Source organism: Zingiber officinale, chromosome 7B, assembly GCF_018446385.1.
Source record: "Zingiber officinale cultivar Zhangliang chromosome 7B, Zo_v1.1, whole genome shotgun sequence".
Lineage (NCBI taxonomy): Eukaryota > Viridiplantae > Streptophyta > Magnoliopsida > Zingiberales > Zingiberaceae > Zingiber > Zingiber officinale.
In genome coordinates, this window is record NC_055999.1 from 20,925,095 (window position 1) to 20,995,264 (window position 70,170).

Below are 70,170 nucleotides of genomic sequence, written 5' to 3' on the forward strand. Positions count from 1 at the left end.
AATGACTCAATAACCTCAAGATAGACTTAGATATGATTTCTGGTTTGTCCAAAGATTATTACAATTTATTGTAATAATGTTGGTGCAGTAGCAAACTCGAAGAAACCATAAGTCTATTAAGGCAAGTAAACACAATAGAGCGCAAGTACCACCCAATACAAGAAATTGTATAAACGAGGAGAAGTTGTTGCCGCCTAGATTGCATCAGGTGATGACCTATAGATCCTTTCACTAAGGTCCTTAAGGCAAGAGCTTTTGATGGGCATGTTGAAGGGTTGGGAATCAGATGTATGGCAGCTGATATGGCAACTTAGTCTTTTAGTATAAGTGGGAGATTGTTAGAGTGTATACTAAAAGCCTAGCTTTTGGTATAAACATTTATCTAGAAATAAGAATCACATTGGTCAAATGTCTACATTTATGATAAATGTAGTTGTTCAATTAATTTATATTGTAGATAACATGGTGTGTGGTGTCACACACAGAAGATCATGTTATCGGTTTCCTTATAAATTATAAACAGTAGCTCACGACTAAAATGGAAAGGAACAAACCATTGGAAGGTCGTAGTGTAATTATGTATTAGTTTATCTTGACTATATAATTACACTAGTACACTCAGAGTGTATTGAGTAGGACCATTTGAGGTCGTTTCTTTTATACTGACTTTATAAAGAAACAAAGACCTCGGTTATTATGGAAGTGTGTGCTCTTAATCCTAATGTAATAACAAGCACATATATTTGATATTTATTTCTTTAATTTATCAATGGGTGAGATTTAGTTCGTTGAATCAATAAACCCGATAAGTTGGGAAATGGTATCACTTATAGTGTGTGTTGTTGATTATAGAAGGAAACTGTGTCCTAGAGATACTAGGTTGATAATGTCCCCAAGAGGAGCTCATAAGGATTGTCATGTTAAACCCTGCAGGTGGACTTAGTCCGACATGACGATAAGGTTGAGTGGTACTACTCTTGGACTTAGACATTAATTAAATGAGTTGTCAGTAACTCACTTAATTAGTGGACATTCGATATCTTAAACACAGGGAGACTAACACACTCATAATAAGAAGGAGCCCAAAAATGTAATTTGGGATTGGTGCGGTAGTTCAATGATAGTTCTCTAGTGGAATGAATTATCATTGATAAAATTAAGTTGTGTGTTCGGGGCGAACACGGGATGCTTAATTTTATCGGGAGACCAAAACCAATTCCTCCTCTCGGTCCCTATCGTAGCCTCTTATTTATAGAGTTCTATACCCACCTATACCCACCTTCTATACCCACCCAATGGGGGCCGGCCAAGCTAGCTTGGGAACAAGCTAGGGCCGGCCTAGGTATAAAATTGGGTGGCCGGCCCTAGCTTGAACCCAAGCTAGTAGGGCCGGCCAAATAAAATTAAAAAGAAATTTAATTTTAATTTTTATTATTATGTGGAAGATATATTTTAAAGAGAATTAAAATTAAAATATCTCTCTTGTAAAAGATCTACAAAAGATTAAAGAAAGAGATTAGATCTCTTTCCTTATTTGTAGATTGGAGAGATGTTTTATTTTTTCTTTAAAAATTATTCACATGTTGATAAAATTAAAATTATAGAAATTTCCTTTTATCAACCATGAAGAGATTTTAAAGAGAAATTTTATTTTTTAAAATTTCCGGAAACAAATTAGGAAGTTTTAATTGTTGATTAAAATTTGTCCTCTTTTGTTTTCCAAAGATGTGGCCGGCCACTTGAAATTAATTTGGGAAATTTTATTTTATTTCTCTCAATTAAATCATGTCAAGGAAATTAAGGAAAATTTATTGTAATTAAATTTCCTAATTTGCCTAGGCCAAGGAATATAAAAGAAGGGGTGAGGGTGCCTTCACAAGACACAACATCTATTATTCCTCTCCCTCTTTTGTTCCTTGGTGTGGCCGGCCAACCTCTCCCTCTCTTCCTCTTGTGGTGGCCGAATACTTCATCTCTCTTGGAGTTCTTGTGGTGGCCGGATACTACGTGGAGAAGAAGAAGAAGAAGGAGAGAAAGCTAGCATCTCTTGGAGCTTGGTTAGTATTTTGATTTTCTTCTTTGGTAAAGTTCTTCCTTTGTGGCCGAACCTTGCTTGGAGGAGAAGAAGGTGGTTGGTGGTTTCTCATCTCGGTAGATCGTTGCCCACACAACGTCCAAGATTAGAAGAGGAATACGGTAGAAGATCAAGAGGTTTTTCTACAAGGTATAACTAGTAATTTCTATTTCCGCATCATGCTAGTTATTTATGGAAATAATACCAAATACAAGAGGCTTACGTTCTAGAATTTCGAATATATTTTTCGAAGTTGTGTTCTTTTGTTTCTTTCTTTTCCTTGTGATTTGATTGTTCTCTTTGGTTAACCTAAAGTTATTTTAGGAAATTAAATATTAGCTTTCTATTAAAGGTTTTGTCTAGTCGGTGGTGGTTGCTCCCATATCCAAGAAGGCCATGTGCCTCGCCACGTCAGTACTGGGAACCTTTTATGGAAATTAATATTTAATGGAATTAATAACTTAAGGAGACTTGGGTCGAACGTGTTAAGTTCCGCAGGAGATCCAAGTCAAAACCTAAAAGAACAAATAGATTAAGTTTTGGATCAAACGTGTTAAGTTCCGCAGGCGATCCAAAATTTAATTTAAAAGAACACATGGTAGCTAGGAAAAGGTTCAGACCTTTGTACAAAATTTTTGTACAGTGGAACCTATAGGTTTTCCGAGTAGCAACCAACACAAATAAGGAAAGAGATTTAATCTCTTTCTTTAATCTTTTGTAGAGATTTATAAAAGAGATATTTTAATTTTTAATCTCTTCAATAAATTATATCTTTCACATAAGAAAATTTTAAAATTAAAATTCTTTTAAAATTAAATAGGGCCGGCCACCTAAGCTTGGGTTCAAGCTAGGGCCGGCCACCCATGAACCTAGGCCTGCCCTAGCTTGATCCTCAAGACCCCCTTATAATGGGTATGAAGGTGGGTATAGGTGGGTATAGTACTTATAAATAAGAGGCTACGATAGGGACCGAGAGGAGGAATTGGTTTTGGTCTCGATAAAATTACATCCCGTGTTCGCCGAACACACAACTTAATTTTATCAATAATAATCATTCCACTAGAGAACTATTATTGAACTACCGCACCAATCCCAAATTACATTTTGGGCTCCTTCTTATTATGAGTGTTAGTCTCCACTGTTTAAGATATCGAATGTCCACTAATTAAGTGAGTTCGACAACTCATTTAATTAATATCTCAGTCCAAGAGTAGTACCACTCAACCTTATTATCATGTCGGACTAAGTCCACCTGCAGGGTTTAACATGACAATCTTTATGAGCTCCTCTTGAGGACATTATCAACCTAGTATCTCTAGGACACAGTTTCCTTCTATAATCAACAACACACACTATAAGCGATATCATTTCCCAACTTATCGGGCTTATTGATTTATCGAACTAAATCTCACCCATTGATAAATTAAAGAAATAAATATCAAATATATGTGCTTGTTATTATATTAGGATTAAGAGTACACACTTCCATAATAACCGAGGTCTTTGTTTCAGTACAAAAGAAACGACCTCAAATGGTCCTACTCAATACACTCTAAGTGTACTAGTGTAATTATATAGTTAAGATAAACTAATACCTAATTACACTACGACCTTCCAATGGTTTGTTCCTTTCCATTATGGTCATGAGTTACTGTTTATAATTTATAAGGTACTGATAACATGATCCTCTGTGTGTGACACCACACACCATGTTATCTACAATATAAATTAATTGAACAACTACATTTATCATAAATGTAGACATTTGACCAATGTGATTCTTATTTCTAGATAAATGTTTATACCAAAACCTAGGCTTTTAGTATACACTCTAACAGCGTTGAGATGGCTAATGGTTCCTTCGGAGGCAAAGATTCTTATGTACATAATGGCCACCCAATAGTCGATGTAAGTACAAACTCCTTAAGCAGGAATGATTCAGGGAGTCCTGAGTTCAACTGCAACAAAGAGAGAATGCATCCTCTAGGTAGTAATGCTACAACTAACACTGTCAATGATGTTTACATAGATAAAATGGGAGAGAGCAGCATTATTTCAGATATTTTGTCATTAGAGTTTGATCCATGGGACAAATCAGTATCACTGGCTAACTCTTTGGCTAATATGCTGGGTGAAACAAACAAGCAAGATGGATCATTTAGCTTATCCAGTTCATCAAGAAGTCCAACCAATAATCAGTCTAGATTTTCTTATGCCTGGCAAGAAAATCAATCAAGTCTTCCAGAAACTACAGTCAGAGAATCTATTCATGCACGAAGATTTTGCTTCTCATCACAAAATTCATGCAGAGATAGTTTCCACAATGGTCTTCAGTTCAATGATTCTAAATGTATTATCACAATTTCTGGTGATTCATCTACTAGGAGTAATGATAAGAGTTCTCTTGTTTGCTTTTCATTTCAAATATGTGTGAAATATTTGACACTATATCCAATGTTATATTTGCTTCCCTTTCACTTCCCTTTGTTTGTTCGGTTCTAATACTCCTCATTTACTTTTTATTTTGTGGGATAGACTATGTTCGTGCTTAAGTTTCTTCTGACTAGTCACATTGTTTTGAGTGGTTTCATGGTCAGCCATATGCCTCCTATTTTCATGACTGTATGCCTTGTCAATGGAATTTGATTAATATTCCTTTGGCTCTGATTATTTAGTTTAGTCTGGGTCTGCCTTGTGTACCCAATCGCTTGTTGCATTGGTTGCTTCCTCTCCATGTGAGTGCATGGTTGCGCTACAAAGGGGAACATGCTGGATGGTGTATACAAGGATGAACTCTGAGGCCACTTAGGAGACATCGAATTGTATGCTAATCTAACACAGTGAATGCATTGTTTTGACCTTTCTGATTTTAAATGGTTTTTTAGTGTATATGTATTGTGTGAGGCACTTTTCTAACTTTATAAACAATAGCATTTCCTATATGATTAAAACTAAGCCAGAGAAGATTACTGAGCATTTTATGGTTTTCTGGACAGTGCTGTAAAATTATACAGTAATTAAAAGTTTAAATAACCCAAACTGAGTTGATGCTCCTAACTTAAACTTCAAATTTCCCCCCTTTTAATATGGATCTTTTTTTTAATAGTTTGAAATAGAATAATTTCCTTTGGTGGCTTAAGTAGCAGCCCACCCCAGTGAGCTTGAATGATTGCTATTCAGACTTAGTTGTAGTCAGATGTGGATGATTCTTTTCTTTAAAATCTCATGGCTTTGTGAATAATGCAATTCTCTGAAATTGTAATTTTGTGAAGCTATTTGTTTTAGAATTTTGCCCATCTTTGGAAGCTGGGCGAGGAAACAATGCCAATTAAGATAAAATCCTTATTTAATTTCTGCAACACCACTTTTGTACAACCTTAAAAAGAACTGGAAGTATTTTAAAGGACAACATTGCCATCATTTCCTCTCAGAGTGTGTTTCTTGCTGTGCTTTTAGGATCCATTCATAATGGATGCTTTAGGACTCATTTAAAACAATATTTAGGAACTTTCTGGTACGTTTGCCACTAAATCGAAGTTCAATTTCATTTGGGAGAACACAAGAATGCTTTAGGAAAAGGACATTCGGACCAGGCAACAGGTATACATGGCCAAAGCTATGTGATACACTAATCAATTTTTGTGTAATTCTTGAACTGAACATGCGTACAAGTATTTGACTTGACGTTTGGTACGCTTGTATTTATGGGTTGTCTCTGGACAATTGGAGCCTGTAAATGGCTTTGACTAGTTTGAGTCTACATCTCATTACTATCTGATTCTTGTATGCCCTTTCTGAGAGTGATTTGTTGAGTGCTTTTTTTTTCAATGCAAGTTCAAGCTCACTTGATGCATTTCCTTTCTTGCAATTTTTGTCTCTCATGCCTTTAATCTACATCCTGAAAATCCTTTTTTTGGAAGGTGTTTTGCTGGCCAAGATTGCTGTGCCACCAGGATTCTCAACTCCTAGCAGAGCGCCTCCTCCAGTGTTTTTTTTCTCAAACCAGATTTAACCAGACCCATGACACTGCCTACTCAGGTTTGTACATCTTGCTTTCTTGTGTGTTTTGGAGATTTTTATGTTGTGTAAATCATAGGCATGCTTCCACTTCAGCTGAAAATCATTATCAATCACATTCAATTGATCATGCTGATGATGTGGAGTTTATAGATCCTGCAATACTGGCTGTTGGCAAGAGTCAGATACCTGCTGAACCAAATAACTCTACATTGGGATTGAATTCATCATTTCCTGCACAATTTATCACTTCTGATAGCGACCCAAGGTTTCACCTAATGTCACATCTCATCAAAACATGGGGATGCCAGATATAGGGGAAACATTTCTTGCCTTTACATGCTTTTGCTGCATCTTGACTTTCTGCACAGAGCCATACAGGCTTCTCTCCACTTACACAGTTATCGTTCCAACAACCATGGAATCCACTAAACTCAAATAACCTTTGGGATGCCTGGAACAGTATGTGTACTGAAGCTGATGTGGGCAGGGGTGAGATCTACAGGAATGACAGAAATGAACTCAATGGCTACTACAAAAGCACTGCTTTAAACAACTTCTGCATGACGAGTGCAGGTGATTTATACAGTCAAGCATTTGGGATGTGAACTTGTGTCTCTGAACTTTGGTCACCTTGTTGCCTAGATGCTTGTCTGTGGTTTAGTAAAATTGGTTCTTGGAGCAGACGTGGCAAGCCATCAGTAAAAATGAATGGCAACAGACCTTGGACCAGTGTCTTTCATTATCAGGTATAAATAGTTTTCAAAATATTTGAACTAAGCATTGAAAATATTAGTTGGTGTGGTGAAGCCAAAGCATATCTAGAAATGTGATATTGATAATGTCTAACATGCTACTCTGTGTCTGTATTACTTAATCTTCTGAAATTACAAATCATACGGAAAAATGAATTACTTGTTTGTTATTGTTCAGTATGTTACAAGCAGGAAGGCCCCAGTTTTGGCCGTGATTTTATCTTCTGACCCATTGACCTTGTTCTCAAATCTCAAGCATAGATTCATCACAGAAGGCTGCCTATTTTGACATTTGTTGTGTTTTCTCAGTCATAGTGCATACATAGGGTGGGACTGTTTTGAAATATTTGTGTACATCTTGAAAGATTGTAAATACATGTAATACATATATGTGCGTATTGGAGGGTCCTATTTACCAACCAAAGTTATTGTGTAGCTGCAAACTGTTTGTTATTATCCAATATGCTTTGTTTAGCCCAAGCCTAATCTTCCAGTATACCATGGTCTAGGGTAACAACTTCCATAAGGTTTTTAATTTTTTTAATTTTTGGTATGTTTCGTGAATTACTGTTAAGTTGGGACACGCACTCTGTTGTAATGTACATCTGGCCGCATGCATGGCGCCGGCGGAGATACGTGAGAGCATTGATTATATTCATATAAAATGTAAGTCAGTTGTTATTTGCGTGGCTGGAGTTAACTTGTTGAAACTTTCAACAAATACTGTCATAGACTCATAGTGGCATACTCAGTTGTTATTCAGTGTTTTTTTTTTTTAAGAAATAATGTTCATAACGCATTTCATATGGAATCCTGCAGTGACCACAGTCCAAACATCACGGCACTGTTTTAAAAATCGAGTGCAAGAATGATACATGAATGCAAGAATCATGAATGAATGCAAGCACGAAGAATTCCGAGTACAAATCAAATGTTTTTTGTTTTGGTCTAAAACAAATCAGTGGTATAATAATATGCACATGACGCAATCAATTCGTCAGTATCTCTGATCAGCAGTCGAAGTGGCTGTTGAAGAGGACCAACGGAGCTTGCCACGGAGGGTGATCCTGCTCCACTGACTCGGGCTCAAAGCAAGACAATGGCACGGCGCCAAACATTTTCTCCACGAATCCCATCCATGGATCCACGGCCTCCTCAGAAATGCAGCATAAAGCCATGTCTTCTTGTCGGCCAACATCCCACGGCTCCTGATCAATGCACGGCTCCTGATCAATGCAGCTTAATGCCCCAACATCCCACGGCTCCTGATCAATGCACGGCTCCTGATCAATGCAGCTTAATGCCCCAACATCCCACGGCTCCTGATCAATGCAGCTTAATGCCCTGGCTTCTTGTTCCCCGACGTCGGCGAACGGTGCAATTTCGCCGGCGCTCAAGGCCTCCACGAGCCAGTTTAGGGTTTCGTCCTCCGCCACTGTCTCCACCGTGCCTACCGCCTGTTCGACCGCCTGCAGCGGCGGCAACACAAATCCTATCCATGGATCCTCCGCCATGTCCACCACCTGTTCGGCCGCCTGCCACGGCGTCTTCACAAATTCTATCGATGGACCCACCGCCATGCCCACCACCTGTTCGACCGCCTGCCGAGGCGGCTCCACCGCGGTCCTCGCCTTCTCCCTCTCGACCCTGTTGCGCACCAGCGCCAGCTTTATCTCCGCCAACCGCACGAGCTCCGCGGCCTGCTCGATGCCCACGTCGCACATCCTCCATCCGCCGCCGGACAGCATTTCGTGCATGAGCAGGCTCGCCTCCAGCTCCCTGTTGCCGCGATCCTGCCGGCTGAGCTGCTCCCGCAGCTTGGCCGCCCGCTGGCGGAGGAACCCTTCCTGGTCCGTCTTCTTGCGATTCTGATCCGATTCCGGCACCGCCCTGAACCGCGCCGCCACGCGCGCCGTCTCCGCAGGCGAAGGCCACGCCTCCGGCGCCTCATCCTCCGGTCCGTAGACGACGGCACAGGCGTCGATGGCGCAGAGGGTGGCGAGCTCGCTCACCTTCTTGAGTAGACTCTGCTTCCGTTTCTTGAAGGTGGTGCGGCGCGTGGCGTCGTGCGCGATCCACCCGAGCGTAACCTTCTTCCTCGCCATTCTATTCTGCAATTAACCTTCTCCTATGACATCCAAGCCTAATTTATAGGCAACGGCCTACTCCTAATTCCCATGGGATTGAGAAAGAATCTTTGATTGGCAAAATATTTTGCAACGGTCACATATTCTTCTAGATTTGCATTAATTCTGGACAATATTAACAAGCAAAAAAAAAAAAAAAAAAAAACCAAATCCTTGTAAGTATAATTTTTCCACTTTATTTTTAGATGGTTACACTGTTAATGTACAAGAGGCATTTCAGTTTGGAGAAAAATGCCAGAGGATTTCATTCATCTCGTCGATGTAACGGAATGATCAAATGCGTGTGCACAGAAGATATTTCTCAACCAACTATAAACAGAAGGCTTTGTCTTACAATTGGAACAGAGCAAATCAATGATCCACAGATTCCAGTTAATGCATAAGCAATGGCACAGAACGGAAGTGCCTCCGGTTCCTTTGCAGACAGTGCTGCTGTCCCTAATCCATGAGCACTGATAAAGAAAACGCAGGCAATGATTAGTGCAAGAATATTTAATCCCAAATAGCTGGGACACTATTACAATACAAAGTGCAAGAATGCATAATCATGCAAATATTATATGCTCAATTGGAGAAATTCCAAGAAATACTAGACACAAATAGAGAGTGGAATCTCATAACAAGTTACTTATTCATAACGCTGTTACAACTTAAACTTCATCTTCCTGTTTTTGGAAAACTTTCATATCTAATTTTTGAAATTTTCCTCAATGAACCCAATGGTAGAATATTTTTCTCATAATTAAAATACCATGAAATTCCTTAGCAGTTCAATAAAGTACCAGAATCAAGACTAAAAGCACAATTTTAAAAATACCAATGAATGGCATTTACCTTGAAGCAAGGAATGAAAAGTTTAAACCAAGAAGATTAACAGAAAAACAATAAACTATATATCTCAGGATGGTTGAATGCTATGAACAATAATTCAACTTGTGAGAAACTTTGACAAGAATCTATCGTCAGTTAATTGTGAGCTTTCCAAACCCCATTTGATTTCAGAATTATATTTCTAAGTGTTCTAAAAACTCTAATTAATCATAATATACTAAACAAGATTTCTAATGCTGTTACAGGTGTTTATAAATCACATCAAGCTGATGTAAGTCTGTAGGAGGGCTTTAGTTAATACCTAGAAGCTGTTGCTATTCCTCTAGCAATAGGATCATCAAGGCGGAGTTTATCCATTACAGTTTGCACAAAGTTTGCTCCCACCACACCAGTTAGAACTACCGCTGCAGCAGTCAGAGATGGATTTGCACCTATAAGCACACATATCGCATAATTCAGTGATAGCCAAGATCAATATATGCTTAAGAAAAGGAAACAAGAGAATCTCATCTGCTATATAGTTGTGTCATGTTCAATGCAACAGCATAGAAATTGCTGACATTTAACTTATAAATCTAGTACTGATTCAAAGAAAACCATCTAAACTGCAGTAGTTTGATTGCAGGCCTTAATCATGTTTATAAAAACAAACAAGGAAAATGAGAAATGGCTGCAAATTAACTTATAAATGTAGTACCAACTCTTGGAATAAAAAACATCTCGAGTGCAGTAGTTTAATTGTATGTCTTAACAGGTTCTAATCACAAAATATAGTTATTGTTAGTGTCAAGAGTGTACCTTCAAAGAAAGACACTATGCTCAAGGCTAATGCCACTGTTATACACCTTGGTAGGATGGAAATGGTTAAATTTGGTTCTAGCCCAACAAGACGCCCTATGATTGCAGTTGAGTACAGAGAGAAAATAGTTGCAAAAATCACTGATGAGAAGATCTCAGCAGCATGTCTCTTGACAAGCTACTAGCCAAGAACACATGAGAAACTGTCAGCATAATAGTTCATATCTTAAGAAATTAAAAATGGGTTAGAGGCTGAAGACAATACCTTTCTTTGTTTAAACATAGAAAAGGCGAATGAAATTATAACAGATCCAAGAAAGCCCATAAGAATATCACCAGCTCCAGGATTTGATGACATTTTTGTAAGGTAATCAGCTGCAAAAATCAACAAAAAGCTTACAAACATAAAAACACAACATTAAAAGCAGGCTTCTGATTAGTAAAAGATGAAAAGAGAAAACTGCCTGGTGCAAATCCTTCTTGGTAAAGCTGTAGGGACAAGTATTTACAATTTTAGTTGGTTGTAACTCATTTGCTCTAAAGCCCAAAAATCAGAAAAAAGTCAAAACTTTGAGCAACACCAACAAGTTGATGAAAGTGGCAAAAGTATAGCGCAAAACCTTCACTTTTACCAATAAAAATAATATAAATCAAGGATTTGTAGTCCCAAATCTACCAACTGTCAGATGACTACAACTAAGCCAACATAACTTGGATTGAAAGAAGAAAGCAATGAACCTAGGACAGCATCCAAGCTACTCTTTGAGAAATATCCATAAGTTACAGCTGCCAGATCAGCAGAGAGTGCACAACAGATAATTGGGTGGAATACCTTCTTCACATTAAATGGTAACCTGAGACAAAAGAATGGTAGCTCTATTAGCTGTTCATACTCCAAAATATCGCCATAAGAGAAGTTTGTTTTAGTTTAAAATATATATATATACAGAAGTTTATTACCCAGAACCAACCATGTATCCCAAGACTGTTGCAGCTAGCAAGAACGGGAGGCATGTCCTTGCACTTGTACCAAGTGCTGTTGGATTAACATAAGCAAGAACAAATGTTGAAAGGAAAATAGAAGCCCAAGTCCAAAGCTCAACATTTGAAAATGGAGAGGCTTTTGGCATGGGTTCAGCTGGTATCATTTCTGTTTTTACAAGTTTTCTCACAGTTATTGCTGTTTGACCTGCAACAGAAAGCGACGCCAACCAGCCACCAACTGGAAATAGAAAATGATTTGTCTTTAAATACAGATCACTCGATGCAATAAAAATGTAGTTATCTAAATTTTATACTTAGCTGCCTTCTTAAATTAATATTGACATTTTTGCAATCCTATTCCCAAAATTTACAAAAAACCCCTTATTGTGAAGAAAGGAGCTGGGTTCACTTGACAATTTCTACTCATAAATTGGATAACTGTAATTGGAAAAAGAAATTAGAAAGGAAGGTGCAGAGGGGAAAATCAAATCGATTAGAGAGGAAAACATTTAAAGAAAATAAAACTCTTCTCAAACAATGTTCTGAATAATACAACATCACAGTGAAACAGAGTGTTCAATATGATCAGAGAATAAAGAACCATGTTTCTGGTACCATATGCAACTTTCGAGGTGCCCCTTTCCCAACTCTTTGGAAAAGACTTCAGTAATACTACTCTGTATTCATTTTAATCCTAAAGACTATCAAAAGAACAATAGGCAGTCTAAAAAAAACAAAATTATGTACTGGCATGTATTGGTTCCACTCAATTGATCAAATCATTCCTCAATTTTATTTCCTATTAGATTTACTCTAAATCCTTTTTTCAATAAAATCAGTTTTCTTTTCAAGAGACACAACTTGTAGTCACTGTACACCACCACCTCTCTACCATCACTTGTTTCTCCTCTTTTTGCTTTCAGCAAGACTCCTCATCTGGCATATGACATTACTTGCAAGTAACAAGCACGAATCAATTTTCATGCATATGATATTGTCCTCACTCAATGCAAGAAACCACGTTTGGTACAAAGAAGTCAGCGAACAGACAACAACAACCACGACAACAATATCATGTGAATACAAACTGTGGGTAGGTTGCACAAATTATCTCGTGTCATGAACTTACATAAAGTTATATCACTGGTAATACACATTTCTAATCAATTATAATTGGCTTAAGCAGAGTTTTCTTTGAATCATTTCTCCACTCGACCTTCAATTCTAACTAACTCAATATTTCTAATTGTGGAATCAAGCTCATCTTTGATATATTCTTAACCTTTTTTATTTTCATCTTTTCTAATAACCTCAAATTATTTTTAACATTTTCATCTAAATTGCAGGTAGTATTTTCTGTATAAATTTGTTTCTAAACTGTCCAATGTTTCGACAAGTATAGCCAGTCCTATCACCCTTATGAAATTATGGCGCAGACAATTACAAAAATTGTTTACAGGCGGAAGAGAAGTAAACTGGCTTAGGATCTTTGAACAAACTGCATACCAAGGATAACAAAAATCTTGAGACCCGAAGCCGCAGGAACATCTCTCACAGCAAGAGGCAAAACCACCAAGGAAGGAACATAAAACAACGGGAGCCATCGTTGAATGAACGTAGTCGCCGGTTCAAAGAAGTCCATCACGCCCTTCGCAGCGGACGGAGCGGCGTAATCTAAGGCCGTCAGCACCGAGAACACGCAGAACATGCCGAAGAGGGCGCTCGGGAACTTGATCGAAGCGGCGACAAAAGCCTTCTTCAGAAGCTTATCGGCCGTAAGAATTATCCCGAGGGACAAGGCCAGATGCAGGATCCGTAGGGCCTGGGAGAAATCCACCCGCAGTTACGCCACCAACACTAGATCGAACAGCAATCGAGCATGAAATTGGAAGCGAAACCAGTTTGATAGTGAGACTCACACCGGGAAAGGCGAGGGATCCAAGGGCATCGCTGTCGGTGCCGGCGGATCTCAGCGCGGGCAAGCGACGGGCCTCGGCGTCCTCCTGCCAGTTCAAGAACGAGCGAGATACAAGAGGAGAAAGAGGACGGAGAGATCGGATATCGGATCTCGGTGCGGGCGAAGGACTTGCGCGTGAGAATGCGGTGGATCGCGACGCCGTGAGGGTCGGGCGTTTGTCAAATGCCGATTGGGAGCGGCGAGGAAGCGAGAGCGTCGGAAAGGTTGCGATGGGAGTTGGAGAGGTGGCAGTGGCTGCTGCTGCTGCCATGGATGGAGGAGAAGAGGAGGGGCGGCACACACAGCAGGCCGTAGCTCTTCCTCGCAATGAAGAAGAAGAAGAATGGATGCATATTTTGTATTAGAAGAAATGCTTCAGTGGCTAGAAATGGGCGGCGCGGGGTAAGCAACAGGATTGGATCGTTGGAATCCTATCTCGCCTCAATGGACGACTTCCGCCCTTCGCTATTTATTTGGCAATACAATACACAATAAAAATAAATAAAAATTCAAAAAATAAAAAGATAATCAATTAACATCATTTTTAATGTACTAGTGAGTTTCTCATTAAATTTACTATATTTTACTGAATCCGAGGATATAAATTTTGACTGTTATAATAATTCTTTGAATCAATTTTTAAAGAATATTAAATATTTTATTAGATGTTTATTTTTCTCCCATTTACAGGCTTGACACGGCTCGTTTCCATTATACCCTTTCTTCTTTTCACTGCTCTTAAAAATTTCTTTTTTCTTTAAAATTTTCTTTTATCTATTTAAAAAGTCATTGTTCTTAATTTTGAGAGTGCCCATCGAAGAGGAGAGAAAAGGTTAAGGGGAGAGAGAGAAGAAGCTTATCAGTCGGAGATCATCGACTTAGGAGAGGAATCGTGCCAAAGCCGCTTGCTGCCGCCCAAGGAAAAAAAAAAAGGTTAGGGAAGTCGGGGAGTTGAATGAGCAAGAGAATTTTTAGAGGTTTTCGTGATAAAAATATTTTCATTGCTAAATCTGCGATGAATCCTAAGATTCATCGTAAAATTGACAAAAAAAAAAATTTTAAAAAAATGTCTAAAACCAGTTGAGGGACCTGAAGAATTTAGAATGACATAAAACTAGTTCCTATGTATTTATATAAATATCTTAATTCTATAAATACCTTCAAATATCAATTTGACCCAATTTATTGAGATTAGTAATTTTTAAATATGAATATGTCTGAAAAATCTCATTTGTATTTAAAAAATCAATGATCTCAATATATTGGGTCAAATTTATGTTTGAGGGCACTTATAGAATCAAGAGATTTATATGAATACATACGAACTAGTTTCATGTCATTCCGAACCATCTAGGTCCATATACGGATTTCAGACATTTTTTTTTTTTTTTCCAATTCTGCAATGAATCCTAGGTGATGTGGCGATCCGAATGAGGTGCCACATGTAGTCAACAAGTCAATGTAGCAAGTGAGGTGGCAGTCAAGGTCAAGGATGAGATTGGGAGATACATCGCTTGGGTAATAATCAAGCTGATCAAGAGTGGGTAATTCATTCATCAGGAAGGTCTTTATCATTTCTAAGTTTTACCGAGCATATTTAGAGTAAAGTCATCACTCGGCGCTCAGGTATCCTTTCTATGTTTTGAGAAATTATGTCATCACTTGGGCATCCTACTGCTAGCACAGGAGGTATGGGCATCCTGCCAACTAGGGAGGCAAATTATCGAGTCACCGATTAGTATGATTATTACATTAACTGGATACATTATTGTGACATACATTAAATGCCTTAACTGGATACATTATTGTGACCTACATTAAATGCCCAATGTAGTTTATTTTTAGTATTCGTTATAGACTTATAGATACGGGGAACATGCAAAAGAATCAAATTAATAATCATGTGCATTTATAATAATTAAATTAAAACGAATTTTACAACGAATTTTGTTGCCGATGAATTTTACAACGAATTTTGTTTTTTGTTGCAAAATTTCCAACGAATTTTGCAACGAATATTGTTTTCGTTATAAAATTTCCAACGAATTTACAATTTTTCGTCGCAAATGTTTGCGACGGCATATTTGCAACGAATTTTTTTTTTGTCGTAATTTTCATCTCAAATCCAATTTCCAACGAATTTTTTTTTAAAATTTATTGCAAAATTCGTCCCTAATTGACTGTATTTTTGTAGTGCAAGTAATCAAGTGCAAAAATGATCCTGAATGCAAGAATTCCAAGTACAAATAAAATGTCATCTCTTATTTGATGAAAACTTTCAAAGAAGAATTTGTAAAACCAATCACGGTATTTTTTTTGGGTCTAAAACAAATCACAGCATGGATTAAATTGAGACAACATGGAAGAGAGGTAATAAACTCTTTCCCAACAAAGTATAATAATATGCACATTAATTTCGAGTTCTATTGAGTTGTAATTAAATCGTCAGCATCTGATCAGCAATCGAAGTTGTTGTTGAAGCCTAATTTATAGGCAACCTTCTCCAATAACATCGGAGCCTAATTTATAGGCAACGGGCCTACTCCTGATTCCGGTGGGATTGAGAAAACAATCCAGGTAGAAGCAACGGGCCTACTCCTGATTCCGGTGGGATTGAGAAAACAATCCAGGTAGAATCTTTGATTGGCAAAATAAAATCTTTTAGCAACGGTCGCATATTCTAATTCTAATTCTAGATCAAAACATCGAGAGTTGCATTAATTCTGGACGATTATTAACAAGCAAAAAAAATATATAATAATAAACGAATCCTTGTAAGTATAATTTTTGTAAGGTTAAGGTGCCATCCTCAATTCCTCATTAAGCCTTCACAATTTTATTAAAATATTGACATTTTGAGTTCAAGCTCCTCATCAAGCTCAGTGCCTTACTAAATTTTCTTCCATTCGATGCATCTGTAAAATTTCCCTTATAATTTCCTTGTAAGTATAATAAATAAACAAGCTTTTTCACTCCTCCCTTGAGTTGATTAACTCTCCTGAATTTACTAACTCTTCCCCTTTGACACACATCAAAAATAGGGGAAGCTAACAAACCGTTTGAAAAATTAAAGCATAAGCTAATTTGAAAAACAAATTTCCTTTAAAATTTATAAAGTTATAGAAAAATTTCTAAGAGCAAAATAAGAATTAAGGTTTGAAAATGTTAAGGAAGTGAATTTGAAAGCTGAAGCTAAAATTTTTGAAAAATTTCGTAAAGTAAAAGTGTGAAAGATTTGTAGAGAAAAAATTTTCTTAAGTTATAGCAAGGTGAAAGTTTGGAAAAGTTTCTAAGGAAAATAATTTTAAAATTTGAGAGTAAAGTTTAAATTATGAAAATTTTAACAAAGGTAAAATTTTAAAAATATAGTAAAGTAAAATTTTCATAAAATTTTAGCTATAATTATATTTTAAAAAATTTTCAAAAAATAAAATTTTAGAAAACTTAGTAAAGATAAAATTTGAAAAATTGTGTTTGAAAATTATTGATAAAATATTGAAGAATTTGCGAAATATTTTATTAAAGGTTAAAAATTTGTAAGATACAAAACCTAGTTATAAGCTCTCCCTAAAATTGATAATTTCCTAAAAGTCCATGCATGGATTAAAAACTAAAAAAGTGTCCTTATGATGAAATAATTTTAATTAAATTTTTATATAATTTTTAAAATAATTTTAATTAAATTTTTAAATAATTTTAAAATAATTTTTAAAAATAATTTTAATTAAGTTTTTTAAATAAAATTTTAAAATAATTTTAATTAAGTTTTAAAAATAATTTTAATTAAATAATTTTAATTAAGTTTTTTAAAATAATTTTAATTAAGTTTTTAAATAACTTTTAAAATAATTTTAATTAAGTTTTAAAAATAATTTTTAAAATAATTTTAATTAAGTTTTTAAAAATAATTTTAAGTAAGTTAATAATTTTAATTAAGTTTTTTAAATAATTTCAATTAAGTTCTTTAGATAATTTTTAAAATAATTTTAATTAAGTTTTTTAGGTTTCAACATTATTCTTTTTTAGGTTTCAGCATTTCATTATAGTATTACAAAATTATATTTATTATATTTTGATATTTTAATCTGCACATTTCTAAATATTATATTATTGTATGTTTCAGGAGTTCCTATTGACATATTGATCATCATCATCGTCATCGTCATCATCATCATCATCTGCTCATTTATATCCAAGTATCAAAATTAGCTATATGTAAATCACTACAAAATTTTTATCTTATTCATAAATAATCATATTCTATTGCATTTTAGGATTTTCTATTATATGTGAATGTATAATTTGGAGTATTTTCTATCATGATATGTCTTTAAATATCTGATTCTATAAATTTGGATTTATATATGGAAATTTGGATAGTTTGCTTCTATTATTGTGATATATTTAGATTTTATTTGTTTTAGATCATTGTGATTGTTTTTATTTATATTACTTTGTTTGTATGGATGTTATTGTTAGAAATGGGGATAGTGGGGAACGTGGCCCATGTTCCCCACTACACATAATGGAAATGTCCATTATGCCCCTAGGGTATTTCCCTATATAAAGGGGGTCCGTCCAAGGCTCAGGGGGTGGTGAAATCGCGAGCGTGCGACGAGAGTAAGAGGAGTACATCCAAGGCGACGGGATTTGGTTTGTGGAATTGCGGAGGGCTTTCCGATCCTGTGATCGCTCTTCCGATAGCGAGCTTCGTCATTGTCGATTGCAGATCTGCGGGAGATCGCTGTAAGTTTTTACCGCATTTATTTAATTCGTCTATCATGCATTTAGAACAATATATTCTACATTGGTATCAGAGCGCGTAGTTATTTCTAAATGCTTAGAGACGAATTATAAAATCGTTGTTCAGATGTTTTCTCGATTTGTCATTTCCCGTCGCTGTTTTGCACGACTAATGTGTCGTAGCATACACGTTGTGCCAAATTTATAAAATCGAGACCGCTGGATTTGTCGGCGATGGCAGTCCATGGCCGTGGTTGGCGTCCTGGCTGGCCGGCTATGTGTTGGTGGCTAGGACAGACAGAACCACTGTCGGCGATCTCGTCAAGTCTAAAGATGACTGATTTATGGTACCGGAAAGGACCGGCTGCCACCGGCAGAAGGCTGGCATGGCCGGCAACTGTGTTTGTCGCAGTTGCGGAGTGGGCAGCGTGATTGGAGAAGGCAGCGTGTGCGGCGTGCACAAGGTGCATGGCGTGAGGACGAGGGCAGTGGCGGAGAAATCGGCAGAAGAAGCGTTCGTGTGAGGAAATATTTTTTTTTCAAAAATCAAATAAATAAAAAAAAATACGGTTGCTGCATGTTTTTAAAGCTTCTGTGTAAAATAAAAAAAATGTGTGCATCGTCGAAATAGGCTAATGCATGCCTACATGTCTACTGTAGCATTAAGTTAAATTTGATGCATGCATTTAATTTCGTACTGTTCAAGTTGAATGCAATGATTTTTAATTCACTTGAAAGCAATGAATTTTATTCATTTGAACTGGTTCAACTTTAAATGGGCTTGGTTGAAAGATAATTAGAATCAGACCCGAGGCAATTAGTTAGTTTAGTCGAATCAGTTTGGTCCATTTAGATCTGGTTCAGATTTAAATCATTAGTTGGTTTAATTGAACCAATTTGATCTAAACCCGAAATTAATTTGGGTTAATTAATTAGACTTGGACCAAATATGATCAAATGACCAGATTTATTCTAATGGGTCAGATTTGATCAAAATAATTAGATTTGTTCTAATTGGTCGGACTTAAACCAATGGACATTGGTTTGATCAAGCGGACCTGAGTTTGATCAATAAGTCTGAAATTGGGAGAAATAGACTTAGAGAAAAAGTAACAGAACATAGGTACAAAAATCCCTGTCCAATTAGATTAGTTCTAATTAAGGACAATGGACTGAGCTTAGGATCTGGATCCCTAATCAACTGATCCAATGGGTTTGACCAATTAGATTAGTTCTAATTGTCGACTTGAACTCCTGAAAATCGAGAAGATTTGTTTTTCTTGATTTATTATGTTGGTACTATGCCTGTATAAATTGAAATAAGCCGGTTTTGTACTGGTTAGTCGGTTTTGTACTGACTTATTTATTTTCAATTTTTCAGATGGCACGGACGATTACCACATTGACTCGTCGCGAAGTGCGACGAAATCAGCTCAGGGAGGAGATTCAGGAGATAGAGTATAACTCTGCTTATGGAGTCGATGGACACATTGGACGGCTTGATGATCTGTTTTGGAAACTTGAGCGAGAAGAGTTTCCAGTCCTGGATAGTTATAGGATTTGGGCTTTGATGCAATCATTGCCAGAAAATCCTAGGATGATAGCAGATTATATTTGGGGGCGTCATCAAGGACGCGTCACATATTCTGTATTATGTGAGGAGCTGCTTCATCATATAACTGAAGAGGATCCGGAAGAGTTCGAAGAGGACCCGGAAATGATCGAGGAGGAACCAGAAGAGGATCCAATAGTGGATCCAATAGAGAACCTTGAAGCTGTCTTGCCTGGGATTACCCCAAATGAGTCCAGGCTGAGAGGGATTATTTTGGCCACTGCACTAGTGTCTGTCCTAGTGGGAGTGGTAGTTGCCTATCTAGTTTATTAGAGTTCTGTTATTTTTATTGTCGTTTTGTATGAACAATAGTTAGTCCATTTCATTCATGTCAGTTGGTTATATGTTAACAATTTGCAGCATAATTTTATATTAATGATATGTTCATTTATTTATGCTGTTTGCTTGACATGATGCATGATTAGTTCATGATGTATTAAATGATTAGTTCATTTAATTAAAAAATTCATGATATATTAAATGATTAGTTCATTTAATTAATGAATTCATGATATTATAAATGATTAGTTCATTTGTTGGGATGTATGTAATAGAATTGATTAATATTAATTTGATTGATCATACGGATGATGAGTGAAAACATAGTTGTCACTTGATTTTGTAAACCAACTCAAAGTAATATTAAGTCAATCATAAATTGCATACATATGATATACACTGAATACTAAATAATTTGTTTATTTATGATAGATTATGGCAACCAAAAACATAATAGCTGAACTCAACAAAGGTGAAAAACTTAATGGGGATAACTACAAAATCTGGCACCTCAGGATACAATATGTACTTGAGGAACAAGAAGTTCTAGAGGTTGTAAATCAGGTTATGGAAGTACCTGTAGATGGTCCCACTGCACAACACAGACGAGATCTTGATGCCTATAAGGCATGGAAGAAAAAGGACTCCACTGCAAAGGGTATATTGATTAGTTCAATGGTAGACGACCTAGCTTTTGAATATGAGTCATATCTTACGGCTCATGAAGTCTGGGTTGCCCTTAAAGAAAAATACAGTGGAGTAAGTCTGAGCAAGCTTCGACAGCTGACAATTAAATTTGACAGCTACAAAAAGCATCCGAATATATCAATGGTTCAACACCTCAGGGAGATGTCGAACATGATTCGGGAGCTTAGAACTGCTGGTCATGAGTTGACTGATGAACAACAGGTTCAAGCAGTTATTCGTTCACTTCCAGATTCTTGGGAGACCATGAAGCAGACCTTAACTCACAGTGAGAGTATCAAGACTTTCACTGACGTCTCACGCCATGTAGAATTGGAGGCGGAGAGAGTTGAATCCGCAAGGATTTCTGGACAAGCCTATGTGGCTGTAGGTTCTGCAGGATCATATGGATCCAAGAAAAAGAAATGGTTCAAGAAAGGAAAGGGAAAGAAGAAGGAAGCTGCTGGTGTGGGACAAGGCCCAATCAAGAAGATAGTCAAGAAGACTGGAAAGAAACCTAAAAACAAGTTGACTTGTTTTAATTGTGGCAAAAAGGGCCACTTTGCTCGGGAGTGCAATGAGCCGAAAAAGGTAAATCCAAGTGTGTCTTCTTTTCAAGAGCATTTTGTTGCTAGTTCAGTGTTGTTAGCTGATTCTTATCCTTTGTGGATTATAGATTCGGGAGCAACCAACTATGTAGCTCGGGATCGAGTTACATTTGTTGAGTACCGTCGGGTACCAGCTGACAACAAGTGGATCTATGTGGGAAATAATGCAAGAGTTGAAGTCAAAGGAGTCGGCACTTGCAAACTCAACCTACATGGTGGTAGAGTTTTATTTCTACATGATGTCCTGTATGCTCCTGAAATTCGACGGAATCTTGTTTCCGTTACGTGTCTTCTTGATTTAGGGTATTGTATTAATTTTTACAGTCGGTCTGTTGAACTTAATATTGACTCAGTGTCAATCGGATATGATTTTTTAACAAATGGTTTTATGGTTCTTGATGTAGAACCAGATGTCAATTATGCTATTGATGGTTGTTTTTCAAACATTGCTTTAACTAGTGATGCAGATATAACTAATGAGCTTTGGCATGCTAGATTAGGACACATAGGACAAGAACGTATGAATCGATTAGCTAAAGAGGGTCTATTGGGCACTCGAGCTAAGATTCAATTGTCTATATGTGAGCATTGTCTTGCTAGAAAAGCAACTAGGAAACCATTTGGTAAGGCTATTAGATCTGAATCAACATTGCAGTTAATTCATTCGGACATTTGTGGTCCAATGAATGTGAAGGCTAGACATGGAGCTTCCTATTTCATTACATTTATTGATGATTTCTCTAGGTTCGGTCATGTGTATTTGATTTCTCACAAATCCGAAGTATTAGATTGCTTCATTCGTTATATGAACGAAGTTGAGAATCAAACGGAACGTAAAGTTAAGACTTTACGCACTGACCGTGGTGGGGAGTATTTGTCTGATATGTTCAAGATAATATGTAATGATAGAGGGATTATTAGACAGCTGACAATCCCTGGAACTCCACAGCAAAATGGGGTAGCTGAAAGAAGAAATATGACTCTTCTTGAAATGGTTAGGTCTATGATGGCGCAAGCTAATTTGCCAATCTCCTATTGGGGAGATGCATTATTAACTGCAGCCTATATACTTAACAAAGTGCCTTCAAAGTCAGTTCCATCTACCCCATATGAACGTTGGACAGGCAGAAAACCAGATTTGAGTAATCTGAGACCCTGGGGGTCAGCTGCTTATGTTCATGATAGTTCTCACAAGTATGGAAAACTGGGGCCTAGAGGTAAGAAATGTATCTTTATAAGATATCATGAGACCTCCAAAGGTTATGTTTTCATAGGTGAGCAACTAGATGGAACCATCTCAGAAATACGAGAGATGCGACTTTTCTCGAAACAGAGTTCCCAATCAGAGGTGATGTTGATAAAAATGTTCCTCTATTTGAGGAGGATGAGATATTATCAACAAGAGAGGTGTCAAAAGGGATACCTGAGTCTAGTCAACCGAGTGGGAGTGATATGCCGAGTCATGAGTTGACTTCTCAACAGCCCAACTTACGGAGAAGTGTTCGTAAGATCAAACCTAAGAAGAGGTTTGATATTGAGAATGAGGCATTGGTTACACTTCCAATTGATGACGACGAGCCTCAATCCATTGAGGATGCATTGGGATGTAGAGTTAGAGAAAAATGGAAAGCTGCAATGGTTGAAGAGATGGAGTCCATGATTCAAAATCATGTTTGGGACTTAGTCGATCTTCCTCCGGGCCGAAGGGCTATTGGGAATAAATGGATTCTCAAAATAAAGAGGAAAGCAGATGGATCGATCAACAGATACAAAGCTCGTTTAGTTGCAAAAGGATATACCCAAATGGAGGGTATTGACTTTGAAGAGACATTTTCTCCCGTAGTGAAATTTGTATCAATAAGAGTTATTTTGGCCTTTGTGGCACATTATGACTTAGAATTACATCAAATGGATGTAAAAACCGCTTTCCTTAATGGTGATCTTGACGAAGAAATCTATATGGTTCAACCAGAAGGTTTCATTGCTGAAGGCCAAGAGCAAAAAGTATGTAGACTTAGAAAGTCTATATATATGGGCTAAAGCAAGCGTCAAGACAATGGAACATAAGATTTAACGAAGTCGTTTTATCTTATGGTTTCGAGATGATCAATGAGGATCATTGTGTTTTCTGAAAAGGAAAAAGGAAAATATGTCATTTATCATTATATGTTGATGATATCTTGATAGATGGAAATGACATAGGATATGTGAATGAAGTCAAGAAGTGGTCATCATCACAATTTGATACAACAGATATGGGAGAAGTGAATACATCTTAGGGGTAAAGATCATAAGAGATCGTCCTAAAAGACTTTTAGATTATCACAAGAATCTTATATAAATAAGATGTTACATCATTTCGATGTCTAATTGCAACATAGAACATACACCTATTGTGAAAGGTACCGTGTTGAGCAAGAGTATGTGTCCTAAAACTCCAGAGGAAATAGCTGAGATGAATAAAAACCATATGCCGTGCTATTGGTAGTTTAATGTACACTATGTTGTGTACACGTCCGATATCAACTATGTTGTGGGCTTGGTCATCGCTTCCAGCAAACCCACCGAGACACTGGAAGGCGGTAAAAGGATATTCAGATATCTCAAGGCAACAGATTATTGTCTCTGTTTTCAAGGATCGGATATGAGTCCGAAAGGTTATTCGGAAGATTAGGCTGGAGACTGGATGATAGAAAATCCACATCGGGCTATGCATTATTGCTGAATGGTGGCGCTATCTCCTGGAACCAAGAAACAAGCTTGTGTAGCTTTGCGACTATGGAAGTGAATATGTGGCATGTTCGTGCAAGAAGCGATCTGGTTGAGAAGGTTTCAAGCATCGAAAATTCTTGAGGATAGTGGGAGTCCATGGCATCTCTTGTGTGATCAAGTAATAGTTTTTCCAAGGATCCCAAATATCATAGCAAAGGCAAGCATATAGAAATTAAATATAATTTTGTAAGGGATATTGTGGCTAAAAGAAAAGTCATTCTTGAGTATGTCCCTACACGTGTTATGCTTGCAGATCCTTTTACTAAGCCAATGACTAAAGAGTCATTTAAAGAACATGTAAAGTCTTTGGGACTTCGTAGAATGTAACAATATTGAAATAACAATCAGACTTTGTGTTATGATTGTGTCATTTGCCATAATTTATTCAGTGTATATGTTGTATGTGTTACATTCATGTAAGATCTCGGTGAGCATGTTGGCAGGTGGAGATTGGTCCACTCACATGGACAATCATCTCTGTTTGTTAAGTACAAATAGGGGTAAGACCGTTACTTATGAAACAGCTTACGTAGCTGGAATTATGAAATTAGAGACAGATTCATAAGTTGAGGTCGCCTTGATAATTGTGTCAAGATGAGATCATTTATGTGTAAATAATGATCGAAGTAAATGAACCCACTATTTACTGAACCTGTTGAAAGCCAGATTAGAATTCATATGTTGAATTCAGGATTAGACGTTAGGTATGTCTAGATCGAAATCTGTACGATGTTAAATTTGAAGACAACATGCACTCTTTTTCGTAAAGAGAATAACATCGTAGCATGTGATTCATACCACATGTGCTATTGCGACAATAAAGGTTGTAGGAGAATGAATCCCTGTTTCTCTACTATGTGAGACCTTTGAGATTATATGTTAATCTCAATTTTTGCCTTAGTGACTATTTAGCTGTCTACTTGAAGTTTTGATCAGTGTCTGCTACTTTAGCGTGTATCCTATGGCTATGGATGATTCGGGAGCATAACTAGGAAAGCGACTGATTAAAATGAATTGATTCTAGCTAAAAAGGATGATTAAATATATTTACATCTTTTGTTGGTATTCACTGGTCGACCCATTTCTGTTATGTACGGAAATGAATGTGAATATTGGATATGGAACATGCTCATGACATAGTGGTCATTATAAGGGATTAGAGATGTTCATATCGATGTAAATGAAAATTATTTAATCTGGGTAAATAGCAAGACATGGATATCTTCAAGATAATGGTTGTGTGTCATTTGAAGATTGGATGAATCCTGGATGAAGGCTATGTGCCACCAGGAAAGAGGCTATGTGCCATGAAGAGTGTGTCTCTAATTTATTTGAGCAGCTAAGCAAAGTGTAACAACTTTATTAGCATTGATTGCTCAACGAGCGGCTAAGTCAAGGTGTAACAATCTTCTTAGCAACTATCGCTCAGTGTGCTTGCTGTCGCACGAACCATTTTCTCTAAGTATGGATTGGATGTTCTCATATGGTCTATGTGACCAAACTCTCTAATAGTCTATGTGACTTATTAAGTCTTTGTGACTTACCTGAATGAACTAGTCTTAGTGACTTACCTTGGACGAGTGGGAGATGTTAGAAATGGGGATAGTGGGGAACGTGGCCCATGTTCCCCACTACACATAATGGAAATGTCAATTATGCCCCTAGGGTATTTCCCTATATAAAGGGGGTCCGTCCAAGGCTCAGGGGGTGGTGAAATCGCGAGCGTGTGACGAGAGTAAGAGGAGTACATCCAAGGCGACGGGATTTGGTTTGTGGAATTGCGGAGGGCTTTCCGATCCTGTGATCGCTCTTCCGATAGCGAGCTTCGTCATTGTCGATTGCAGATCTGCGGGAGATCGCTGTAAGTTTTTACCGCATTTATTTAATTCGTCTATCATGCATTTAGAACAATATATTCTACAGTTATAGTTTATTTATGTTTGTATGAATTGTATGAATAATTAGGATATATGAAATGCGTTTGTATGTGTGAAAGTAATTGTTTGTATGTGTTTGTATGGATGTGATTGTTTGTATGTGTTTGTATATATGAAATGCCATCGTCTATGATAATTTAGTGTATATATGGATTGTAAATAAGGTACAAAAAGAAATATAAATGTTTTCTTGTAATTTTTTTTATTTTACCGACAGAATAAGTATTTCGTTGGCAATTATCGTAATGGTTTACCGACGGAAATGCTATTTCCGTCGGTATTTACAAAATTATTTACCGACGGAAATATAAATTCCGTCGGTAACCATAACCACGGGAAGCACTGTTTCCAACATGATTTACCGACGGAAATATAAATTTCGTCGTTAAATTTTACTACGGAAATCCTAATTCCGTCGGTATATCTGTTTCCGACAAATTATCTTCCGACAACTGATTTTCCGTCATAATTCCGTCACTAAGCAACTTTACTGACGAAATTACGATGGAAAATTCTGTCGGTAACCCCCTTTTTTTTTGTAGTGCTTCTTCCTCGCCATTCTCCTCAAGAATTCTAATTTCTGCAATTAACCTTCTCCGATCATCGAAGCCTAATTTATAGGTAACGGGTCAACCCCTAATTCCCGTGGAATTGACAAAATAAAATCTTTTAGGCCAACGGTCACAAATTCTAATTCCATTAAGGGAAAGAATTCTAATTCCGGTAAGATTTAAGAAAGAATTCTAATTCTAGTAAGATTCAAGAAAGAATTTAGTCTAAAAACATGATTAAAAAAATTAAAATCTCTTTGAATCTAATAGTGATGATTAACTCGGCATTAATAGTTGTGTACAAGTGTTTGAATCTAATAGTTTACTGTCATGCGAAATTTTGCCGTAAGCAGATATAACAGCACTGTTTCGCATTCTGATATAGTGTTGTTTTGTCCATCGTTTTCGTTCCATTTTCTATAAATGATCTAATAACTAGAACCCCAATTGTCTTTATCCTTAATTCAGGTTCTAGTACTGTTTCCATAACTAAATGGAGCAACTTCTTATATGATTACTCTCTTTTCTACGCGTAGGATGCATGAGTGTTTTTTTTATATAACTAAATTTCTAGTTCCGAACCAACTAATGAGTTAATAGATGAGAATGATATTTGGAACCAACTAATTCCCATAGGATTGAGAAAACAATTCAGTCAAAATCCTTGCTTGACAAAATAAAATCTTTTAGGCAACGGTCACAAATTCTAATTCTGTTAGGATTCAAGAAAGCATTCTAATTCCGGTAAGATTCAAGAAAGAATTCAGTCTAAAAACATGATTAAAAGAATTAAAATATTTTTGAATTTAATAGTCATGATTAACTCGGCATTAATAGTTGTGTACAAGTGATGTTTACTATCATGTGAAATTTTGCAGTAACCATATATAACAGCACTGTTTCGCATTCTGATATAGTGTTATTTAGTCCATCGTTTTCATTCCATTTTCTATAAATGATCTAAAAATTAGAACCCCAATTGTCTTTATTCTTAATCCAGATTCTACTACTGTTTCCACAACTAAATGGAGCAACTTCTCATATGATTTCTCTCTTTTCTACGCGTAGGATGCATGAGTGTTTTTTTTAATATAACTGAATTTCTATTTCCGAATCAACTAATGAGTTGACAGCTGAGAATGATGTTTGGAACGACTGGAACATCGTTGCCGCTGCACCATAGCCACTGCTTCTCTTCTGTATCTACGTTTAGTTGTCGTTGATGTTCTTTAACACACGTTCAAATTAATTAGAAGCATTGCTTGTGATTCTAACAATTGCCATTCGAAGTGGATCGCTTAACAGTGTTAGTAAAGGACTTTGAAAACGTTTGTTAGCATTGCATATTTGCCTTTAAGTTTATGGAGTGCTTTCTTCAGAGTTCACCCTTGCTGTTTGAACTGTAGTCCAACACTCAATGGTGAGCCACGAAGCTGGTTAGTTGGTTCAATATCCATATGGCACAACAAAGCTTCTAAATGCAAGAGAGTTTAAAATTAGTGAAGGAAATTCTCTTGGAGTCAAAGGAATTAAAACGAAGAAGAAAATGGTTTCAGGTTAAGAGGTTGAAAAGTGACTTAGATAAGATTTCAAGGAAAAGGAAAGCAGCAAGGAAAATCAACCAAACTTCAACAATTGTTAAGGTTTTGTCCTTACTAAATTGTTATATATTTGAATTTATTTTTTGTCGTTAGATTTGAAAAAGCATATAGAATTAATTCATTCTATTTTTTTTGGTATAACATGGTATAGAAGAACATTGTGAAAGTATATCCAACATGTCGAGTGTAGAATGTCAACAGATCATCAATCAAGTTAATGATTGTTTTAGTAGGTTAAACTAAAAAAATTATATTATCACTGTCTAAGACTATTTTATTATTTTAGCCTACAAATGATATGCAAACACTTGGTAGTTGTGTTGAAGGTTTGAGTATGACTGAAACTCAATTTTCACCACTTTTGTCAGCACAATTGTCTTAGTTCACTCATGTTTTAATATTTTAAAACTAAATATTATTAATAAATTGAAGCAACTATCTCAGGTTCACTTTGATATTGGTTATTTTTAAGCATCTGTCTCAACTTTAGACTTTTAGGCATTTGTCTCAAATTCAGACAGCAGACCAAGCAAAGAACAAGATAAGATGAATATAATGATCACTTACATTAGATTTTAGGAATCTTCTTCCATTGTAAATTTCTATTGTGTCAGACTTAAATGAGTATAAATTACTTCTTTTTTCTAGTTAAAACTATGGCTGATGAATCACAGCTATAATTGGTGGACCATAAAGTAATAAGATTAACTTGAAGTCTCCAACAATTCATTTTGAAGTAAACTTGAATACTCTAGAAGATTAATTGAAGTAAACATGAATTCTCTGCAGTTTAATTTGAAACTGTCTGAAGCATAAAATATGGTCACTGTACTAACCCACAATAATTATTAATAATTTTACCAATCAGTTTAAAGCTCCATTAGTTATACTGCTTACAATTGAATAATTAATTATCAGCTATCTAAGGATTTTAAAGTTGTTGGTCAAGGTTTTTACATTTTGAATTTACCTTCAACTCAACAATACATTTTATACTATCCTGATATCATTTGAAAAGAAAATACGAATAAAGTAGTATCTTGATTTTACTTCAGTTATGGGCTCAGTGTTGTAAATATAATAAGCTTCTATAAAAAATTCATTCCTTTATAAAAATCAAAGAATCATGCTATACAAAAATATTTGGGGACTTAAACATGATTCTATGCCATCAATCATTATTTTATAAGGAAACTTCAAAGTTTAAATACGGGTTAAGTTCAATCAATGAGCATTATCCATTTGTCAACAAATAAGATACACTAATCATAAGTAAATCTAGGCTGAAAACATGACTTAGAATTATACTAACGAAGATTATAAAAATTAGAAACTAAAATAATGTCGAGGATTAAATACATTAACTGAAATAATGATATAGAGTTTTTATCCATCCATAAAAAAAACAAATATCGACATTATCCAGAATTACATTTCTTTATTACATTACAACTCTAGCACTATTTAAGCAGATCAACTAATCAATGCATCAAGTAGATAGCCAAAAGAATTATATTCACTATCACTAATATCTAAACCATGAGTGGTACATTCTAATTTCCCATATTATGTCCAAGATAAGCAATGTGTTCACTTCCTACTCTGGACTCCACTCTCGGCAATATCCTAAAATGTATATCACTGTATCTTCATTTAGTCTAGTATCGGATCTCACTGACTTTAATCATCTATGCTGCTTACATCCATAATATAGTCTTCCTAGGTTCTCTTGGTTGATCTAGAGATTAGCATCAATGCTCTTAGTCCGTAGTTCCTGTATCGTACAGTTTCAAATTGGTATGGTTGATGCTGCTATTACTTGATGATGCCATTAAATAGCAACTTAATACTCAAAAAAGTAAAATTTGACAAAATTAAACTAAAAGTAGTAATTTGCATAAGTAATAAAAAATCACTCAAAGCAGCCCTAACTTGCAAAAAAATACCTAAATTCACTTAAATACTATCAATTTGGACAAAAAGAAAATCATACGTATATCTACATTTGCAAGAACAATAATACTTAAATTCAACAAAATTTAATTAAAATCAGTACCAATTAGAGGGGGGGGAATATAAAACAGACATAAACACAGCCATTCAATAAAAGCCCTAAAAGGTTGCTCTAAAATAATCTCATACATGCTGGTTGTTGCGATGACACTCCAACAACGGTGGACCTTGGAGACACGACGGTCGTTGGAGTGATGAAATCCAAATGTAGGGTACTTTTGTAGGATTTTGGAGCCGGAGTGATGACGGGGAAGGACCAAGATGGCAGAGATGGTGGAGTTGCAACTAATCATCGTCAGAATCAATCAAGTAAATGGAAAGGTCTTTTTTTCAATGGAGCATCGTCGTGGGGTGAAATCAACCTTTTAGGGTACGTATGAGATTCTGGAGCTGGAGTCAACAGAGCTAGAGTCAACGAAGCAAGAGCTGCTGGAGTTGAAGAAGCTAAAGTCGACGAAGCAGGAGCTGTTGGAGTTGACGAAGGGAAGGGATGAGAAGTTAACTGAGGGAGGAGATCTGATGTGGAAGGAGAAAGCCTACGGAGTGTAGAAGTTATTTCGGAAGGAAGGAAACAATTAGGAAATTTTGTCAAAATTAGGAGAGATTTTATTTTTTTTTAAATTGTTGTTTAACTAGTGGAACGTAGGGTAAAGAGATATTGGGACGAAGATCTGAACTCGAGAAATGTAAGTATCTAGGTCCTCACGGGCTGAAATTAGGGTATTTAGTGGTGTTATTATATATAAATTTATGGTCGATTTTCTTGGGCAAAGCCCGATTTATTTGTGGAAGGGGAGGGTTATCACTTTTGCCACGTATGCTTCTCAAAGGTCTTCTGATTGCGCTGTCTTTCAATCAGACCGTTGATTTCCAGAAGACTGGTTACCTAACCAAATTTTAACGGCCGGATCAGAATCCCACTGGTAGGCGTTTCGAATGGAGAAAGTTTCTCTGCATTCGCTTGATCCAGCAAGATAAGGTTACTCAGCCTTACGATCTGGGCACCTGTTAATCCAACGATCAACTAGTGTCCCTTCCATGTTCTTTTATGCGGTAAATGGCATGGAGTAGTTGGTGTGGGAACTCGTCAACTAAGGAGGGTATAGAGGCAGTAGCGAGACGCAGCTGAGCTCGGTCTCCTCCATTCCAGATCTCGGATCCTGCAGCGACGCAATGGAGAGGGAGGAAGCCTTGGAGTTGGAGAGTGGAGAAGGAAGGCCCTTGCTCCCTTTGGTAATCACCTGACTTTTATTGTTAATTGGGTTTGTTGCTGCATCTAGAAGGAAAGGGACTTTTTTTGCCCTCGGATTTCAGTGAGCTTTCAAATTGGCTTCCCTATTCTGTCGGTTGAAGTTCTGATTCCGTGGTTTCTTTGGCTTTGTTGTGGTTAAGTTGATTAGGCCATAAAAAGATGGATCTTGAACTAAGATATCGCAATCGTTTGAATTTGGTGAGAACTGGATGCAGTGAATGGTAATTCATTACGTGGATCTTTTTTCAAACTGAACTGTCCAACTTCTAAGATCTCTGTTGTACTTTTGTTATGGGCTTTGGAACTACTCTGGCTCCAGATAAGGAGGCGAATAGGGCTATTGTTATTTATGATGCAAACAGTTACACTTTTTTGTAGCAGAAAATTTACCTGATTATTATTATTATTATTAATATTATTATTATTATTTTCCAATTAACACTAAAAAGGATCTAGAGTGAAATTAAAGAAAAAGTGCCAGCATTGATTCTGAGTTTAGGCGAAAATGAAGGAATTACCAATTTTTTAAGGGTTTAAAATATCTTTTAAACTAATTCAACTATGCTTTCAGAGTGCAACCTCAAGACAAACTGAGAATGAATTGAGAGGACCTCACCATAGATCTAGCGTCTCGAAAGCACCAGCAATAATTTTGGGTATGATCTCACAACATTCTCAATTAACATGGTTTGTAGCACCCATTCTAATGTTTGTTAATTACCTTTCACAAATGCTATATAGCTTGTTCTATCTTTCACACAAGTTTGATAAATAGTCATCTGATGTTTTGAACGCTAGTAGTGTTGGAACTAGATCTACATGCATGAACATAAAAATTTCTCTGACAATTAGTCTATAGGCCCAGTTGTATGAATGCATTATGCATGCACTCTGTTTGCAGGATTTGAATACTTGGATAGTGTCGCATTCAATGGTGTTGGAGCGAACTTAATTGTGTATCTTCATACTGTTCTCCATGGGAACAATGCTGCGAATGCTGCTAATGTGGCCACTTGGAGTGGAACATGTTTCTTGACACCCCTGTTTGGTGCTATTGTTGCTGACACCTATTGGGGAAATTATAAGACTATAATGATTTCCCTTGTGGTGTACCTCCTAGTAAGTCAGTTTTAGAGTCTTCCTCAAAGAGATCAGTTTTGAAGTCTTAATTTTTTTGATATGTATTTTCATCATCAACATGCTCACATTTCTTTATAATAATTATTTTATGTAATCTGCTTATCTTCTTGGGTAATAGGGAATGATTACAATAACTTCCTCTGCTTTTTCGGCATCTTCAACCCTTCTGTTCTGTGGGTTGTACCTAGTGGCGATTGGGAGTGGAGGTGTCAAGGCAGCACTTCTTCCTTTTGGTGCAGAGCAGTTTGATGATGAGAACCCTTCAGATAGAGAGAAAAAGGGGGCTTTCTTTGGTTGGTTTTATCTTTCTATCACCTTAGGAGCACTCACTTCAATGACCTTCATAGTATGGATACAAGAAAATATAAGTTGGGGACTTGGATATAGTATTGCAACATTCTGCATGGCTGCTGCCTTAGCAGCCTTTGTAATGGGCACACCACATTATCGACGCAGGTTGCCAAGTGGCAGTCCATTGCAAAGTATTCTACAAGTAATTTTTGCTTCCTACAAGAAGAGGAGTGCAGAAATTCCCAGAGATATCAGTCTCTTGTATGAGGTGAACAAGGACTCATCAGATGTCGGAGAGCAGAGATTGGCACATACAAATGGATTCAGGTTATTTTCTCTACATGCAATATGAGAGTATAGTTTTTGGAGAAATGATACTTGACATTTTATATATGATGCAGTCAGATATGAGATTGCGGTTAAGTGAACATGCTGATGATAAAAAAAAACATATTTTAGAACTATTCTTTCTTAGCGTATTGAAACTGAATAGTGAGACATGCCTTTTAGAACAAAAAAAATTCTGTTACTTTGAGGAAAGGAAGTAGGAACAATAATCACTAAAATGAATTTAAAATAGCAAATGATAATTGGGTTTCTTTTGAGAACTAGAATTGTTTTTGTTAACCAGTCATCAAACTGACTATTCTGGTGAGAATAATATATCTAAGGTAAATTTTCTGCTGAAGCTGTAATGCACACATCTACAAGCATGATCCTTTTCCAAACATATTCCTTGTTAGTTCTGGTGGTTACTGAATCCTCAAGTGAAAGATCAACTTAGCCAACATTGAGAATGTATTGGGGCCCCTAGATCATCTCAAATTCATGGTATATTGTAAATTGAGAAAAAATTACAGAAAAAGGTAACACAACACGAGTAAGGGCAAATGCTTCGTACAGAAGGAAGCTGATGTGATATTGTGTTTCTACATCCCCTCTCATGCTCAACTTTATTTGTTCTCTTTCATGGTTTGTATTTATGATGTTTTAACTGGGAGGAATTCTCATGCTTTTACATCTTCTGCTCAGGTTCTTAGACAAAGCAGCAACTATTTCTGCCCTGGATTTGAAGGATGGTTCTCCTCAGTACTCCTGGAGTTTATGCACTGTTACCCAAGTAGAAGAGTTGAAGATGTTCCTTCGGCTTATTCCGATATGGGCTAACAGTATAATATATGCGGCTGTGTTTGCTCAAATGTTCACCACCTTCATTCAGCAAGGGAGTGCAATGAACACAAAGATTGGCTCATTCTCCATCCCTCCCGCATCCTTGTGTTCTTTCGAAATCATAAGCGTTATGAGTTGGGTTTTCGTCTACAACAACATCATAGCCCCTGCCGCTAAGCGATACTTTGGAAACGGAATGGGGCTGTCACAGCTTCAACGGATGGGAATAGGTCGTTTCCTTCTGATCCTAGCAATGCTAACAGCTTCTTACAATGAGACCAAGAGATTGGAAAGTTTTAAAGCTGGCAAATCCCTGAGCATTGCATGGCAACTCCCCCAATTCTTTGTCCTGGCCAGTTCAGAGGTCTTCAACAACATTACCCAGCTCGAGTTCTTCTTTGCGCAGGCACCTGACAGGATGAAGAGCATATGCACAGCAATGGTCCTCTTCTCGATGTCGTTAGGCAATTACTTGAACTCGTTCATAATCACATTCATTGCCATTGTCACCTCAGGGGAAGGGCGGCCTGGCTGGATCTCGAATGACCTGAACAAAGGGCATCTCGATTACTACTTCTTGGTGTTGGCACTTCTGTCGACATTGAACTTTTTGGTTTATATCGCATTTGCAAAGAACTACACACTAAAGAAGGCCATCTCAGAGAGTTAGTGTGACACAAGGATTCCAAGCGTGGATCGCCTGTATTAATATGTTTCTAAAGCTTCCTGTAGTACACACTAGCCCATAATGCTCATAATAAGTTGTTGCAATGGATCATGTAAAATCTTTTTATACCAACACTTTCTTGGTGAAATTGGAGGATCCTGTTTTTTTTTTCCCTTCATTACAGTTTAGTTCTTTTGTTGTGATTGATAAATCATTTGAACCATGAAATGGAAATTTATTTATTTCCTGAAGAAACTGATTGCGGTTCGATTTGGAACTGGCAGTTTGAGACTTCTTTTTTAACGTCATCCAAGCATGGCGCACCATTACGTCATCAGTGAGTGTGTAATAAAATCCAAGCTGGCCACGTCGACGAAGAGTAGCATTGAAGCTTACGTGGCGCTTCTTGATTGCTCACATCCTGTGTCTGTCGAATAATATAACGTCACCACCTCGTCAGCCTGCATCAAGGAGGAGATAAATTATGATGATTGGGAAGGTCAGTGAAAGGAGCGTTAATTATACGGTGCAGAGATTTAAGGTAAATATCTTTCCACTTACCCCTCTGACACGATCCACCCTCGCTGCGTTGACGGATTAATCCAGCGTTTTAAATGGACCCTTGGGTGAGCGAATGGACGACGTCGGATTAGATCAGATTTTTGGATCGCGGAGAATGCGTCCGTCGGAGGTCGGACAACCAAGATGCTTCGATCCCTGGATTGAAATCCTCGTCTGATCTTCTCTTCGCCGGTTTCAAAACAAACCCTTGCAGATCTCTCCCTGCTCGCGTTCTTCTCTTTAGAATGCCACAGATCGCGTTCGATTGAACGAGAAGTCTGCTTCCTTGACGCGGAATTTTAGATTTTGGGGGTGTGGACTGCTGATTAGGGTTTGGGCGGAGGAGATCGATGGCGGTCAGGGAGGAAGAATCGGAGTACGAGAGCGATCCCGAGGACGCGCCGTTGCCAAGGATGCGTCGGAGGGAGGCAAGCGACGACGAGGAAGGGGAAGGATACGATGGGCTGGGGAAATCTGCCGCGGGAGACCGGGTTGGATCCGACGGCGAGTCGGATGGTCAAGGTGGCGCCGAGGTTTATGATGATGAAGAGGAGTACTACGACGGCGAGGAGGAGGAACTGGCGGGCGAAGTAGAGGAATTCGTTGCTGTAGAAGGAATGATGGAAGGAAAAGGAGCGAATATGGGGGCTGTTCCAGTGGGCGAAGGCCCTAGGGACTTGGGAAAGTCGCCGGTTCCTGATGGCGATGGGCAGGCGTTTCTTGGGACTTCAGAAGAAAATGAAGACAAAGAACCTGTTGAAGAGGAGGCGAAGGAGAATGAACCTTATGCTGTGCCGACTGCTGGGGCTTTCTACATGCACGATGATCGGTTCCAGGACAATGGCAGGGGTCGCCGAAGGTGATATTATTTATTACTTGTCAAAAGTCAAAACAACATAATTATACTTTTTGCACTCCTGGTATGATAGGTATCTTTTTTCTTAGAAGAATCTACTGCTATTCTTCATGATCTTCATCTGTTTTTTTTTTTTCCATAAATTAGAGATATTCGATCACTCGTGTGCCAAATTATTGATAGAAAACTGTTATGAGCACATAAGTGTGCAGTTTATTGAGATTCTATTACTGAGTATAATGTTTAAAGGTTTGTATAGATATAATTCATAACTTTCAATAGATAATGTGTACATTTTGCTTCTTGGACTTGATCATGAGGAATGGTTAGTCATTTAGGAACAATGGGCAATATAACCTAACACTGTATAATTTAGCTACTTTTGTTCCTTTATCTATATCTATATATTAAACATAATCCATTACTTACTATTCACCACTATGAGTTGTTTATCAATATATTTTTATTTTTTCACTTCCTCTCCCATTTTTGTTGCAGCCAGTGACTGTATTAGTCTGGATCAAATATTGCATTATTTATATTCTTAAGGCAACATTGAAACATCTCTTTTTTGGCATTTCCACTTTTTATTTTCCTTACAAATTTTTCGTTTAATAACCTTTATCTAGGCGTATGTTTGGTGTCCAAAAGTTGTGGGATTCTAAAGATGAACGTGCTTGGGTACATGATAGATTTGAAGAAATGAATCTGCAGGATGCACAAAATCATGAGGTACTTTCTTTCCAATATTCTTATCATGTAAACCAACCTTTGAGGTTCTAATTAAGGATGACAAGCCATTTCTCCCAGGAACAGCGGAAGTCTAGAGGTCGTTTTAGAGGTCGAGGTGGTGGCAAAAAGCGGGGCTCTGAACATGGGTATATTAGAGGAAACAGGTTCAATACATACCGTGATGATGTTGAGAATGAAACTCGTGGCCCCAAGACTGTTAGAGGGAGAGGACCTAGGCGCTATGAACTTATTTCAAGGAACAAAAGAGACTTTCCTGCAATTCAAAGCAAACAGTTAGTAATTGACTTCATTATTGTTAATCACACGCAACCTTTCTACTGGATTGCCACAATTTGGAGCTAAATTGTTCTTAATTTCTTTGCAGCTCACCTGTAAAACCTCAAGATTCTGTGTCAAATAATACTTTTGGACGACAATCTTCTCAAGCAGCACCTGTTCAATCAGACCCTCTTCTGAAGAAGAGCACATTTGCCTCGAGCCTTAATTATGCATCTCCCCCTTTTTACCCCTCTGGGTCCTCTAGTCAAGACATGGCAGCCTTGAGTCAGAAAAACAACCTACAAAGTGGAAGGACCAATAAAGCCATGCCATACACTGCACTCATAAGAGAAAATTCTATTGCATCCCAAAGAAACTCTTTGCTGAAAAGGAATATACCCACTGACATGGTTGGGCGTGATAAGTTGTTTGTTGATGATTCCTTTCAGCCAACAGCTGGGAAAACTATGGCTACCTCCAGTCTCCAGCTGTTAGAATCTTCATTATCATCAAAAGAAATTATCCAGAATGCAAGTTCTAGGGTTCAGGGTATGGAATCAAGTATCGTTACTCCTCCAAATAGACATTCTGAATCATCTATTAGCCAACCTGGAAGAGTTGCTACTCAAACTAAGCCCACAGAACACAGACCACTTCAGTTTCCTGCACAACCTGCAATGCAAATTTCTAATCAACAGTTGGTTCATCTTCGTAGCATTGGGAATCAAGCATCATCACCTCCTGATTCTGCATCTCTTACTTCATCTGACACTGTTCAGTCTGATTCACATCCAGCTGTAAATAAGCCAGAAACTGCACCTGTTGGAAAAGCAAGGATCAATAATCAAAGGATAGGAAAGGGACCCTTTCTGTATGGTGGAGCTCAGGTAATTGGAGCAACTGGAGCTGTGGGACTTGCTAATGGTGACCATAACTTCCCTGGAACTCCAGCACTTTTACCAGGTCTGTCAAATTACTCTCTTTTAATTATTACAAAAGCATGTCTTTCTTAGCTGTGGATTTCCTTTCATCCAGTTCTGGGTATTGAATGGCATTACTCCTTAAATTCCATATTACTTCTTTCAAAATTGGTAGATGGGCACTCAAAATTGCCATTTTGTGTCACAAAATTATAGACAAATAACTTGATTTTGAAATCACCATTGCAGATGCTTTTCTTTTACGTGATGCCTTGACCATACCAAGGCTTTTCGCCTTTCCTCCATCTCATAGGCTCCCAATGGTATTAATCTTAGTAATCATAGGTGCATGTCTCTTGGCCCCACTACATTCCACACTGTATGAATCATAGTAATCATGGGTACATTCCCCACTACATTCCACAGTGTCAATGGAGGTTTTTGGTTCTCGTGCACTGGTATTATCTTCAGAATGAACGCTCATTCAAATTAAACTAGATCTTTGTATCTTAATCTTTTGTGACCATATGCTACTTTCATACACTTTTGGCATGCATATATTTGGACGTTCTTGATTGTATTTTTTGTTTCTTGTTTCAAGTTATGCAACTTGGCGGCCCCAATCCTGGTGGTATGGGGCTTCCTGCTATGGGTATGGCTCTTCCAGGATATGTAGCTCAGCCTCAGCTTGGTTTTGGCAACTCAGAAATGACTTGGTATGCAATATGTTACTTTCTATATTTATTTCACTTTTTCAGCCGTGCTATATTGTTTGGCCTATATCGATGTTGTTAAGGCAAAATGTTATGCAGATAGTTTATTCTTGTGTTGGCACATACTCATTTTCTCTTTTATTAGTTTACTTTTATGTTCAGCATTCAGCAATAAAATGGACCATTGGGAACCTTTTATTTCCTTTATTTTAAAAGGACTCTTGGGCACTTGGAATTGATGGCCTCCTGTATAGACTGTTTATTGTATCTGTTTTAGCATTATAGTACATTCTGACCCATTATAGTGTAGGCATGTTAGCAGCATACTTATGATGGAATGGAACCATAGTGTACCAGGTGTCTTTTGAATTGCTATTTTCCTTTTGTTTCTTTCATATAAGCAATCATCTGATGGTATGACTATTAATTTTGAGGTGCTGAAAAAAAAGTGATATCAGGAGGAAGCAACTTAAATTATCATCAGGAAAACATAGAGGGACTGGATTATTTTTATGTTGTCTTTTACTTTATTTCTTTGTTCTTATATTAAACAGAATCTTCTTTCATCTTGTATGGATTCTAGGGTTCCAGTATTGGCAGGTGCTGCTGGGGCATTAGGAGCACCTTATTGCCCACCTTACATATCTCTTGATGGTAACTACTTTGCTCGTCCTTCAGGACAGCCATCTTCATCATCTTCTTCTAGGTAACATGCACAATTTCCTCCTTTTTTGGGTGCTATGAGCATAGTTTTGAACTCTTTGCTTCCTAAGTGCCCGTTTCTATTTCACTTCTTCCAATTTATTTTTCACATGGGTTTTGTTAGCTCTTGTCTATTTGTTCGAGGTTATGTTATGAATTTTGTCGATAGTTTTCTCATTGATTTCTATGGGAAAACATATCAGGCTTGCTACCATATTATCTTCTAATTTTTATTACACAAAATTTGTGCTTTGATGGGATAATCTTCACAAAGCACATATATTTGATTACCTTGTAAAATACTTGTAATGCCCTCCAGAACTTTGTTGTCATCTTGTGAATAGATTCTGATTTGGTTTCAGATAGTGCTCTATTTTTTCTCTCTTCTTTTTCTTGGTACAATGTTATGCTTATACTGGATTATAAGAACTTCACCTTTCATTATATGTGCCACAGAGAAACTGGTACAAGCACACCTGTTAGCCCCTTGAAACCTTCCCAGAGACCTGGTATACTATGTCACCTTTACTTTTCTTGTTTTCAATAATAGCTGATCTGCGTTTGAAAAATCCCATCGCGATCAAATTTATGTGAAATTATCTCATGTTTTTTTTTCTTCAGAGGTGAATGAGGACTCAGGGCAACGCCAAAACAAGCCCCGTAGGTAAGAATAAAAGCTTTGCTGATGTAAATTTACATCAAGAGATGGTGATTATTTGCTAGTTAGTCTGTTTTCTCTTCTATATTCTTTCAGGTACTCGGAGATGAATTTTGGCCAATGATGTGCATGTATGGTTAAATATGCTCTACTAACAGCCTAAGGTGAGAAAAAAACTGATGTTTATCGAAAACATCTATTTTATACTTCGTCTCTTTATTTTTATGGAATATCCATTTTTTCCTGCAGCTGTTTTACAATGCCCTCTGTGGTCTTTGCTTTGGCATCTAAGCTGACCTGGAGCACATTGGGCTGTTTAGTCTCCCTACATACCCTAGGTATATTATTGCTTTGTTGAGCACAGAATGATCTTAGTTGTACACATTTGTTGCTTTTTTACTTGATCATAAGTCTGCAACTGTTATCCTTTCTTAAGTTCTGCATATTGAATCTGTCATTTGGACTCCATGATTTTTTTTTAAATATCCCTTGGAGCATAATACCTGCCAAAATGATCTTTCTCCAAGTTGTCATTTGTCTAAATGCATTCAGTGTTTATCTTCATTTTGTTTGCAAAATGCTTCACCTCCCACTTTGAATAGGAATCTTTAAAATATGAATCTATGAGAAAATATGTTTTTACAAAGAAAGATAAATCATAAAACTTAAATTTTAGCAAGCATTTTGCAAAGTAAAGAAAACATATTGTGTATTTTGGCAAATTGTGAAGCTAGAAAATATTTCCAAAAAGGGACCGACTTAGATAAATCTGCCTGCGTCAGTAGGAAATTTTTGCCAAACTGAAGCACTGGGGTGGTCCCTTTTGCTAACAAACTGTCTGGTCTTCTGATTTTTCGCATCGACTATTATAGAATTCTTTATAGAATTCTAACTTTCTGACATCTTTGCATTCTGCAGCTGTTTAACACCTGCTCTTGCTGTAATCTTGTGAGATCACCATTTTGCAGCATGACTGGTGGTGTGGCCAATGGTAAGAAATTTAAGTTACTCTCAATGTTCTGATTATTCTTGGTATCTGAATCTGAACAGTTAAACTGTGGAATTTCTCTGATATGCAGATACTATAACAGCAGTTGGAGAGTGGTTAAACCTTCTCTAATCATAAGATATTTCGAGTGAGGTACTTTTTAGAGATATGAAGAATCTTCAAGAGTTGTCAATAGTGATGTCTCGACTTTGCGATGAGTTGTTGGTTTGTGAAACAAGAACCAATTGATGTTTGAATTTGTAACCTATGTTTCTGCGTTAATTTGACTGGAGTTAATTATATCATGACTGTGTTGCTCGTGTTATAAACCTTGCTTCTTTTCTCAGTTAATCTCAACATCAATGTTAGAGTGGCCTGTGTTTGTTTTTTCTTTTTATATCCGACTCTTTATTGTGTAAAATCTACGGGTCAAGTTGAAATCAGGCAATCAAACTGGACTTGATTTTCAAATCCGATCAAATTCAAAATATAAATTTACGGAGCATTTTGTTACATATTTTTATGTTAAAAGTTGAATTTGTAAATTAATTTTCTTTACAAGATGATAAATATCATATAATTTTTTCTATTTATTTGATTTGATGTGATCTCCTCGTGACGGCCTTATGTTGGGCCAGGCCGAGGCGTCATCTTGGGCCTATTTAGGCCTAACCAAAGTATCAGCGTCTATCAATTGCCGCTCGCTTTCATTCATCGATCGAGCACTCCAATCCACACATCATCCATACGCAGAGAGCTCAGTTCGCTTCGATCAAACTCGAAATTTGAGGTCCGTAATGACTCTCCTTCTCTTCCTCCCCAGTCCACTAGAACATAGCAGTGGCCAGCAATCTTACTCGCGCCTCCTCTTTTCCCATTGCACCGCCGAGCGCCGAGGAAGACGAAGGATGCAGCTCCTTCAAAGTGGACTTGCAATGACAAGACTTTGTTCTCTCTCCGATGGAGGTACTCCCACCCCTCCTACCTTCTGTTTTCTTCTTCTTGATGCGAATTTTTGTTCGTTCTTGCCTGTTTCCTTTTCTTGTATCAGGCACTTCCCCCTTTAAACCTCGACGGTTTTCCTCCGCTCCCACCCGTCTCGCAACTCAGTTCTCGACCACTCGACGCCTCGGACACTCACCTGCCTCGAGAAGGAGGCTCGGCTCCGATTTGATCCTGACAAGAGCTGCTTCAGTTGAAGGTGTTCTCTCTTTTTTCCACTTCATTATCAAAGGCGCTTCTTGGCCCCCCCCCAACACTTTTCCCCCATTGTCCTGCAGCCGGGGCATCAGTTGAATCAGTGGATGTGGCAAAGCATCAAGTTTTAACGGCCTTGTCCCAAATTATGGACCCTGATTTCGGCACGGACATCGTGTCGTGTGGTTTTGTGAAAGATTTACTCATTAATGAAGCCTTAGAAGAGGTACTTAATTCTGCGCATAGTCTTTGCTTGCTTCATGCGATGTCCGTTAATCGATCAAATTTTCAGGTTTCGTTTCGGTTGGAGCTGACTACTCCTGCGTGTCCTATCAAAGACATGGTACGTGGAATTGCTAGATAATTTTATAATTTTTCTCTGTCGTTGAAATTCGACGAAACGTTTCAGCAGCATGCGCCATGGGCATGGGTCTCTACTGAATTCTTCCATTAGTTTTCTAATTTAGAGCTCAGCCTTACATTGCATTCAAAACAGTTCGCTCTTTGACAAATTACTTGTCCTTGTATAGTCATAATCTATTGTCTTTAAAAATGAGTTTTTTATATTTTCTTGTGTGAATAAATATGAGAAAAAGTTAAAAGGGTGCCCTTTTTTTTTTTTTAATGACATCCTATTTTGATTTTTTATTAAAAGAGCGCTCTACCCCTATGTACAATTATTCAATTACCCTCCACTCCATAGTAGCAACTTATTCTCATTATTATCTATCTAATTTTTTTCCAGCCTAAATCAGCATGTTGTAGCAGCTACGAAACCATAGCTGCTAAAATTTAGTTGTCACATACAGTTGTAGCAGCTACGATTCCATAGCTGCTATAACATGGAAAAAAAATAATTTAAGACTAAATTCTTTGGAGCCTCCAAAAAGAATTTAAATGACATTTTTTGAGCCTGAAACCGGGTCGTTATGTGTTCCACCCCATAATCAATTGTAGATCTCTGAACGAGCTTTGATTTGATATATTGTACGTCTTATGGTTCAACCTGAGTCAAAAGTTATGGTCTCTCAAAATTTAGGGTTTAGCATTCATATTGCAGCAACTATGAAGTTGCAACAGTTGTATCAGTTATGATTTCATAGTTGTTAACTATACAATTGTAGTAACTACGGTTATAACTTTTAACTCGGGCGGAACCACGAAACACACAATATATCAAATCAAAGCAGAGATCTATAACTAGTTATGGGTGGAACTCGTAACGGCCTGATTTCATGCTAAAAAAAACGTCGTTTAATTCCTTTTTGGAGACTTCAAACAATTTTAGTCTTAAAAAAAAATCATGTTGTAGCAGCTACGGTTTAGTAGCTGCTACAACACACCTGATTTAGGCGGTAGATGGGATAATAATGAGAACAATACTGGAGGATGGTCGTGCTATTTTACAGGGGTGGGCCACCCTTTTGGTAAAAAATAACATAGAGCGCCTCGATGAATTAGTAAAAAGGGGGCGGTCTTTTGACTTTTGCCCTATAAGTATTGCTTGCCAGTATGTCATAGATTATGCACAATTGTTGTAGAAGCATTTTCATGGAAGCCTTGAACCTTCATCCCTCAAAAACTTTTGATGAAAGTGGTTCTCTAAACAGAAACATATTCATGGAAGCCTTGAACCTCCATCCCTCAAAAACTTTTGATGAAAGTGGTTCTCTAAACGGAAACCTTAGCTACCATATCCTAAGGACTTTATCAATTGCCCTAGCTGGCACCTTTGATTGTGCACAATTTAACGAAAATGAAAAGAGATACTATACTAATGTTATCCACTGTAATACTACAGGAAATGTCTTGAAGTTGGTATTCTTATATATTTTGTACCTTTTTCATTAGTTTTAATTTACATTGTTGAATTTTTTTTGAAGAACAAATTTACATGTTGTCTTAATGTGATATGTTTAACAACTAGCTGTAGCTTGTCCTCTAGGAAATCATTCTCATAGAGTTGTTCTTAATGTGATATTATCTGATATTTCAGTTTGAACAAAGGGCAAATGAAGTTGTTGGAGCACTTCCTTGGGTTAAAAAGGTGACAGTGACAATGTCAGCACAACCGGCTAAACCAGTTTTTGCCGGAGAGCTGCCCAAGGGATTACAAAGAATATCAAATATTGTAGCTGTCTCAAGTTGCAAGGCAAACATTTCAAAACCTGGTTACTCTGTGTAGGATCAGGCTACAACATATTTGTTTGTTTGGACACCAATCTGAATGGAAAACTTTATTCTTACATGATAAAGGGGATTTTTTTTTTTAAATTTTTTGTCTCACTCTAGGCATATTCTTAACTGTCTTTGACATTAGAGCTTAAAAATGCAGGGAGGTGTTGGAAAGAGTACAGTTGCTGTAAACCTTGCTTACACATTGGCCGGAATGGGAGCCAGAGTTGGCATCTTTGATGCTGATGTATATGGGCCAAGTTTGCCAACTATGGTTTCACCTGAGAACCGGTTATTAGAAATGGTACATGTCATCTGGTTGTAAGACTTGTATGAATTTAGAAAAATAAACTAATGATCATGAAACAGCTGTATTTTATAGAACCCTGAAACAAGAACCATACTTCCAACTGAGTTCCTGGGTGTTAAGTTGATTTCTTTTGGTTTTGCTGGACAAGGACGTGCAATAATGCGTGGTCCAATGGTTTCAGGAGTCATCGACCAGCTACTCACTACTGCTGAGTGGTATGTAAACTATTCTATTGAAGATAATTTTACTAAATCTACTAGATCCTTAACTACACAAAGTGAGTGTTTGCACAAAACAGGGGAGAATTAGACTATCTTGTAATCGATATGCCCCCTGGAACTGGTGATATTCAGCTCACCTTATGCCAGGTATTGTTTAACATTATTGTGTACGAAATATTAATTAATCTGATCCGTTTTTGCCCATAATAACACAATAAGAATAAGTCTTATTCATTCATTTATGTAACTAAATTGAATTTTCTCAGGTTGCTCCATTGACAGCTGCTGTAATTGTTACCACACCTCAGAAATTGGCATTCATTGATGTTGCTAAAGGAGTTCGAATGTTTTCAAAACTCAAGGTGATTTATTATGCATCACTACCACAATTTGTACTGAGAGAATCATCCCTTCCAGATTCAATTTTGGTAGTCACCCAACTTCCAAGTGTTGAAAATACACAAATGTTTGCTTTCTCAAGGTTCCATGCATAGCGGTGGTTGAAAACATGTGCTACTTTGATGCTGATAACAAGCGATATTACCCCTTTGGTCGGGGCTCTGGTTCTCAGGTATGTGACTTAAGTACCAAATTACCATGCTCAGTCTTCTTTTTGTTCTCTGTTTGGTGATACAAAACTACATGCTACGTTTTGTCTATTGTGTCTGCTACCTGCAGGTTGTTCAGCAGTTTGGGATTCCACATCTGTTTGATCTTCCAATTAGGCCCACTGTATGTACTACATTTAAAACCCAATGTTGTCAAATTTTCCTTCACTCGTTTTAGTACTACAATTTATATGGTTAAGGAAAGCATTGCTTATGGTCCTAAAATTCTTTGCAACCTGTTTATTGTATGACGATTGCTAATCTGGATACATGTTTTCTTTTCTTGGACTTAATATGAAATCAGTATGAGAGTGGCAAAATGCATAAAAATCGACAATGGCGTAATGTATATGTTAACTACTTGGCGTGCATAATGCCTTTGAAAATATTAATATGATTTGGAAACTCTAAATCATCAGTTGGAACATAAAATGCTGCAGACACATTTCCAATGCATTTGCACAGAAAATTGATTGCTAAAATATGAAGAGTTATATGGCTACTTCCATTCTGCTACAATTTTTTAATTATATTTCACCTAGTAGCGTATATCCTGTTGAATAAACTTTCTTAGTCATATTAAGTTTCATGGTAGCTATCGGCATCTGGAGACAGTGGTACGCCTGAAGTTGTAGCTGACCCTCAAGGTGAAGTAGCCAGGACATTTCAAGATCTTGGTGTATGTGTTGTGCAACAGTGTGCTAAAATTCGTCAACAAGGTAAGCCATCGTTTAGAAGACAACTACAGGATGATATGTTATAGCTATAGATTAGGGATCATGTAATGTAATTCCATCACAAAATTATTTTTTTCTATACTCAGTCTCCTTGTAGATGTTACAGTTGGATTCTAAAAATATCATTTTATCAAAACTTAGCTTACTATGATATGCATAGACATGAAAGGAAACTATGAACTACAGAAAATTCTTCGAAACTTCGTTATTCATTTGAACCTTTTGTTGACTCTATGTGGCTCTATCAACTTTATTGTATTGACTGTTTTCAGTAGTCCATGTAATTTCGAGATGCTCCCATAATAGCTTCAAGTAGCTTTAATATGTCATCCAATCAGTGAGCATTCTAGAGACTGGTCATTTAGACATAATAGATTGCAAATTATTGATGGCTGAATATGGAAATCAACTTACATGTTTAAGAGAACATATTAATTTTTGTGTTTTGCCAAGATAGCTGCCACATCTAATATTTTTTGACTTGATAAAATGATTAACTGATATAAAAACATTACAGAAAAAAATGACTATCTTAAGATGGTAAAGAAAATATCACTTTTGCCTGTTGCAGCCGCCTTTATTATTAAGAAAGTGATAGCCTTGAATTAATATGACAAATAGTATTCCTTTTTCAGTGTCAACAGCAGTGTCATATGATAGATCTATCAGAGCTATCAGAGTGAAAGTTCCTGATTCAGATGATGAATTTTTGCTTCATCCTGCTACAGTTAGAAGAAATGATCGCTCTGCCCAAAGTGTTGTATGTATTGCATACATATAATCATAATGTCATTAAGTCTTTGTAATTTTTTGCTTACCTGGAGTTTGATTCATGAAAAGGAGTTAAGCATTCAAATATTTTGATTCAAGGAGTCGATTTTGAGCCATCATATAGATTTCCAACAGCATTTACTATTATCAGATTTTATCCAAGAGATAACTATTGAGTTTATTATTTTCTCAATAACAAATGCTGAATGAATCCTCAAAAAAACATGGAACTACCAACTAATGCAAAATCTTTGTTTTATTTGTTAATAGGGAGAATGACTTCACATAATTGCTAAACTAAGGCCAGATTTACATGGTTGGGACGATGAGGGGTGAGAGGGAAAAAGTCACACAATTGCACATGGATCATAGGCCACTATTATTTATTTGTGTTACTTGTTCCTTTCCTTCCACCTCCTAGTTATCCATCTTAGTAAACTTGGCTGAAAAGAGAAATACATGCACGTGCATCTGAGTATCTGGACATGCCACATTGACTTATTTATCTTTTTCTTGGGAACAAATGGAAGTGCACATACTAATTATTGCCACTACTGAAACTGTCTATACAGGATGAATGGACTGGGGAGCAAAAATTACAATACGGTGACGTTCCCGAAGACATTGAACCTGAAGATATTCGACCTATGGGAAACTATGCTGTTTCAATCACTTGGCCAGATGGTTTTAGCCAGGTAACTATAGCTTGACTTTGATGCCGAGCACTCTGTGCAAGGATGACCTGTTTGTAAGCATGGTTGACTATTTACAGTAAGTGTGATTTAACTATGATCTCTTGCAGTTACCTTATTCAAAAAATTTATCTTAAATTTTGGATAGGATATCTATTTTATATATTCTCTAAATTTTGCATTTATGAATAGAACTTCTCTAAATTTAGGAAATGTATTCCATTCCCTAAACATTATAGAGGAGAGAGAAAAAATAGGGAAGCTGATATATAGTGTAATGAAAAGTGGATATTTAAATTTAATAAAGTAACTTTTTTATCTTAAATTATGCATTTTGGATAGAAAAGCTGATGTGGATGCTATAAAATGATGACTATCTCATTGTTCAGCCATAAGAATATATGACCAATTTTCTCACACTACATTGTAGCTCAACTAAATATTAAGAGTTGAGGTCTAGATATTTGCCAAGATTTGCACTTTTGCCTGAATAACAAAGTTTTACCTTTTTTGAAAAAAAAAAAAAATTGTTACACCAGGATAGCTACTTGTAGTTAGTATGTAAATGTCTTTTTTTGTCAATTTAGTAGAGATGATTGTATCACTATTCTGGCATAATAAGAGATGAAGCGCTTTCAAGGATGAAAGATCATAGTTCAAGCAAGTGCACGATGTGAATCGAATATTTGTTAAGATGTTGCTATCCATTTCATCCCCGTAATAACATATCTGGTAATTTGTGTGCTGTGCAGGTAAATCTAAATAGATGCAAATCTTCTTTTCGTCTTGATATGCATGTAACTTGATGCCTCCACTTTCCTATGTTACATCAGAACCTATTTCAAACACTCCCAAATGAATGTTTTATTGGTCTATATATATATATATATGTTGGTTGTATTACTACATGTGAATTTTGGAGCTGACAAAATCTCTTTGCTATCAGATTGCTCCTTATGACCAGTTAGAAACCATGGAGCGCCTCATCGATGTTCCACAACCAACCGTCGCCAAGGTTTGAGATATCGTTGACATTGATCCATACAAGTTAAGGTATGTGCGGTCGAAACGAACACCAACCTGAAGAAACCTGGACCTGGCGCTGTAAATTACTTGAGGAACTACTGTAACACGTTACCATTTCCTCATTCATTAGCAATATAATAAACTGCAATTTTGAAGTGTTTAAATCTTAATCAGATCAGCATAAAATAAAATGTTGATTTAGATTGACGTGAATCTATATAATAATAATAATGGCATCGTCATGACAACTACCTGAAGTCCACTGAAAATCATCTCATAATTTAAGAAATGAATAATGTGGCTCTTCAATTATTAGCGGCGTGATGATGTGTCGTTTTTTTTTTTTTTTTTATTAACAATAGCATGCGGCGAATAAATAAGCAACGTAGTTAAAACTGGACCACGTTTCCGGTTCGGTCGATATCCAGAAAACCGACCGGCTCCGGCTTCTATTTCACTTTAATTCAATATCACTCGATTAGTTAAATCACTCAAATGTAGGCATAGCTACTAATTGACGACTCATTAAACCATTAAACATCAACTTCATCTGTTACCCTACGTTTTATCTGCCTCGTTAATTATACAAATATTATATTCATTAAAAAACGTAATCGAAAACGCAGCAGGTGGATTTGCATCCATCGCCCGTGAAAGAAGACCAGGCATCGACTCACAGGACGAGAGGGAAGAGGACTCTTTTAAATAATATAATATTTTACAACATTAATTTAGGTCTTTCTTAGATGAATTATACTTCAACGTGAAGCAATCTCTCACAGATAAATTATGGAGATATTTTATAATAAATGAAACATAATAATTTATTAATATAGAAAATATCTCATCGTTAAATTTCGTGGAGGATATGAATCCTAATCCAGCCCATCCATACAAGGGATTCTGTCTTATGATACCATCAGATTGGCAAAGTTGGTGGGCCCAATTGCTTTAAGTAAGTTTGAGCGCAATTGTGTGACCTGTTACCGAAAGTTACTTGACCGGGGAGAAGGTGCTTGGCGTCGGCTCAGCGATCCACAATACAATAAAAGGGTTTCTAGAACGAAATTCCAGAATTTGTTTAGTTACCATTTCAACGACTCCGTAATTAATTTAATCAATTAAACAGGTCGCTTTTGAAGGCGAGATCCGAACCGTTCTGCAGTCAGCCGGGTGCCAATCACCAACTACGTTCTTCGTACGTGGTAGCGTCGTGCTAGCTGCCTCCTACTCCCTTTTAATTCATTTGAAAACGTCGAGCCGGTGCTTCTCCGTTCTACGTCAGCAATGGCCGGCTAATCATATCGCGCGTTCACTTTAGTTGGAGTATCCATTGGATTCTTCGTATCTATAAAAAAAAACGTCTCTTCTTCCTCCTCCTCCTGTAGGATTTCATCGTCGATCGTCGATTGATTGAGTCCGAAATTAGGATTCTTTTTTTGAGAGAGAAAATGGAGACTGCTGCTGTCGAGGACCTCCACCCGGACTTGATCGCCGGCGTGATCCGCCTTCTCGACGGGCCTACGCTCGCCGCGCTCAGCTGCGCCAACGTCCGCTTTCGCTCCCTCGCCGGCGAACCTGACCTCTGGCGTGACCTCTGCCTCTCCTCCTGGCCGTCCCTCGGCCACCCGCGCCTACTCCGGCTTTTGGCGTCCTCGCATCGCTCCTTCTTCGCCGACGTGTTTCCTTCCCCTGTTTGCACCGTCGCCGACTTCGCCTGCGGCGGCGACGGCGAATCCAGCCTTCCGTCAGAGCTTATCTCAGCCGTCGACCTCCGGCACCGCGGATCGGTTGTCTTGTCTCTCGTCGTCGAGACGGACACGTCGACGTCGTGGTTCATGGCCGCGCCGTTCCGCATCGACGCCGACGCGGAGAGGAAGGGCGAGGGAGGTTCCTCTGTTTTCTCGCCCGAGGAGCTGACGCTGAGCTGGGCCGTCATCGACCCACACCATCGGCGTGCAGTGAGCGCGACGAGCCGCCGTCCGGTGACTGTTGACCGGCACTGGATCACCGGCGAGATGGTTGTACGTTTCGCGCTGGTGCTCGGCGAGGAGTGCGCCGTCGTGGCGGTGGTCAATATTGGCGAGGAAACAGGGCAGGTGCGGGAGATATACCTGGTGGCCGAGGGCGTGGAAGGCGCGTGTTTGAGCGGGAGGGAGGGTCTGGCGGTGCTCCGGTCGGCCATGGAGGGCGGCCGGAGGCGAGGAGAGGAGCACGACGCAAAGAAGCGGTGGGAGGAATTCGCCGGGCGACGGCAGAAGATGAAGGAGACAGCGGCGAAACTGGAGAGGTTAGTGGATTTGACCTGCGCCGCTGTGGGCGCCGCCGCTTTCTTGGCGCTCTTCGCCCTCGCCGTCGCCAGGTAAAAATCTTTGGATTAAGTACCGGTCCGGCTGAACCAGAGTGATCCGAGTCGTCCGTTTAACCCCACCCTCACATCTCAACCGTACGATTCGCACACTCGAATAATATTTTTTTGCTTTCTTTCTTTCTTTGCGATATCAATTGAGATACACATTTGTACAGGAATGATATACAAAGTATATAAAATGGCTAGAAATGGACCTGGCTTCTCCTCCACTATTTGGGTCTAATAAATTTTATATTCAAGCCCAACAGGCCCATTGGGTTTTGATAATTTAATGCTAGTCATTAAGATTTTAGGATTTAGAATAACTAGCAGTAGCGGAACAAGTGGGAGAGTCGGTCGGTCGGTCGACCGCATCTATTCTCATGAGCTTCATTTGCCGCCTCCCCTAACGGCATGCTGGACCAGTTGGCCAATAATTTACTACTAGAATACATGTTGATGCACTACTAGATATGCTCACTGTCGGTACTATAGGGCTACTACATATCCCATTTTTGATCCAACTTGCTGTATGAATATTCCACCATCCTTCAGGAAGACAGTGAACTGGATAAGATACATTCCATGACTCGATCGATGCACGATTGTAGATAACACTCATCAGCAACGTGGGGGCCCCGTAGGAGCTGTAAATGCCATCGGAATGTTGGGATAAGGAAGCTGACCTCAAGCAGTTAGTCATAGAGTTTCATATGTCCAAAAATTTGCGGTCTCGCTCGGGTCCTTTGCGTGCCCAATTTCCTTTCGTCCCAAACATGTTCGATCTGATCGTCGTGTCCGATTCGATCCAACACACTTGGGCCTTTGGACGCGCTCGGTGAGCCCCAATGCGGACAAGTGGAGTTTAGTGACAATGTTTTATTATTATTATTATTTTTTAATTGTTTATTTGTTTTGGCTAGTTGTCAAGAATTTCACTCCCAAACAAAAGAATTATTTGTTTGTTATGTTTTAATTATTTGTTTTTTAAATGTTAGTTTGCGTCCGTTTAATTGAAGGAAGGTAACTGACTATCAACCTAACCAGTTAGAATAAATATTAAATAATTATAAATATTTAATGAAAAAATTGATGTTTATAGGTCTAATATGCATTGTAATATAATCGAGATTATATTAAAAGACTGATAATTTTATCTGGTTTAATTTGTAATGTAATATAATCTTGATTATAAAAAGTAGTAATGTAATGTAATCTGGATTACAAAGTAAACACTATGTAATCCGATTACATTACGAGGTCACTGCTTAACTAAAATTTGAATGTCAAATATACCCCTAGTTAGTCGTCGCCCCCACCACCGCTTGTCGCCCGCCATCGTCGCCCGCCCGTCGTCGGTCGGCGGCCGGTCGTAGCCCGCCGCTCGACTGTCGCCCCTCGCCTGCTGTCGGCCGCCCGCCGTCGCTCGCCCGTCTGTCGCCGCCCGCCCGTCGGTCGTCGGTTGCCCGTCGCCGCCTGCCCGCCGGGCGCCCACCCGCCCGTCTACCGGCCGCCCGCCCGCCTTCAACCGCTGGCCGTTTGCCGCCGCCCGCTGCTCGCCCGCCGCCGGCCGTCGACGGTGACCAACGACGACGACCGCTAGTTGCCGATGGCTGCCGCTAATTGTCGATGGCTGTCGTAGCTTCGACAGAGGTGCGACGACCTGTCGATAGAAGTCACAGGATATTTTTATTATTTTATAATAATATAAATTACATTACTTATAAAAAATAATAAATATTAAATAAAAAAAATATAATCATCCTTATAATTAAAGATTATATATATATATATATACATATATATATATATATATTATATTACCAGCTGTAGCCTGTATTCAGTTCGTTTGGTGATATTTAATTCTGTTTCTTGTTTTTTTTTTTTTCTATTGGAACAGTTAATTGAGTTTTAAAAAAAAATTGTGTAAGAGAGATTATGTTTGTTTAATGTTGGATACCTCCTCTTCTACCAGTCACGTTAAATGCGCCAACTCTCACTGCCTCTCATCAGCAAAAAATCGTGAGTGAGAGAAAGGGGAGAGAGAGAGAGAGAGAGAGAGAGAGAGAGAGAGGGGATGATGGAGAAGCCACATGGTCGTCTCAGCGCCGCATCCTCTTCCTCTTCCGCTCCCTCTCCGACGTCGTCGTTCGCGAGTGTCAAATCCTACGGGCGGGCGCTTGCGCAGACGCCCCGGCGGCTGCGGCGGCGCGCGGGGTCCGTGACCACCACCTACGAAGAGATGAGCCGGGTCAGGGCCCGGTCTGGGGCCGACATGGACCGGTCCCTGCGGTGGCTAGACCTCGTCGGGTTCGGGATCGGTGGCATGGTCGGGGCTGGGGTGTTCGTGACAACCGGCCGCGCTGCCAAGCTCTACGCCGGCCCCGCCATCGTGCTCTCCTACGCCATAGCTGGCCTCTGCGCCCTCCTCTCCTCCTTCTGTTACACCGAGTTCGCCGTCGATATGCCCGTCGCCGGAGGCGCTTTCAGCTACCTACGTGTCACATTCGGTAACCGATTAGTCCTTCTAATCAGAGAGATGGGATTTTTAACAACTCGTCATTTCAGGGGAATTTGCGGCGTTTTTGACGGGGGCGAACTTGATAATGGAGTACGTGTTCTCCAACGCGGCGGTGGCCCGGAGCTTCACGGCTTATCTGGGCAGCGCCATCGGGGTCGACACCACCGCCAAGTGCCGCTTCACCGTCGCCGGCCTCCCCGAGGGCTTCAACCAGATTGATCTTCTCGCCGTCGCCGTTATCCTCCTTATCTCCATCTGTATCTGTTACAGGTAACTAAACCGGCCGGCTTCCTTCCTAGTACTGCGTTTCTTAGTCGACGGTCACAGTACAAAAAGCTCTGCTGCTGCTGCCGCAGCAGAGCAAATTCGTCTCCTGGTTCTCGCGTCCTCCATTTTTTGGCTGCGCACGTCTTGTCAAATCACGGCGATCATAATGCATGCGTTCGTTTTGTTTGTGTGAAACCGTGTCATCTATCAAACTCTCAGTTTTGTTTCGTCTTCGACTTTGCCTTCCATTCTTAGTATTGCCGATGCAGCACTAAAGAGAGTTCCGTGCTCAACATGGCGCTGACAGCGATCCACATCGCCTTCATCCTCTTTATCATCGTCGTGGGGTTCTGGCGTGGCCACGTCCGCAACCTGACCCACCCGGCGAATCCGGGGGAGAGCCCCGGTGGGTTCCTGCCCTATGGGGTTGCCGGAGTCTTCAACGGCGCCGCCATGGTTTACCTCAGCTACATCGGCTACGACGCCGTCTCCACCATGGCGGAGGAGGTGCGCCACCCTGCGCGCGACATCCCCATCGGCGTCTCCGGCTCCGTCGCCGTTGTCACGCTCCTCTACTGCCTCATGGCCGTCTCGATGTCCATGCTTGTCCCCTACGACGCCGTAAGTGTTTGATTTCCTGAAGAGAGAGAGAGAGAGAGAAAAAAAAAGACTCACATTTTGCTGCTTCCATTGTGGCCTTCAGATCGACGCGGAGTCCCCGTTCTCGGCGGCGTTCGACGAAACCGCCGGATGGGGATGGGCGTCGAAGGTGATCGGAGCAGGAGCAAGCTTCGGAATGTTGACCTCGCTCCTAGTTGCCATGTTGGGACAAGCTCGGTACGTCTGCGTCATTGGACGGTCCGGAGTCGTCCCTGCCTGGCTCGCAAAAGTCAACCCCAAGACTTGCACTCCCGTCAACGCCTCGGCCTGCCTCGGTCAGCTCATCTCTTTTTAAATAAAGCGTAGCTTTGAAATTGCCCAAAATCCTTGGAGCATTTTAAAAATTTTATTCAGCTTAATCCTAGTATTTTGAATAATTTCAAAACTACACTTAAGACCTCTTTCCTTTTAACAATGTTAATTAGTTTCCAGGAGTTATTACGGCGGCGATCGCTCTGTTCACCGACCTGAACGTCCTACTCAACCTCGTCTCCATCGGCACCCTCTTCGTCTTCTACATGGTCGGCAACGCCGTCATCTACCGCCGCTACGTCTCCGCCGGCTCCACCGATCCGCGGCCGACCGTCTCCTTCCTGCTCGCCTTCTCCGCCGTCTCCCTCGCCTTCACGCTGCTATGGAAGCTCGCTCCGGCAGGCACGGCCAAGGCGGTGCTCCTCGGCGGCTGCGCCGCAGCGGCCGTCGTCTTGCTGCAGGTGTTCCAGTCCCTGGTGCCGGAGGCGAGGAAGCCAGAGCACTGGGGGTTGCCGCTGATGCCGTGGACTCCGGCCGTCTCCATTTTCCTCAACGTCTTCCTGCTGGGGTCGCTGGACGCCCCGTCGTACTTGAGGTTCGCCGTCTTCTCGGGCTTCGCCGTGGTCGTCTACGTCTTCTACAGTGTGCATTCCAGCTTCGACGCCGACGAAAATGGCGATCTATTTAAAGTAGAAGACGAGCATGCGGGGCTTGCGGGAAGAGCTTCAAGTGCTTCCGCAGTATGATTCGGAATCGAGAAGGAAAGAATTTGGCTTTTCATCCCACTTCTTAAGAACCTGCAGGCAAATGCCTTCTATTATTTTTCTCCTTCGTATTTATTTTTAATTGAATCGAAAGAAACTGATGCACAGAATCACAGTGAAAGAAAAGGGTAACAAACAATATCACACCCGTAAACTGAATTGTAAAATTTCGAGTTAGATTTCAAGGTCTCTGTGTTCATGATTGTTCTTTTTTTTAAAATCTTGTTCAATGAACCTTATCTTTCCAGTCCATGAACCTCCGGATGGATGATGTCATGCTATTGCATTCTTGCTCTAAAATGGTTAAAGTAAATTATGTAGTAATGAACTTTCTAAAGCTTTTCTTAGGTACCAATCAATCCCAATAAAAGATTTAAGAGCTACCTTGCATTAACAGGATGAGATAAAGAACCACCAAAGTAAAGACAATGCAGTCATGTAATATGCTATGATGATATTAATTTCAGAAGCCACTCAACTCCAATGTTAACGGTGCCAATATTGTTTAACTGAAAACCATGAGCTAAAGATTTGATAGCATCCTTCACGTTTAATAATTCACTTGTTCCTATGCAGCCTCCGCAAGGCCACTGGCGTTCTCTGCCCGGCTGCAATGCTGCCACTAATCTTCACTGAGACCATAGCTCAACACTTCTGATCAGAGAACCATTCACATAACGAATTAGTTACTATGAGCTTATAAATGCATGACAAAGTCAATATCCAGTGGGATGAGTTGAATATTTAACATAAACAAAATATCAAGAAAGTAAAATATAGCTGGAGGCAAAGTTGTGTTTTGCAACTGCGACATTAAGTATCAGTCGGCATCTACTGACTACTATGAGAGCTTGAACGCGAAGTTTGCCAGATTAATCCAGCCAACTTTTCAACTCATTTCATCATCAACAAAGTTGAATGACAATTCAGTTTTGCCTGAAAAAACAAACTAGAACTATTCACATTAATAAGTTCTCTAGCAAATATTATCTCAACTCTTTCAGCTACTCTTTTGTTAGTCAACGAGTCAATTTGATAAAAGGAAAAAAAAAAAGGTTCCAATACCAAGTGATCAGAGCAAATACAGTGGTAAGGTGCATGCAAGAGCTCCAATCTCAGCAGTTTATGCATCAGTATGCAGCAAGTAGCTGCAGCTTCTATCCTAACAAGTTCGTTCAACTATTGTTTAGCTCTGCTCAGTTCGATAACAAAAAGATTACTGAAGGAAAAAAAAAAAATGAAACAGAGAGAAGTATATATGTGCCATAATAACTGCTAAAATTTAAAAGAATTTTGAGAGCAGACGCATTCTGCTTGTTTGCACGTGATTAAAAGGATTATCTAAACATGGGTGATATGGCGATTGAGGTCCCCCAAAGTCGGTCAAAGTCCAGGATATCCACTGACATGGTGATCAAAGTCAAGAAAGGATTAACCCTTGAAGCTAACATAGTCAATCATCACGGCCAAGAGGTTATCCAACTGGTCCAATGGGCCGATCGGACCATTAGGCCAAGAGGTTATCCGACCGGACCATCGGACCGGTCGGAGGCCAAACCTCTTAATATGGACGAATAGCTTAAGACGAATCATCACTCTCCATGGCCAAAATTTCTTTAAGATAGAACAATTGAATAGTTCGGTCGAGCATTTTAGCCAATCGAAACTACGGTCCGATCGGTCAGAATGGACGTCCAGTCCGATTGAACTCTTTGGTTGAAACCGATAGGCCGAATAAGGGACGAGTATCCGACCACATTCTATATGTCCGATCGGCCAAGTGACTGCCGACCAGGTCATGGGAAAAGCTCTATCCGTTTACCAAGTAAGCGCGTTGTGGGCCCTAAGCCCAACGACCTCATATTCCTTTTTAGCGTTTTGTGTCATGAAGGACAGCAAATAGTCTATATTCAAGTTGTGCATGAAAAGCTTCCTATCTTCCAAACGCAGAGATTGCGGATTCATTTTGGGAAAAGATATCAGAGCATTTTTATAATCTGTCCTTTTCTGGAAATGCTTTGAGATTCATGCATAGACAAACAGTAACACTATAAAAAGGGATCTCCATCTACAGGCGCAGGTACGCTCATATTACACAAGACTATGCAGTTTCCACTGTTCATTTATACTACTATTCATCACCTTCTATCAATCATTGATTTGAGCGTCGAAGGGCCTACGCCGGGGACCCCTTCCCTAGCTCAGTCACTAACGCTCCTTTTGATACGCAGAAGTACTTCGAAGTTATCTTTTGACAGCGAGGAGTCTTCATTTGATCAACATCTAAGCCATGTATCCAATATTCCATCTCCATCAATTTCGGATAGAATCTATCCAATATTCCATCTCCATCAATTTCGGATAGAATCAATAGGGAAAGCATTTTATTATCTCAGACAAAAAGCCAGGTTCTCTAGTAAGCAAGTGATCAAACAACAACCATAGGGATTAACAATCCCAAGTGCAGCAACAGCTGAGAACTGCAAGTTCTAACCAAGTTTAGTGACCATGAGATGACATGACAATCCTATTCAGATATTTATCTTCTTTTTTTTTTTCTTTTTTAATAGGGATTTATAGACAATTTCTCTCTGCTGGCCTCTATAGGTGAAATGAGGATTTATTGTAGCTTCATAATTGATACATAGGCTGCAAAGTCTCATGTTTGATACATAAGTTGCAACATTAAGCGGGGCTAGCTTGAAATACCACCAACTTCTATTTTGCAGCCTTGCAACCTAAACTTTATTAGGTTGATGCTACCCATGACATTGTTTGACTGAGGAATACCCTAGTTGTTTTGCATAATTGAGGTGAAGTTAAAAGCTCAACAACTAGTAATCAAAGGTGGTTTTTGTCTCTGAAGCTTCCTTAGATAAGTTGTGGTGGCTTTCGCTTTTTAATTTCTGCTTTCATTGCATTAGTTACAGAAAAAAAAAACAAGATAAGTAAATACACTATATGAATACTAGAAAAACAAATAAAACACGAACAAAGTCAAATATGGTAGTCACCATAACCAAGACAACAATGTAGGAAAGTCAGGATAAACTTAACTACTGATAAATTCCAGAACAAGAGGATTATCAAATGTTAGAATAATATCTCGATCATAGGATAATATCACAATTACAAGACAGATATTTACCGCTCCTTAACACTCACATTATAGATCAAACTACAACAAGCATTACACTGGTTCAATAGCTTATCAAAATTGGCATTACATAAGCACTGAAAATCATGATCCAGTTTGTTTTCTAAATTCATTGTTTTTTACTGGCAAAAAAAATTATTGTCCATATCACAACATCATAATTTGATGTTTAATCTTCGAAGGTATTTTCTCATTGATGATGTTTTCCTTGGTGAGCTTTAGTCTACTCATTCTCTTTTTAGTTTCATGTTTTCCAAATTAATCTCTTACTGTTATGAGAGATTCATAACTCTGATAGACAACTATCAAATCAAAGTTGAAAGTCATAAGTCCCCTGCTTAATTCAAGTTGATGCAAGTTTTGCTTGGTTCTATAAAAGTAAATAAATGGTGACTAGTGATTAAATCAAATTTCACAATTACATCTATTTCACAGTCAAAGTTTTGTGGTTCAATTGTCTTTCTCTACTGTTAAGTGTTTTGGAAAAAAAATGGTCTTGGATTTCCAAATTTTATCAGGTTCAGTTTACTAGTAAATTTATCAGTGAAAGAACCACAGATTATCAATTTTTAAGTGAGAAAGCTAAGATACATGTGCAGGTTTGAATAAGAAAAAATAAATTAAGTTGGTAGCGAAATGTTCAAAGTTGAAGCAATTTGATCCAACACAATTGAGAGTATGTGCGGCATAGAAGACCAGAAATAACTATTTAACGTAATTGAAATGGATTTCTAGGTATGAGTACTGCTAGACATAGATGAACATATTGTGGTAGTATCACTGAAAAACTCAAGATAATCATGATGATCCACACCCAAGGTCATTTTTTAGACACTAGACGCAATCCCCAAAGAATTGTTTGTCCATGAGTTATCTTGGAGAATGAGGACAAAGAGCCTCACCTGTCCTCCGTAACTAGTGAAAAGTTCTTGAAATTGGAAGGTAGTGCCATTTTTAGATTAACGAAGATGGGACTCACAAAGGCTATGCTTATTAGAGTTGCATTTACTGGAGTGAGATCCAATCGACCAATCGAGACAATCACCATGGAAGAAGTGTAGAGACGGTGTCAAATGAATAGAAGAGTTAGGGAATTTAGCTGTTTGGACAATAGACATGCTCAATAAAAATGAGCAGATCATTCCAAATCATTCACTATGAAATTCTCGGTGCATTTTAAATTGACTTTGTTGTCAGTAAGAGATTTGATATCAATAAGTTTAGTATACAACCTCAAAATATTAAACAATTAAAACACAATGTACAATGGCTCTGAGACATTTATTGCAGCATTTTCTTACAATCATCATTTGACCTATGTCTTCGACATTAGTTTTCGGTATATTGCAAAGATTTATTTACAAGACAAAACCTAATAACTTCAATTGCATATGGACAAACTCACTATCACATGCTCATCGTCTAGATGATGCAAAATTGCAAAATGGCTGTCAAAATGCAATATTTAAATTTATATATGCAGTGTGTTAAATTCATTGCTCAGTGGCAGAACAAACAATAGACTAAAAATTTTTGACAAATAGACTCTACATCTAGCACTTTATCAGGCATTTGACTCTACCATTGACATTTCAGCATCACCGCATATAGAATTTTTAGAAAAATGAAGTGTTTAAAATTTGAATTCATACATGTGCCATATATTCATGACCAAGATTAATTAACATGACATAATAACACAGTTATTTGAAATCTAAAAACAATTCAAAAGGGAAAGTTGCATATTTCACTTTAAGATCTGCGCTAGCTGCAAAGATAATGGAAAAGAGCATTGCTATAGAAAAATGAATGTCACCAATAAGTTGTGTTTGTTTGACTGGATTAGCTTGGTTCAATGATATGTTTTTCAATAAATTCAAATCTTACTGATTTTGCTTTTAGTTGATGGTTTGACAGGTTGCACTGATCGGTTTTGTCTGGTTTTTGAAGCATGGCCTAGAGATGAAATTTCGACTAACTATTTATGGCATGACATAGTGTAATTGTGCATGAACCTCAGAAAAGAGAGAGCACAGTTTTGTTTGAATAAAGCTCCAGTTTTTCTATGGAAACATAAATATTCAAAGAAAAATTTCAGAACTTGCATTTCAGAGATAAAATGTAGAACAATCAGAAATAGGATATGTGAAGTTGTAGACTGAAGACGAGAAAACAATTTCTGGATTTTTAACATTTACTAAAACTGGTTTCACAAATCATTGAAGATAAATTTTCCAGCTGAATTCGAGGAGCATAACTATGAAACAGGAATTTGAGTGAAAAGGACAAGAAACACTGCAGAAGAATCAAAATTATAGCTGAAAATAATTTATTTGTTAAGTTTTTGCAATTACAATAATCAAATGTTGAATTGTACAAATGTCATGTCAATGTGATGTAATTGCAATAGAGTTTTATGCTTATTATGTTACAAAATAAAAAAGTATCAATTTACAAATTCACCATGTCACCTTATTTGCTGCAACTTTGTGAAATGATGGCTTGGGAGGGAAGAATATCAATCAATCTCTTACAACATTCAGAAGAATATCTGCAAATTTCAGATTCAAGTCCACTATATTGCAAAATTGTCCGCTTGTTCGCTATTCACATGGTCACTTGGTGCGAATGGAGTACCAACTAAACAGAATAAGACAATGTTCTCAGATAAATCATCACATCAATAAATCATCGGGATGGAATTTTCTAGTAGTAGAAGTTGACGATGGAAAGCTGCTTTACATCTTCAGCAACCACAATAACTTATCAGCAACATAGAAATTCTCGTTGAGTGTAACCTGAATTAGTCAACTGCAGAGACAATGCTTTCTAAAAAACTAGCAGAATGACATTTGTGGTCTTCGCCAAAATGTTTAAACAACACATTCCAAGTACATGAATCAGGAAGAACTTCCTTCTTGAGCATTTCAGCATATAGCCTAAATGCTTCATTCCAGTTACCCAAATTGCAATTTGCATTTATGAGTAAAGTATAGGTGTAGGTATTCGGGGACAAACCTTTCCCTTGCATCCTGAAGAAGAGCTCATAAGCCAATTGAATCTTCTGCTTTATGCATAATCCATGCATAAGAGCATTGTACGTTATTTCATTTGGCAATATATTCTTCTCCAGCATGTTCAAGAAGTAGTCATACGCAGCTTCAAGATAGCCCCTTTTTGCATGTGCAGTGCATGAATGAGAACAGTGTAGGTGACAACTGTGGGAAACAACTTATTGTTAAGCATGGCATCAAACATATTCTTTGCTTCTTTCATTTGACCCTTTTTGCAATCTACATGACATGAGGTCTTGGGGTCGAAACTCGGCGTGACCGAGCATAACCTCCCCCATGTCTTGGCCATTTACACTAATGGCTAGTAGCCACCCGTGATTTACCTCCTCCGTGTTGGCTTAGGGACGGGTTGACGGAGGCGCGGGGGGCGAGAGTATCGCCTTTTGCCACATGAATGTGGCAACACCCCATGTCTTAACCATCGCACCGTCCCGAGGAGACTACATACTTCTTTAATTCATTGGTGGCAATGAATTAAAGAAGTATGTAGTCCCCTCGGGAAACTCGGCGTGACCGAGCATAACCTCCCCCATGTCTTGGCCATTTGCAGTAATGGCTAGTAGCCACTCGTGATTTACCTCCTCCGTGTTGGCCTAGGGACGGGTTGGCGGGGGCGCTGGGGGTGAGCGAATCGCATTTTGCCACATGAATTAAAGAAGTATGTCCCCTCGGGGCGATGAGATGGTTAAGGCATGGAGTGTTGTCATAAGAGGTCTTGGGGTCGAAACTCGGCGTGACCGAGCATAACCTCCCTCATGTCTTGGCCATTTGCACTAATGGCTAATAGCCACCCGTGATTTACCTCCTCCGTGTTGGCCTAGGGATGGGTTGGCGGGGGCGCTGGGGGCGAGCGAATCACCTTTTGCCACATGAATTAAAGAAGTATGTCCCGCCCGTGATTTAAAGAAGTATGGCGTAAATCTCCGGTCCCTGTACAACTCACCCCACCTACCACATGCTCGCTCTGGATGCTGTGATTTACTTACCTCGTGATGGCCTTGGGTCGGGTGCGGCGGGGGCGCTAGGGGCGAGCGATTTCGCCTTTTGCCACATGAATTAAAGAAGTATGTCCCGCCCGTGATTTACCTCCTCCGTGTTAGCCCGGGACGGGTTGGCGGGGGCGCTGGGGGCGAGCATATTCGCCTTTTGCCACCATGAATTAAAAAAGTATGTCCCCTCGGGGCGGTGCGATGGTTAAGACATGGGGTGTTGCCACATGAGGTCTTGAGATCGAAACTCGGCGTGACCGAGCATAACCTCCCCTCTGTCTTGACCATTTGCACTAATGGCTAATAGCCACCCGTGATTTATCTCCTCCGTGTTGGCCTAGGGACGGAATGGCGGGGGCGCTGGGGGCGAGCGAATCGCCTTTTGTCACATGAATTAAAGAAGTATATGTCCCCTCGGATGGATTAGCATATGAGGTATTGCCACAATTAAAGAAGTATATGTTATACGATCTGGTTGAAATCCATCATCTACCATCTTTTTCCAGATATTATAGGCTTCTGTAAGATTTCCCATCTTGCAGCAGCCGTCAATCAACACATTGTATGTAACTGTATCTGGACAAATGCCTCTTGTTATCATTTCCTCCCGCAGCTGAAAAGCGTTAAAAGCAGGCCTTACCCTCAACCCTCCCATTATTCTTGTCGTGTATGCATAGCAATCTGGCTGGAGACCTCGCTGCAACATCTCATCAAAATAAGCTTCTGACATGGCAAAATTTCCAAACTTACAAGATCCCTTCATCAGAAGAGTATATGAATAAACATCAGGCATACAACCTGAATGAATCATCTTCTCTTTAAGCTTTTGAGCCCCCTCTAGAGCTCCCATTTGGCAATAGCCATAAATAAGAATATTGAATGTTCTAACATTAGGACGTATACGTGCATCTCTCATATGATCAAATAAGTAAAGAGCCTCCTTTAGATTGCCAAACCTACAAAATCCATAGATTAAAGAGTTGTATGACACGATATCTGGTGCTAGATTCATTTTCCTCATTTCAACAAACTTATCTCAGGCTTCCTCCATCCGACCACTGGTACACAACCCATAGATTAGAGCATTGTAAGTCACCACCGAAGGAGCTGTGCCATTTCCAACCATCTAATTCCTAAAGCCTAGTGCCTCATCAATATAACCTCTGTCAAGTAAAACCCACTGATAAAAGGGTTGTAACTTAAAGCTGAGACCTTTCCAGATTTTTGCATCTTGTCAAGCAACTTCTTTGCCCCATTAAATTCACCATTCTTGGACAGTCCATTGATGATGACATTATAGGTAACGTCATTGGGCAAGCACCCAGAGTCCCGGCTCTCCATGTCACCCAATATCCTAAGAGCTTCGTCGGCCTTCCCTTCCTTGCAAAAGGAATCGAGCATGGTGTTGTAAGTAACAATGGTCAGCTGTATACCAGAATTTACCATTTCTTTGTAGACGGCCCGCACTTGTGACCATTGGCGTGTGCCCCTCAAATTCCTCAGAATCCTATTGCAATTTTTGACATCGGGAATGAAACCTCGGGCCACCATCTTGTAGAAGGTCGACACAGCCAGCTCCTGTTGAAAATTGGACCAACAAACAAGTAAATAAATTACTTGTCTTACACTAACAATAACAACACTACAACACCTTTTTTATGGATCACTCACAATGCTAAGACAAAGAAGAAAAACAAAAAACACTTTGACTCACAAATTGATACTTGATTGATTATTGAAACTAAATACAAGGTAGAGTATTTATAGTACTCTTCATACAATCTGGACCGTTCAATTAAATTAAATCCTAGCCATTGAAATTCTAATTCTTATCCATGAAATGAGAAAAACACTCTTGACCACACATTTAATTTTATCTTTTACCAAGTCGTCATCTTTATCTATTAGAAAAATAAATAATTAAATAACAAATCTTATCTATAACTCTTATCTTTTATTGGATAAGTTTTATCCTTTATTTGGGTTGGAGTTGATATTTAACACTCCCCCTCAACACCAACCCTTTGTACTATGCCGAGTTGATCACGAAACCTTTTGAATTGACTCATCTGGACGATGCTTTATTTTGTAAACCCATTTGCACGAAATGGGTTTCACATCTCTTGGTTTTGGTATGAGATCCCAAGTCTGATTTTGTTGCAGTGCATCAATCTCTTGTTTCATGGCTGTCATCCACTCAGAACTTTGTGATGCTTTTTCAAACGTCTCAGGCTCTACTGCTTCTTCAACTATGGCTGCATTTGCATATTTTGGATTTGGCCTTCGTGTTCTTGTTGACCTTCGGAGTTGAGATTGTGGAGTTAATTCTTCTACTTCATTAGGCCTTTCTTCTTCATTTGGATGTTGATATATGCCGGTTTGCCAAGGACTCTGAGCCACTCTTTGCTCTGCATCATTATCATTTGGACCTCCTGATTCATCTGAACCTGATTGAAGTTGAACTATATGCTCCCTCATCTTTTGTTGTACTTTATCTTCAAGGTCTTTAGATTCTGGCAAGACCTCCTTCTCTGTGGTCCACCAAGAAGATGCTTCATCGAACACTACATTTCGTGAAGTGTAACATCTTTCGCTTGTTGGATCGCAGCATTTCCACCCCTTTCTCTGGCTATCGTATCCCACAAAGATGCATCTAATAGCTTTCTTGTCAAACTTGCTTCGTAAGTGATCAGGAACAAATACATAACATACACATCCAAATACTCGAAAGTAGCTAACTGTAGGTTTTTTGTTCCGTAACTTCTCAAAGGGTGAAATAAATTCTAACCTTGGTTGAGGAAGTTTATTGATGATAAAAGCTGCAGTCCTCATTGCTTCAGCCCAAAAACGTCCAGGTACATTCTTCTCATGCAGCATACTTCGACAAATTTCTACAAGATGTCGATTCTTTCTTTCTGCTACACCATTCTGCTGTGGTGTGTTGGCACAAGTGTATTGATGATATACTTGACTTTCTCTCAAGTATTGAGAGAACTCTCTTGAGCTATATTCTCCTCCATTGTCTGTGCGCAAGCAACATATCTTTTTTCCCAATTCTCCTTCGACTAACTGCTTGAACTCTTTGAACATTGAGAAGGCATCAGATTTTTCTTTCATAAATAAAATCCACACATACCTTGAGAAATCATCAATGAATGTCACCATATACCGCATACCACCAATTGACGACTGCTTAACAGGCCCGAATACATCAGAGTGAACTAACTCCAATGGTTCCTTTGCTTTGAAGTTTGACTCCTGATATGGTAATTGGTGTGCTTTACCATACTGACATCCTGCACATATTGTGTCTGTTCGTATGTCTAGTTGAGGAAGTCCCTTGAGCATCGACTTCTGCATCATCATGTTTAATTTGGAATAGCTAACATGACCTAGCCGCATGTGCTATATAACTGCTGTCTCACTTTTTCTTGTCTTGTCTATATATGCAGACTCTGCTGACATCACGTAGAGCGACTCTAATCGTTGACCCTCCATTGTTGGTGCTTCTGAAATTTTGAGGTTTCGATATACCTTTACATTTTCAGGACCAAATATAACATAATGACCTGAAGATGTTAATTGGGCCACAGACAGTAAATTCTTCTTCATTCCTGGGACATGATAGACATCTTGAAGAGGCACTTGGTTAGAATTATATCGAGGTGTAATTACCGTCTTACCAACATGTGCTATTGGTAACCTTGAGTTGTCGGCTGTAACCACCATACGAGCTCCTTTGTATTGAGATAAGTTTTGCAATTTTTCTTTATCACCCGTCATATGATTTGAGCAGCCTGAATCCACGATCCAATCATTTTTGTAGTCAATCTGTTCTGGCGTTGTTGTGAGAGCCAAGTCTTTTTCCTCCGTAGCCATCAAAGCTTCAGCATCCCAATCATCTTCGCTATTCTCTTTAGAATTGGAAGTAGCAGTGTTGCTTTGAACGAACCTTTTCTTGGACCAACAATCTTTTGCCATGTGACCCACCTTCCCACAATTGTAGCACTCGCCAGAAAATTTTTTACGATCACCATAATTCTTCGAGGCTCCCCCTGGACGAGAGCCTCCATTCCCATGATAGCTTTTTCCTTTGTCGCCATCCTTTTTAGATCCACCAGTGTGCCGTTTGAAGTTGCCCTTATTTTTGTTGGTGTAGAGTGCTTCTTCTTCATCTTTTAGTGAGAGTCCTCCCATTTGCTTAGCCATAGCTTCTTGACCTGCAAGTAAATTTTCAAATTCAAGAAGCGATGGTTGTGTTGGCCATCCTTGTATAGCAGCAATAAATCCTCGATATTCTGGCCTCAAACCATGAATAATTATTATTTTTATCCTTGCTTCCCCAATAGGAGCTGATGGATCTAGCTCTGAAATTTCGCGACATATCAACTTCACCTTGTGGAAGTATTGGGCAATCGTCTTGCCACATTGCGCTATTGACAATAGCTCGTTCTCCAGAAGTTGTAATCTTGTATCATTCTTCTTTGAAAAAAGTGTAGCAAAGATATCCCACACTTCCTTTGGTGTTTTGGCATCTCGGATGTGCTCCAACATTTCTTATTCAATTGTGATCTTTAAGGCAAACATTGTTTTACTTGCCTTAATCTTCCATTTTCGCAAAATGCCATTGGCGTCTTCTGCCGGCTGCGTAGCTTCACTACCACCAACAACCTCCCAGAGATCTTGACCTTGTAGGTAAGACTCCATGCATGTTGCCCACGTGTTGTAGTTTTTGTTGTTGAGCTTCTTGACACCTCCTACTACTTGAAGGTCCCCCATCACGTCGAAAAGCTTTGATTATACCAAACAAGTTTGATTAAAAAACTTGTAAAGCATAAAACTCCTCACAATCTAAGATAGCTCCACCAAGAATAATCCCTGATTAACTTGGCTCTGATACCAATTGTTGAAAATTGGACCAACAAACAAGTAAATAAATTACTTGTCTTACACTAACAATAACAACACTGCAACACCTTTTTTGTGGATCACTCACAATGCTAAGACAAAGAAGAAAAACAAAAAAAACTTTGACTCACAAATTGATACTTGATTGATTATTGAAACTAAATACAAGGTAGAGTATTTATAGTACTCTTCATACAATCTGGACCGTTCAATTAAATTAAATCCTAGCCATTGAAATTCTAATTCTTATCCATGAAATGAGAAAAACACTCTTGACCACACATTTAATTTTATCTTTTATCAAGTCGTCATCTTTATCTATTAGAAAAATAAATAATTAAATAGCAAATCTTATCTATAACTCTTATCTTTTATTGGATAAGTTTTATCCTTTATTTGGGTTGGAGTTGATATTTAACAGCTCCGTCATCGAATACTTGGTGTACAACATGAGGAACAGATCAAGGATGGGACGAGTAAATCCAGGGGAGGCATGGTCATCGATTAGGAGGTCCACAACACCGTAGAAGCTGCTCGGCGATCGAGTAGGCGGCGCGCATGAGACTGCTTTGCGGAAATCCGAATAAATCAAACGGGTAAAAAATAATTAATTCGATTGACTTTTAGATTAATAAAAAAAATTAATTAAATCGAAATAGAACAAAGTAAATTTTTATTAGACAAACCGAACCCATCAAATTTTACTTAGAAAACAAAATAAATCAACCCAATAAATAAATTTAATTCGATTGGTTACTAAATTAATTAAACTCTATACAATTGATTTATATTACCTTGCGGAGGTCATGAATCCAAAGTACTCTAGATTCAGAGTTGATGCGAAGAATAGTAGAGACATACTACATAAGTAGAGATGGAAGTCAGTGGACCCCTCACGCCTGACTCCTTTAGTTCGGTCTACTCCACTCCTTCTGCTCGGTCTACCCGACTCCTTGGGTTGAGCTTCCCCAACTCGTTCAATTCGATCTATCCAACTCCATAGGCTCAGCTTCCCCAACTCCTACAATTCAATCTAATCGACTCCTTGGGCTCAGCTCCCCCGACTCCTTCAACTTAATTTAGTCAAATACTGGGAACTCGATTCACGACTCCTTTAGCTTAGCTCTACCGACTCGACAAATGACACTCGATTCGTCTTTATCTACTCGGCCTCATCGACCATATGCTCAGCCTCTATTCGCTCAACTTCATCGATCCCTGATCCACTCGACCTTTTCAATCTGACGCACCTTTGCCTAACAGGCAGCAGCCTTTGGCTCAACTACCTCAGTATTAAGTGGGCTGGCCTAGCATGTGGGCTAATGCATTATGTGGGATAGAGAGTGGGTTGTTAGAACACGTGGCCAATATGATTGCCATAGCATGACCCCCACCAAATTTTTTTATAAATACGGAACGTAGGCAACATGATCGTATAATACGGCGATGATACGACGTGATGTTTTCCCTACTAGGATTTGACATCTAATTAATGACAAGAGAAGTACTATTCTAGTAGTGTTATAAAAGGAACCCACATCAACAAGTGAATGTATGCAAAAATGTACACAACCGCCTATAAACTACCGCATCTTCTCATTCATAATTCTTCTTCTTCTCTACCTCTCTTGTCGGGGGCTGACTTGGGCGTCAAAGTGGATGAGCCGAGGCACCTCGACCTCCATTCTAATTCTCCTTTTTTCCTCTCAGGTCTCACAGGCACTCTAGTTGATCCGACCCTCTCCTCCTTGCTCTTTCTTGAAGTTTGACGACTCCATTAGCATCCAAGATAGGTCACTGGTGGCTCACCCATTAGCGATCTTAGACAAGAACAAATTGACAACATCTATGGGAACACTAAGATCCTAAACTAAGATGTTAAGATGTATAACACTAGAAGACCTACTGTTATCACTATGACACAGGAAGATTTTAATCAACTTGTAGCAGCCAAAGTACAAGAGGCATTGCAAAAGCAGCAAACGTCAAACCCTTCGCCTTCGAAGATACCCTCATCATTAGCTGAGGTGCCTCAAGTTCCCAACAAGAGGCCGCTACAGCCAATTGAAATCCCTCAAGCTCCAATCTTGACTCCTGCTGGAACATCCATGAGACACAAGAAGTCTCTTGAGTTTTGACAGAAGAAATGCCTCCCCAAACCCTCTTTGAGGTAAAGAGTCTGTCACGACTAAAATGAAA

At 38.7% G+C, this 70,170-nt stretch overlaps 7 protein-coding genes across 8 annotated transcripts; 5 read left to right on the plus strand and 2 right to left on the minus strand.

The window, feature by feature from the left end:
- Positions 1-7,856: 7,856 nt before the first annotated feature.
- LOC122004233 (agamous-like MADS-box protein AGL19) lies at positions 7,857-9,092 on the minus strand. Its single transcript, XM_042559153.1, has one exon. It carries the CDS (start codon positions 8,949-8,951, stop codon positions 7,857-7,859), a length of 1,095 nt encoding a protein of 364 aa, XP_042415087.1. The 5' UTR covers positions 8,952-9,092.
- Positions 9,093-9,146: 54 nt separating this feature from the next.
- LOC122005488 (plastidal glycolate/glycerate translocator 1, chloroplastic-like) lies at positions 9,147-14,002 on the minus strand. The gene is made up of 8 exons (XM_042560523.1): positions 13,526-14,002; positions 13,113-13,428; positions 11,583-11,844; positions 11,361-11,476; positions 10,888-10,997; positions 10,623-10,800; positions 10,126-10,255; positions 9,147-9,445 (listed from the first exon to the last, which is right to left on the minus strand). The coding sequence occupies exons 1-8, from the start codon at positions 13,832-13,834 to the stop codon at positions 9,295-9,297; spliced, it is 1,572 nt and encodes a 523-aa protein (XP_042416457.1). The 5' UTR covers positions 13,835-14,002; the 3' UTR covers positions 9,147-9,294.
- A 17,429-nt stretch (positions 14,003-31,431) lies between these two features.
- LOC122005489 (protein NRT1/ PTR FAMILY 8.3-like) lies at positions 31,432-35,061 on the plus strand. The gene is made up of 5 exons (XM_042560524.1): positions 31,432-31,596; positions 32,187-32,271; positions 32,517-32,734; positions 32,874-33,373; positions 34,079-35,061. Exons 1-5 carry the CDS (start codon positions 31,537-31,539, stop codon positions 34,884-34,886), a joined length of 1,671 nt encoding a protein of 556 aa, XP_042416458.1. The 5' UTR covers positions 31,432-31,536; the 3' UTR covers positions 34,887-35,061.
- Positions 35,062-35,499: 438 nt separating this feature from the next.
- On the plus strand, positions 35,500-41,649 carry LOC122005490 (protein MLN51 homolog). Of its 2 annotated transcripts, none has more exons than XM_042560526.1 (12): positions 35,500-36,303; positions 36,930-37,032; positions 37,117-37,325; positions 37,418-38,274; positions 38,833-38,947; positions 39,528-39,650; positions 40,103-40,155; positions 40,268-40,310; positions 40,401-40,468; positions 40,554-40,642; positions 41,223-41,295; positions 41,384-41,649. In XM_042560526.1, exons 1-9 carry the CDS (start codon positions 35,795-35,797, stop codon positions 40,426-40,428), a joined length of 2,040 nt encoding a protein of 679 aa, XP_042416460.1. In that variant the 5' UTR covers positions 35,500-35,794; the 3' UTR covers positions 40,429-40,468; positions 40,554-40,642; positions 41,223-41,295; positions 41,384-41,649. The 2 variants fall into 2 exon arrangements, with proteins under 2 accessions (XP_042416460.1, XP_042416459.1); XM_042560525.1 differs by having other exon boundaries at positions 35,501-36,303; positions 37,111-37,325.
- A 361-nt stretch (positions 41,650-42,010) lies between these two features.
- LOC122005492 (fe-S cluster assembly factor HCF101, chloroplastic-like) lies at positions 42,011-49,199 on the plus strand. The gene is made up of 15 exons (XM_042560527.1): positions 42,011-42,258; positions 42,344-42,493; positions 42,573-42,715; positions 42,782-42,832; positions 44,486-44,641; positions 44,825-44,968; positions 45,047-45,189; positions 45,273-45,342; positions 45,462-45,557; positions 45,677-45,766; positions 45,874-45,927; positions 46,399-46,522; positions 47,176-47,300; positions 47,884-48,006; positions 48,950-49,199. Exons 1-15 carry the CDS (start codon positions 42,090-42,092, stop codon positions 49,022-49,024), a joined length of 1,713 nt encoding a protein of 570 aa, XP_042416461.1. The 5' UTR covers positions 42,011-42,089; the 3' UTR covers positions 49,025-49,199.
- A 1,159-nt stretch (positions 49,200-50,358) lies between these two features.
- LOC122005493 (probable F-box protein At2g36090) lies at positions 50,359-52,298 on the plus strand. Its single transcript, XM_042560528.1, has one exon. The coding sequence runs from the start codon at positions 50,481-50,483 to the stop codon at positions 51,393-51,395; it is 915 nt and encodes a 304-aa protein (XP_042416462.1). The 5' UTR covers positions 50,359-50,480; the 3' UTR covers positions 51,396-52,298.
- A 1,069-nt stretch (positions 52,299-53,367) lies between these two features.
- On the plus strand, positions 53,368-56,072 carry LOC122005494 (cationic amino acid transporter 7, chloroplastic-like). Its single transcript, XM_042560529.1, has 5 exons — positions 53,368-53,889; positions 53,948-54,170; positions 54,437-54,788; positions 54,871-55,102; positions 55,260-56,072. Exons 1-5 carry the CDS (start codon positions 53,457-53,459, stop codon positions 55,823-55,825), a joined length of 1,806 nt encoding a protein of 601 aa, XP_042416463.1. The 5' UTR covers positions 53,368-53,456; the 3' UTR covers positions 55,826-56,072.
- Positions 56,073-70,170: the final 14,098 nt, after the last annotated feature.

What these genes read in the sequence shown, in the direction of transcription:
- LOC122004233 (XM_042559153.1), bottom strand. Translation starts at nt 8,951, where the DNA reads ATGGCGAGGAAGAAGGTTACGCTCGGGTGGATCGCGCACGACGCCACG.
- LOC122005488 (XM_042560523.1), bottom strand. Translation starts at nt 13,834, where the DNA reads ATGGCAGCAGCAGCAGCCACTGCCACCTCTCCAACTCCCATCGCAACC. An exon ending in CTATGTTTAAACAAAGAAAG is followed by an intron (nt 10,801 to 10,887) that starts GTATTGTCTTCA and finishes CTTGGCTAGTAG; the next exon opens with CTTGTCAAGAGACATGCTGC. An exon ending in GGAATAGCAACAGCTTCTAG is followed by an intron (nt 9,446 to 10,125) that starts GTATTAACTAAA and finishes TTTCTTTATCAG; the next exon opens with TGCTCATGGATTAGGGACAG.
- LOC122005489 (XM_042560524.1), top strand. Translation starts at nt 31,537, where the DNA reads ATGGAGAGGGAGGAAGCCTTGGAGTTGGAGAGTGGAGAAGGAAGGCCC. An exon ending in GAAGGCCCTTGCTCCCTTTG is followed by an intron (nt 31,597 to 32,186) that starts GTAATCACCTGA and finishes CTATGCTTTCAG; the next exon opens with AGTGCAACCTCAAGACAAAC. An exon ending in CCCTTGTGGTGTACCTCCTA is followed by an intron (nt 32,735 to 32,873) that starts GTAAGTCAGTTT and finishes CTTGGGTAATAG; the next exon opens with GGAATGATTACAATAACTTC.
- LOC122005490 (XM_042560525.1), top strand. Translation starts at nt 35,795, where the DNA reads ATGGCGGTCAGGGAGGAAGAATCGGAGTACGAGAGCGATCCCGAGGAC. An exon ending in AACTCCAGCACTTTTACCAG is followed by an intron (nt 38,275 to 38,832) that starts GTCTGTCAAATT and finishes TCTTGTTTCAAG; the next exon opens with TTATGCAACTTGGCGGCCCC. An exon ending in TCTTCATCATCTTCTTCTAG is followed by an intron (nt 39,651 to 40,102) that starts GTAACATGCACA and finishes TATGTGCCACAG; the next exon opens with AGAAACTGGTACAAGCACAC.
- LOC122005492 (XM_042560527.1), top strand. Translation starts at nt 42,090, where the DNA reads ATGACTCTCCTTCTCTTCCTCCCCAGTCCACTAGAACATAGCAGTGGC. An exon ending in CGTGTCCTATCAAAGACATG is followed by an intron (nt 42,833 to 44,485) that starts GTACGTGGAATT and finishes CTGATATTTCAG; the next exon opens with TTTGAACAAAGGGCAAATGA. An exon ending in CTACTCACTACTGCTGAGTG is followed by an intron (nt 45,190 to 45,272) that starts GTATGTAAACTA and finishes TGCACAAAACAG; the next exon opens with GGGAGAATTAGACTATCTTG.
- LOC122005493 (XM_042560528.1), top strand. Translation starts at nt 50,481, where the DNA reads ATGGAGACTGCTGCTGTCGAGGACCTCCACCCGGACTTGATCGCCGGC.
- LOC122005494 (XM_042560529.1), top strand. Translation starts at nt 53,457, where the DNA reads ATGATGGAGAAGCCACATGGTCGTCTCAGCGCCGCATCCTCTTCCTCT. An exon ending in CTACCTACGTGTCACATTCG is followed by an intron (nt 53,890 to 53,947) that starts GTAACCGATTAG and finishes TCGTCATTTCAG; the next exon opens with GGGAATTTGCGGCGTTTTTG. An exon ending in TGCTTGTCCCCTACGACGCC is followed by an intron (nt 54,789 to 54,870) that starts GTAAGTGTTTGA and finishes TGTGGCCTTCAG; the next exon opens with ATCGACGCGGAGTCCCCGTT.